Source organism: Spea bombifrons, chromosome 4 (genome assembly GCF_027358695.1).
Source record: "Spea bombifrons isolate aSpeBom1 chromosome 4, aSpeBom1.2.pri, whole genome shotgun sequence".
NCBI classification, from domain to species: Eukaryota; Metazoa; Chordata; class Amphibia; order Anura; family Pelobatidae; genus Spea; species Spea bombifrons.
The window spans coordinates 100,167,202-100,239,290 of record NC_071090.1 but is presented as its reverse complement, the minus strand read 5'-3'; the positions used below and the strand labels follow the sequence as shown (position 1 = coordinate 100,239,290).

The following is a 72,089-nucleotide window of genomic DNA, read 5'->3' as shown; positions in this document are numbered from 1 at the left end:
CAGCACATATATTCAAGGGGTCTGACAAAACTAGAACTAACAGACTAAGACTAGGTAAAAGAGGGGCCTGCTCACAACCTTAAAGCTACAATCATACATGCCCCCCCAGACAGAGGAGCGGACCTCTCCAGTGGGAGCGGCGTTGCGGCCCACTTTCCCTTCAACCACGGCCAGTTTTACTGCGTGTGGGGCTGTATTTGCATGCAATGTCAGCGGGACCACCCAACCGACATTAGTGGGACCCCCCACAAACATCAGCAGGACCACCCAACCGAGATTAGTGGGAACGCCCACCAATATCTATGGGACCGCCCACCAACATCAGCAGCACTGCCCACCGGCATCCCAAAAACTAAAGGCTCAGTGTAACTGGGTGTTCTCGGGTACGCAAAGAAGGCATTATTTGGGAGAAGGTCTAGTAACGGCAAACCTCATATATCCTGGCCATTTCTACGCCTGTACATTTTGGTGTCTTATGTTTCCATTCTCCAAATAGCTAGATGCGCAAGTCTTAACTCCCAGCTCTACTCATTATCGCAATAGTTGGTTTAATGGGCTCTGAAGCCATATGTGACTCTTAATAACCATTAATTAACTCACACCATTGACCATGTAGAGTCCAAAAAAAAACCACATGTAGATGCAAGAGAAAAAAAATGGGACATTATTGCATTCTCATAGGACTCCCAAAATGCAAGGATACCAGATTCAAGATAAATAATAAATAAATCCTGTAATTTAAAATTTTTTTTAAAAAAATTCTAACAACACTGTTAAAGTTCCAATATATGTGTGTATATATATATATATATATATATATGTATATATATATACCGGTGTGTGTGTGTGTATATATATATATATATATATATATCGGTATATATATATATATATTTATATATTCCTGGAATCATACTTGTCTGTCTAATTGTCATAGTCTGCTTAATTTATATCCCAACAATTATGTATTGTTTTGTAAATGCTCACGTTTCAACAGAAATATACTTATCCATCTGGTTATGACACCTGATCCGTGCCTGTAATGTTAGCCTAATTCCCATTACAGAAATAAGATCCAGTTTCCTATATCATATAATTGGTAGGAGAACATCTCCCCAGACCTGGTACCCGCCGTGATGAGCAGCCTTTAAAACGTATAATCACTGATGAGCTAATCCCACAAAATCATTTATACACATTAACGTGAAATCCGCCCGACAAACTCTACATTTAAAAATCAGTCTAAAAGTATGGAAAAATCTCAAAAAAAATAACTAAAAAAAAACTTTTAGAGGAAAAATCTTACATTATAATGGTGATCGGCAATAAGCATGCTGTGCATTTTAATATCACTGATGATTGAACCAATATAAGAACTGATGAGATTTAATTTGGGGCAGAGATACAGAATTTATCACCCACCCCGTTCACAGTCACTTCCACGGGAATAGCTTCGTATTCTATTATACATTTTTTTACCCTCGCTCCAATATTTCACACAAAAATGTACTTATGTTACTTTTTTTAGAACACATAAATCCATTTAACACCAGGGTAAAGAGACATCAAAAGAAGCATCAGAAACCATTAAAATACTCCTAATACCGGCTATACTACATATGCTGTAATGAGCTTCTTTAGTGGCAATGACTTGCCCTAAGTCAAATACAGGTTTTCCTTTGAGCTTATTAGACATGCTGTGGTTTAAGCATCGACTCTGCATACACTTATGAGATACATTTTATTGCATTTTTTATTTGTCTCTTTTCAAAGACAAGATACACTATATTGACAGAAGTATTGGGACAGCTGACCACAGGGACTTTTGTGACATTGCATTCTAAACACATAGAGATTAATATGTAGTCGGTCCCCCCTTTGCAGTTATAACAGCTTCCACTCTTCTGGGAAGTCTTTCCACAAGATGTTGAAGTGTTTCAGTGGGAATTTTTGCCCATTCATCCAGTAGAGCATTTTTGAGGTCAGACACTGATGTTGGAGGAGAAGGCCTGGCTCCAGTTCATCCCAATGGGGTTGAGGTCTCAGGCCTCTGTGCAGCCGGTCAAGTTCTTCCCCACCAAACTCATCCAACCATGTCTTTATGGACCTTTCTTTGTGTACTGGGGCACGGTCATGCTGGAATAGAAAAGTCTTCCCCAAACTGTTCCCACAAAGTTGGAAGTGTAGCATTGTCCAAAATGGTTCATCCCCTTCCACATCCCAAGACATTTTGGGCAACGGGACTCCATGTGGTCCTCTGACATGGACAGCTGGCAGATATAAGTCCGGTTGCCAGCACTGTCCCAGTCGCCTGTGTAAGCCTGTTTCGTGAAAGTACAGAACTTCTGTACTACTTTTTAAAAGTTTACCACTTCTGCAGAAAACTGTCCCACAAACCTGTCATCTTTGAATGCAAGGAGTGCGTCCTTTCAACCACCAACTTTAGAGGAACACATGTTACTTACAAGCCCCTCTCTGTCCTCCCTTTCTGAACTTAATATGTAAGAAATATGCTTGCTTCTGCCTTAAACCGACCATCTCAAGGTAATTTAATCTTAATTTAGAGGCATTCAGTGTTATTATTTGGCTTGATACCTGAGGCACCCCTGTGTGTCCTGCCAACAAGGGATCTCCTTATCTCCTGAGCTCCTTGTTATTCCAGGATACATGGCTGTGTCCTGATATCCACATTCTGAGTCCTCATGTCATCACCAGCGGCCTTCTGTTTTCCTTAACTCTTTCTGATAAGACATTAACCCTTTCTCCACTACACACAGCAGTGACATTTTCCATCGCGATGCCTGACCTCGTTTCGCAACAAGGGTTAAGGGAAAACTGCAGATTAAGCTTCCATCCCAACGGGATTCTGTATACACTTCCAGTGTCTTAAAATCAACACATTTCTGCTTGCTTTCTCTGTAATGATAAGATCACATTTCCCAAGCACCACAGAGATTTCAAAGCAGAGATGCCTCTCTCCTACTGTGGTACCCAGGCTCAAGAAGTCTTGCTTTCAGTGTAAGAAAAAGCTCTTTGCCCAAAAGCCCCAGACACATTTACGAAACTTCTCAACACTTTGAGTGGGGCCGTCAGAATTCTAGGGCATTCCGTAAAACGGAAAAAAAACGGAAGCCCTATAAAATACAGACGAAAATGCAAAATATATCAGTTTTCTGTTAAGACAATACACTTATCTGCCTCGAATTAAATTTAGAATTTGTTTTAATATATTTATTATATATATATATATATATATATATATATGTGAGTATATATATAATATATAAATATATTATATATATATAATATATACAGTATATATATATATAATATATATATATAAATATATTATATATATATATATATAATATATACAGTATATATATAATATATATATATATATATAACATGTGTATCTATAAGTACATATATATATATATATATATCATTTGTAAAAAATATTATTTATATTAAAATATAATAAAAATATATATTTATATTAACATATATATATATATATATATATATATATATATATATATGAACTACCAAATTACAATTATTGATGTAAAATTAATAAAAAATAAGAACGATATCTATCAACGATACTCATCTCTGTTAACTATATTGTTGAACATTAGGTTCATCTGTAAAGAGAACATTTTCAATAGATTATTCAGTTTTATCAGTCCTTCAGGTTGTTGAATCCAGAACCAAAACATGAAGAAACCCAACAAATTATTAAAAATCTAGAACGTTTATCATCAAGCGCTCACCACCAACCACCGCTCGGTCTCCCTCAACGTCTAGTCAAAGTACCCCCCAGCCATTTTTTTTAAATAAAAAAAACAACAGACTTTTTACATGAGTTTTTAGTTTTATTACTTATCAGTAGTGTTCTAGATCTCATTTTTTTTTAATCTTTGATTTTTTTTGGAGTTAATTTGGCATAAATGGCAAGGATGGCATTCCATGTTCTGGAGGAAAAGTACCCTACAATTAGCCACTCTTGTTAGTAGGAAAGAAATATTAACGAACGGCAACTTAATTTTTTAAGCAAACATTCTTCATTGGTGACTATTAACCCCAGATTTGTTTTTATATGTATTTAACTAAATCCCTAATTAAAAACAGTAGATACATAAAAGTGAAACATATGAAGTTAGGATGTTTTACTTTACTGAGAAGGTGGTAGATAAATGGAACTGCCTCCAAACAGAAGTGGTAGAGGCTAATACAGCAAGGGAATTTAAACATGCATGGGACAGGCATAAAGCTATCCTGAATCTAAGACAAGTCCAAGGACTGATTAAGGTCTGAGTTTTTATATCAGGACTAGAGGCAGACCAGACGGGCCGAATGGGTGTCATCTGCTAGTCTTTCTATATGCAGAATGGTTCATGTAATTTGTAAAGTAGATCAAACAAACACTATTACTTAAAATATATCGAATACTAGTTCTCCAACAGAATAAATAAATAAAAAGCAGGGATACATATTATCACAGCTATTAAGATTTCTGGTCCTTAATCTGTGGACATTATTTTGTTTTGTCTTCTTGTTACCGGCACATACATAGAAACATAGAAAGTGACGGGAGCTAAGAACCATCCGACCCATCTAGTCTGCCCAACCTCAGTCCCCGGCCTTATCTTATGTCTAGCTTAGCCTTATACCCATCCCATGCATTATACGTTATATTTCCCATTGCACTGTGCCTCAAACGCGTCCGTGGCATTCATCTGATCTGAACTGAGAAGATCCATTAGAAGGCTTCCAGGACTTCGATATGGAAATACTCATCACTGTATATCCAGAATGTATCTCCAATAGTATACTCCACATATCACAGGCACTCCCCAGTTATTATTGTTAATAATAATGACTGTAGTCTTATTTTCTAACTCCCATAACCAAAGAATGTCCACATTGATTTGCCTGCATTGGAGTCCTTGCTTGGACCCCAAGCAGTCATTTGAGTACTGGAGTGGTCCTTTCATCCATCGAAGAGTAACTCCAAGAGGAGTGTGTTAAAATAACGGGCGAACATCCTAAATCTGTGCCAGATTATGACTCCATGGGGTGTCAATTGCGGGTTCCTTCTTACCCCTGTCCCTTAAGAACCCCTTTCCTACTTGCCTACCTTTCTACCTTCTAACAGGAAGCACCAGACTACAAAGTCATATCCCAGCAATACCAACTACCAGGAGGCACACACCTATCACTCCCTCGTATTATTTAATAAGGTGGGATAACACTTCGGGTCTCACTGGGGAGAGATGCTTAAATAGCCCTGAAGAAGAACCAATCAGCGTAGCTGGATCAGCCATTTCAAATCAGACTTCTAAGAATTCTATACACATGAATCCAGGCAAAATGTGAAATTGATAAACTGACATAATAAAATTTACCATATTTTGCGCTTTTTGGCCCGAGGCATATAGAATTTATAGGAGTCTCGATTTGAATGGCCCATCCAACAACCTTATGTGCAGTACTTAATTGCAAAATCCTTCAGACTGATGTTCTGTGGTGTCTTCAGAGGTCAAGCCACCGTAGGTTCCATAATTTCCATCCTTCCCTTTCTTGTCCTGATGACCCAACACCTTTGCCACAAATCCATTGCCGTGTCTATATAATGTTCAAAGGGGGGGCTTATTCTGAGATATATATATATATATAGGGGAGTTTATAAATAGATGGGACATATTATTAGTTAGCTCCAGTGGCGTCGCTACAGGGGGGCAAGGGGGGGCAATTGCCCCCCCTAGGTTATTCCTTGCCCCCCCTGTTGCCCCCCCGCCGAATTTGGAGCCACCCAGGACAGTCCTTGACTGCTAACGACGGCATGGTGCCGTCGCTAGCAGTCCCAGTCAGGTGCTAACAACGGCACCATGCCGTCACTAGCACTATCTTACCTTGATGGAGGTCTGTGGACCTCCATCACCACCTACCCCAGCGATCTGCCCCTCATACTGAAGGGCATCACCGGGGCCACCCGATCTGCCCGGTGACGTCTCGCGCAATGACGCGATGACGTCACCGCGCAACTTTATTAACAACTGACAATTGTCAGTTAAATAGGTATGGGGGCATGCTGCTTAGATGCCTGTATCTCAGGTATCTAAGCAGCTACATACCCCCAACATATACCGTTGGAAAGGTAATCGCCTCACCTTTCCAACGGTATATAGATTGTAAAAAAAATTAAAAAATATTAAGTTAAAAAAAATAAAAATGTAAAAAGAATGATTTGGGGGTCTCTAAAGGCAAATAAAAAAAGATCAAAATTGCCTAGAGACCCCCAAATTAAATTATTTAAACATGAAGTAGTTTAACTTAAAAAAAAAAAAGTTTAAGTATTCTAGCTAAATGATCACTGTGGTAGCCAATGTTACCACAGCGATCATATAGCTATAAAAAGTCACATTCCCTTTTTAAAAATGGCCGATACTAATTTTTAATCCTATGATCCCTTTGATCATGGGGTTAAATTTAGCCAACGGTAGAGGGAGGCAATTTTTGAAATCATGATGAACTGCAAATATTATTAAAATCAGCCATTTAGCCTGTGCGGTACGTGAGTAACCATCTCATCGCTGGAGCGCCTTGCATTTTTACAGCAAAACTTATTTTTGCTGTAAAAGTGAATTTTTTTTCTCCCTTTACCATCATTTCTTTGGGATTGTAAGGGGAAAGAATGGTGTGTGCTACTGTGAGTAAATGTGTGGAAAGAATGGCGTGTGCTTCTGTGAGTGAATGGAGATATGAAAGGCGTGTGAATGATCAGTAATTAGGGTTGAAGCCTTGACGTGGCATTACTGCTCACGTAGGAAGTTAAATTATGGCACAAAAAGTACACATTTGCAAAAACGACATCCCTTGGCGCATCAAATGAGGGGCTGCATGTGTTTCTAGTACAAACCTGGAGTGCGCAAGACACAAATGAACATGTTATGGTTAGAAAAAACATATTTTCAAGCCAAAGCGACATATTCCATCATTATTTGTGCACTCAACTTTTGTCCTACAAATACATGTAGCTCCTCATTTTTTGCTCCAAGGGGTGTAGTTTCTTAAAATGGATGAATTGTCTGAATGAGGGAGAGCATAAGTTAATGTGTTTGTGTGTATCATAGATGTATAATTGTGGAAGGGCAAAGATGGCACTAGCAGGATGTTTGAGCCTTGGGGAACAAGATGGCACAGGCAGGGTGTATATGGGACAAAGATGGCAAATCGTATGTGTGTTATCTGGGTGCTGGGCAGGTTCTATGTGGGCAGTGTGGTTGGGGTGTGCAACCTGTGATCTATCCCTGTAATTTAGGGGGTTTTAAATATACCTTTAATGCCGTGTTTTTATGTGAATTCCAATTGATCTATACCTGCAAAGCTGGGTTTGTGTGTTTTTCTGTAGATCCATATCTGCTATGCTATGTTTCCATACATTATTTATGTATACCTGCAAATACAGGGTTTGTATGTCTTGTTCAGTTGATTAATACCTGCAATGCTGTTTCCATGTATTGATTTGATCTATACCTGCAATGCTACATTTCATATATTATGATTGTATACCTGCAAATACAGGATTTGTATGTCTGATTCTGTTTATTTGATATATACCTTCAGTGCTGAGATCACAAGTGAATTTCAGTTGATCTATTCATGCAAAGCTGGGTTTGTGTGTTAATGTGTTGATCTATACCTGTTATCGGCAGCAGGGTCTAATATTTATATATATATATTTATATATATATCGGCAGCAGGGACTAATATTAGGCCCTGAAATCATTTAGTGGAAAAGTTAAGGTATTGTGTTGTTTAAAGGATTTCAAGGATTAGTCGTACTAAATTGTGGCTTCAGGCTTCCCATGTTGAATGATCAAGTATTGTATTGTCCAATAACAAAAGTATCATTCCATAGCACATTACTTTTGGCAATATATATATATGTGTGTGTATGTGTGTGTGTGTTTTTCAGTGGTATGATTTAATGGTGGAAATTATTAATGCCCCCCAGTTTGACTGTGGTATCTTGTGTGCCCCCCCTATATATTGTTTCTAGAGTCGCCACTGGTTAGCTCCAATGTCATTTTTGGAGCAAAAATGAGGATCACAGATAGGAACTAAGAATTAAGCAATGCATCAAAGCTATCCATGCTGTCATGTTTGAACCGGTACCCTCTCCCCCCTCTTTAATATAGTGTAGCAGCTGCGAGGGAAGTAGCGGGGAGGAGAATTTGCCCTGATGCATAGGCTATGTCTGTGCCCCCCCTCCCCACCCGCCTGCTTTTCAAATGCCCCTAGGGACCGCGAGCACATGACAATTGTCCAAATAAACTGACAAAGAACGATGGTTTATGTCTGAAGCCGCGCGTTTGATCACGCTGCCAGCTCCCGAGTCATTTGTAGCCCATTAAGGTGAGATGGGCCAGGCACCCTTATGGCTTAAAAAACATACAGGTTATATTCGCTCATTATAAATATCCCAACATGTGCCGTAGGGTCATTCATAATGCAACACTCACACAAAATAAGTGGGTCTTCGGTGGGTTTCAGGCGTCTTGAAGGATCTGGTACGGGAATAGGTGTTGGGATATTTATGTTGCCTGAATGCAAAATAAGAGGGCAAGTTATCAAACACATCGCTAAGAGTTGCCTGTCGGTACTTACTACTTACATGCAATTCCTGATTTACATTTATAAATAAAATTCATCTGATTTTGTCACAATAAGAGCACAAAAAAGAGAAAATTGATTATCCTACTGTTGCTTCACAATCCTCTGCGAAGGGTTAAAGTGTAATTGTATTTAAAAAATGCTGTCATTATATATATATATACACATATACATATACATATATACACCACTGTAATTCCCATGCGAGGAGTTTTCATCACGTAAAATCATCTTCATGACGTAACCAGAAGATTTTCAGAATTTAGGGTCTGGGCCCCCCTCAATCACAGCCCGTCATGTTATTCCCTGCCAGATGACCTCAATTTTGGAAAAAGCCCACCTCACATCCCCAGGGCCCGCCATGTTAAAGAGATCCAGCTCCTCTCTGGCATCAGTGTTTGATATTGAAGGACGGACTATGGGGGCGCCACAACCCCACCATGGACTTGGCTCCATGCAGCTGTGCTGGCTGTACCCCCTCATGGGGATTGGGGGGCTGCGGTGGGTGGCGTGTGGAACAGTAAGCTTTGCTCTTATAATGAGCGGTAGGAAAGCTGCTATGGCAATCGGTACTATGGACACATCTACATCAGGGGTAAGTGGTGCTCCAGCTGTTGGGGGACTACAAATCCTGTGACGCTCCTTCACCTATAGACACACTCCTTATCTTTTAAGATGATAACCGGGTGTCATGGGAGTTGGCGGCTCGACAGGTACCTGTTAGCTACGCCTGCCTTCATTTGCAAACTATCCTGGAAGGCAATTAGCATTATCCCTAGCAAAGTACAAACTGTGGATGATGGCAACTGAGGAAATCCCTAATACCGGTATTACCCCAAATGACCTGTCTAAGCCATCGCCTTTAAAAAAATGGAAAGAATAAATCTATACATTTCTCTATTTTTAATATAGGTTATACAGAGGGCATCGATGTCACAATACGTGAGATAAAACCAAGTGACACAACATAGGAAGTATAAAGCATTCATCGGCATCAATATTAGAGAAATTCCTAGATTTATCCCTAGAAATATCCATTGTACAGCGCTACGGAATTTGATGGCGCTATATACAATAAATAACAATAATTTATGATTCTTTAGCCTCACATAGTCAATTGGCTTTATTCCGTATACTTGGAGACATATATATGAGCTATACTGTGAATGACCAACCACCTTGACGCATGCACTTCCTTAACCCCGTAGCTGCCAGGAGAGAGCCGCAGCGGGTTAAATCTTCCTGTATCTCGTAGCCATCTCTCGTGAGGATGCAGTAAAGCGTGTAGCACAGAACACCTTCCCCAGGGTCTTTCTGCTGCACTCACAAAGTAACCGGCGGATTTATGCCAGTTTCCCAGTGAACAGAAGCACTTTATTCTCATCCTTAACTCTGTGGCTGCCAAATGGTTGGTAACACTTTCCAAGTTAGCAGCAACAACAAAAATGATAGTTTGTAGCTTCTTATCTTTCACCTTTAAAACATCCTCTAGCTATGTCACCCACGGCCTTGATGTCACCAGCTAAACTAAAATGATGCTAAAATGATGACGTAAGCAAATCAAAAATACAATTTGTGTGATGTCACAAGTCGGTGTGGCCCACAAAGTGTTGTCAGAGGTGTGATGCCATGCTGCGCCTATGTTATGCATATAAGCCCCCACTACTGCTTTATTTTATCCTCTGCTGTGCCACATTTTGCCATTGCACATGCGAGGCTGCTGGAAGCCCCTATTCCCGAGAGACCGGATCATCGGGACCCCCTCCAGAAAAATCAGAACTGTATATATTTAGAGCATATTCAGTATTATTGGCCATCTCTCACTCTCACGGTGGTTCACGCAAACACCAGTGGGCCTTGGAGTGGCCGGCCAACACTCCCCTGCGTCTTGAGGAAAAGCCAGTTCTTGTTTTTTGGGTGGTCTTCCATAACGGATCATGACACAAGGCAAAGCTTGCAGTTCTGTTTGGCCAAACTCAATGTCAGTGGAGTTTCTGTTTTCTCTCCAGATAAATTCTCAAGATATCATCTTCCAAAAAAACATGTTTTTAGGTTGATCATGACAACTAAACTCTTACAGTACGAGTTCCAAGCAAGCATGTAACATGTTATTCATGTTTAATGGTGATCAAGGGGGGCTATCTGTCCCATACCTTCCAAGTGTCCCTGTTAAGGAGAAACGGTCCCTTTTTGAGCCCTCTCATTCCTCCCCTTTTCCAGTAGCTCAGAATGTTTGCCCGGTATGAACATATCGCAGTGTTCTACAGCCCTAAAAGTCACAATCATGTGTATATAGCATCAGATTTATTGTATTTATCAACAAAATTCTCTTAAGAAAATATTTATTTCCTATAAATAACATAATTCCACAAAATCACATAAAAAAGTCAAATGAAATCCCTGCCCCCTATCCATTCCTCCGCCTGTACCGCTTAAAAAGACAGCGGCCATTGAAACGCCCGATCTGTTTATCCCGCTACGTATTCTATTGTCCATCTAATACACGTCTCCCGTGATGCATATATAATATGACCTATCGGTAGCTTTTCATCTCCTTCTTACCGAGTCCTCGTTCCTTGATTCTGTTACACAACAATCCCGGCGCTTTGGCTGCCAAAACTTTAAGGAGCAGATTGCAGGACGGTAAACACAGACTCCCATCACCCAGCCGTGTTTGCAAACTCGGATCATTGCATATGTTCAGATGTATAACATGCCGCGTCTTTACATGTCAAAACATATAAATGATTTTAAAAAAATAAAATAATAAAAAAAATCATTAAAATGAAAGACTGCCTTTTAAAGGGAGATTATTTATTCCCCCAAAAAATAATATTGGCTTTATTGCCTTTAAAAGGCACGTTAAAGTATTTTATTTCCACCATGTAAAGTAGAATAGATACATGGAGAATTGGCGGGAAAAAACTGTTTTTCTGAGACTTCATTTTTTTTAAAAAAGCTGAAAGAATATGCCAAAATAGTCTTATTTGTAAAAATGTAGACCGTTTCAAGATCTCATACAAAATATTTAATGTGTGTGCATTAAAAAAAAACTTTACGAACAACTTTAACGACAATTAAAGACATTTTTAAACTATCTTTTATGATGCGTGTCTCTCGGCAGATCTGGATGATTCTAAATTCCGTAAGAACAACACTCATCCAGCGGAGTTTATTGGCGGTTTAGTAATGGAGTTCATTGTTGTCCAACTGGTAGCCCACCAGGCATTTTTAATGGCCCTCAATCTGTCAAAAAAATAAAAACCCTCTACTCCATTATATAATTAACCTAAAGGTTTTATGCCCGCGCTGTCCTAGGCTCCATCCGGCACTCCACATTAAAAGTAAAAAAAAAAAGTCTGCGGGGGCATGAATCCATATTATTTACCCCGCGTGACTACACTGATATCATTATTATTGATTCATTTATTAGATTGTGATTTTCAGCGGCCTGCCCCACTCGCCTTGAAAACCTTAGAAATGGTTAATATTTAATTATGTAGGGGTTTCCTTGTTCTGGCTTTTGACCCCAAGTTGTCCCCGTAAAATAAATGCGGTAATTATATTATCAGAAATATTTAATGCAACAAAAAATATTTATTTTTTCGATAACGGTTACTTTTTTATGAATGCATTGCTTTTTTTAAATTATTATTATTATTATTCCAAAATATGGAGTTTTTGCCCCCTTTCTGTATCTTGTTGGAATCGTATATATATATATATATATATATATATATATTGTTAAAGAATGTCTTTTGATGGAATTTTAAGTTTTTTTGAAAAAAAATAATTCAAGGAAGATTTCTATGAGAAAGACAAGCCGAAGGCGTGGATTTTAACGTGTGTCGCCTTTCACAATACGCCCTTTCATCACGCGTGTTTCTTTAATAAGTGTGACTTATTAAATCAATAACTATTATTGAAAGGTTTTCTTATGAAAACACGTCGCCAGATCTATCACGAAAACGCCGTCCCGTAAAATGAATGAGATTTTCAGGAATTAATAAAGCGAGCGCAATGTTTTTGTCCGGGTCTTGCAGTCAGGTGACCCTTAATAAGCTTTCTATTTGCCCTTTAAATGCCTGTTTTGCCACAAGCCACTTCAGCCCCGGGGCAAGCAAAGTTTAGGTTACTAGCAGCTTAACCCCTTTTCAGGCGAAGGACGTCAGGGGAGACGCCGCTCAGAGGCAAAATCCTAAAGTCACAAAGAGAGGGGATGTCCCGAGCAGGGAAATAGTTAAGGGGCCAGCTGATTCTTCTAATGGCAGATGGTGCTTCAGAAAAAGATTTGCATTCATTGTCTTAAAACCTGCTCTGGAGCTGGGGTTATAGAATCCATACAAAGACCCATTAAATGAAGAAGAGGACACTGGAGATGATAGGCGATGGAATAAATGGGATTAGATAGATGATAGAAAGAAAGATAGAGAGATAGATAGATAGATAGATAGATAGATAGATAGATAGATAGATAGATAGATAGATAGATAGATAGATATATAGATAGATAGATAGAAAGATAGATAGATAGATAGATAGAAATATAGATAGATAGATAGAAAGATAGATAGAAAGATAGATAGAAAGATAGATAGATAATGGATATATGGTATATATATAGAGAGAGGGGGGGAGAAGGAGAGATGTATATATATATATATATATAGAGAGAGAGAGAGATGGATATATATATAGAGAGAGAGAGAATGAGAGGGAGAGATGTATATATATATATATATATATATATAGAGAGAGAGAGAGAGAGAGAGAAAGAGAGATGGGTATATATATATATATATATATAGAGAGAGAGAGAGAGAGAGAGAGAGATGGAGAGGGAGGGAGAGATGGATGGATAGAGAGAGAAAGAGAGAGAGAGAGAAAGAGACAGAGAGAGAGATGGATGGAGAGAGAGAGAGAGAGAGAGAGAGAGAGAGAGAGAAAGAGACAGAGAGAGAGAGGGACAGAGAGAGAGAGAGAGAGAGAGAGATGGATGGAGAGAGAGAGAGAGAGGGACAGACAGAGAGAGAGAGGGAGAGATGGATGGAGACAGAGGTGGAGAGAGAGAGAGAGAGTGAAAGAGAGAGAGAGAGAAAGTTCCATATTACTGGTAAATATATGATATGACAGAAGTGTCACCACCACCGTATGTTTGTAAATATGATCCAAGAAATGGCATGTATGACATCACACGTCATTACTCCATATATCAGCCAAGCAAACAGTGGATTAAACGATGAAAATATGCTTCTTAAGTAAATAAGTGCCACTGAGATGACAACATTTCAAACCGGTAACAGACCCTGCAAAATGTGACACCCGCAGCGATATCCACCCCGTCGCGTATCCTACATACTGTCAGATCTCTGAGCCGCTGCCTTTAGACCGAATGGCACCACAGCCCCAAAAAAAACTCTTGGGCACCCATCCAAATTTTAGCACCGTTCTAGATGGCATGACTCCCTCTTGACCATTGGTGAATAGAGATATCGAGGTGCCTAAAGAGGGGCTGTCTATGTGCCTCAATTTCTCGACTATGATGCATTATAGCATGTTTTAAAAAATATTAGACTTTTTTGTTTGGAAAAGTAGCCGATGGTGGTAGATGAGTGGAACAGCTTCCCAGAAACAGTGGTAGAGGTTTATACACAGAATGAATGTAAGCACGTATGGAATAGGACTGATTAAGGTCTGAGTCAGGAAAAAATGGGCAGACTAGACGGGCCGAATGCTTCTTATCGGCTGTCAGATTCTGTTTCTATGTTTCAGATATAGAGCTGAGTATAACCGGAGGTCACGGCATTTTTCTGTATTATGTATGTTTTTATTGTCTCCTGTTTTAAATATCTGTCACGATTCTATACATAACATCAGTATTGCGTGTGATATATTAATAAACACATTATTCGATCATGTTGTAGTTTTTTTTAGTGGGTTGACAGCGAATCTGTTTTTTAAAAAGGTTGTCAATCAGCCTAGGGCCGGCCTGTCTAAACCTTGACCTTCTCCTAAATTTAAAATAATCCCGGGTCGGCCCCAGGATTTGATAATGAGCCAGCGGGGGCCCTTGGAGACGGAGCTTTTCCCATTATTTCTCGGGACGGAGCATTGGGGGTGTGATAATTCCTGTTTCAGACACTACGGGCCAGCTCCAGACCCTGAAGTATAATCCCTGCATGGCTGAGGTTAAAGTTCAGAATTGACTCTAGGGGTGTCGGGAACCAAAGAGTGAAATGCCCCGGGGATTCTAGAGCCTTTCTTCATTGTCTGCCTCTAGAACGTGCTTCATATGACGCATATACCTCCCAACTTCTACCCCTGCCCAGAACCCTGCCACCACACATGGTCAGTAGGTTAGTCTTCATGCCCCTAGGAGCCAGCTTATTGCATATGTGCCAGTCCCCATCTTCAACATATAACGCACACACATCCTCAGGGTACTGGGGCCCTGGAGCTGTTACAAAGGAGGCCACTCTTGCCACCCCAAGTATCCACCACTTATCGTATCCACCACTTATCGTATCCACCACTTATCGTATCCACCACTTATCGTATCCACCACTTATCGTATCCACCACTTATCGTATACACCACTTATCGTATCCACCACTTACCGTATCCACCACTTATCGTATCCACCACTTGCCATAAACGGCGTTACGTCCAGGGGAGAAAGTGTGAAGGACGATCGCTGCCGGTGCTGCCGTGGACCACTCGCCCTGGAGCAACTCCTGCGTGTGCTCCTCTTATCCGGCCCTGCATCTATGTATGTATATTATTATTTACAGAGCGCTAATGGATTTACTGAGCGCTTTATAGTATAATAAAGGGGACATATATTGCGCTGTCATATAATAAGTTATGTAGACTACAGGCCTTTTGATTGGGGTACAATAGGTATGGATACATTAGGGAAGAAGGTCCCTGCCCTGCGGAGCTTACAGTCTATGTAGTTGTAGGGAGATGGCAAACATACAGTAACGGTCACAGGTAGATGCAAACATTAATTACAGGGGATCTGGTTTACTCCATGAAGGTAGCGCCACCATGTAAGTGGATTTAGAAGCTGCTAGGGGCCCCCACTGATCTTTGGGGCCACAATCAGAGAATGGAGGGGAAACATCTATACAAATGTATGATTAATTCACTTTAAAAAAAACGGACCCCCCAAAAAACAGACCATCCCATCCTGGGCTCCTAAGCCCACGAAGCACAACGAAGGGACAGACGCGTCCAAATCAAACGGTGCCAGGCGGCAGCGCCTCTCCCCGAGTGATTCTGTAACAGTCCTCGCCACCCTCTTCTGATGGCTTTATTCACCGGCGTATAATATTCAGATCGCAACAAATGTCAAACCTGACAATAAGACATCTGGCAAAATGTGAAGGAAGGAGACAAATCCAGATATACAGATGAGTATCGAGTGCAAAGTGTGTGCTTCATAGACAACATCCCGATATTACATGACAGCATGAATTATTACACTATGTAGTATGTTCCAATATAGTATTTCACATAGATAGATTCACATTGATAGATAGATAGATAGATAGATAGATAGATAGATAGATAGATAGATAGATAGATAGATAATGAATAGATAGATAGATAGATAGATAGATAGATAGATAGATAGATAGATAGATAATAGATATGGATGGATAGATAGATAGATAGATAGATAGATAGATAGATAGATAGATAGATAGATAGATAGATAGATAGATAGATAGATAGATAGATAGATAGATAGATAGATGATAGATATGGATAGATGGATAGATAGATAGATAGATAGATAGATAGATAGATAGATAGATAGATAGATAGATAGATAGATAGATAGATAGATAGATAGATAGATAGATAGATAGATAGATATGGATAGATAGATAGATAGATAGATAGATAGATAGATAGATAGATAGATAGATAGATAGATAGATAGATAGATAGATGATAGATATGGATAGATGGATAGATAGATAGATAGATAGATAGATAGATAGATAGATAGATAGATAGATAGATAGATAGATAGATATGGATGGATAGATGATAGATATGGATGGATAGATATGGATAGTCAGGGAAGGCATACACTCCACGATCCCAACTAAACCAAGTACTTTCACTGATGTTGCGCTGGCAAAGAGAGAGTTAAAGGCTCAGCCTGTGGGCAGGGTCCTCTTGAAAGCACCCAACCAATCAGAAGAGAGATACAGAGCAGGCTCCTCCCCTCCGGGGGGCTCATTCATGCTCTGGGCTGATGCTGCCTCAGTGCATCCAGAGGGTTAGATGAACCAGGGTCACCGTATTGCTGGGGAACAGGTGACGGGGGGAGGGCAGGAGGCGCTGGGACCTCCCTGAAACTTCTCTGTCAGCTCTACATGTTTGGGCTCCAGGACACTTTAGGAAGAGGAGGACCTGCCCTGAGAGACAAAGCGCTGGGAGCTGGAATGGATCCAGTCAGGTCCTGGGTGAGGAATGTCGGAGTTTTGGATTCCAAGGTGGCAGCTCAGAGGTAAGAGTCGTTTCCCCCGGGTGTGCGGGCTCTGTGTGTCACCCCTCTTTCCTGGGGCGCTATGTGCCGGGTGCCCCCTCACCATCCGCTGTACCTGAACTTTGAAAGTGGCGCCCATCACTCCTACCACCCAGAGTGCCCAAGCGGCATATCCCTTACCCTGCCCAGAGTGCCCAAGCGGCGTATCCCATACCCTGCCCAGAGTGCCCAAGCGGCGTATCCCATACCCTGCCCAGAGTGCCCAAGCGGCGTATCCCATACCCTGCCCAGAGTGCCCAAGCGGCGTATCCCATACCCTGCCCAGGGTGCCCAAGCGGCGTATCTCATACCCTGCCCAGAGTGCCCAAGCGGCGTATCCCATACCCTGCCCAGGGTGCCCAACCACTGCTACTCCATGGCACAACTCCTAATATGCTCAGCCTCTGCATCACAGCGCATGATGGGACTGGTAGTCCACAGTAACAGGGGGACGTAAGTTGGATTTCTCTTCCCCACAATCTTAGGCAAGTCCACATCATCCGTCCACACGGATAGGAACGGAGTCGTGTATTCACGGTCTGCACGCGTGCTTTTGTGTACAAACATATATGAATGTGCAATAAGTACATAGGGTCAGAACATACGCTTTGGCATGACCCCTGGACGCATGGGCCACATTCATGTTATCGGGGACTATGTTGGGATAGATAAGTGCTTAATAGACATAGAAAAGAGAAAAAAATAATAATCATAATAATAATACTAATAATAATTAGATAGATCGATGTGTGTGACTGAGCTTTACATACATACTGGGATGTATAGGTGTAAGTGTATATGTCCGGTACAGCGCTGAGTTTAGGGTTAGGCATCTTTACATGAGTATATACATCAATATATATATATATATACCCCGCACCCAGCGCTATATACAGTTGGTACAGTATGCAGAATAATCATTCAATCCCGCACCATCCGGTGAATTAGTGAGAACCGGATCCCGGTGTATTACCGGCTGCAAGTGGAAAAAGTTTCATACAAACAACGGATAATAAAGTGAAAAAAGCGGCTTTCCGTGCGGCCGGTCCCTGCCCGGCTCCCCGGCCGCACACCGCACCGCTTACCGGCCGCACACCGGCCGCACACCGGCACTTTCACTTTCATGGGAGCAAATATATTATATACATACATATATCTCTATTTACATACATACATATATATATATATATATATATATATATACAGATATACATCATGTCTCTATTATATCGCTTCCCACTGATAATCGTGAAAAGTTATCACTTTAGATACTCTGTTTGCTGCGACCATTTCTCAGTTTCTCCTTAATAACAATAATATATATATATATACTGTATATTGTGTATTATGTACATTATCGATATATATAAATAAATACATAGTGGACATTGTCCACGTGTATGTATATATTTCAAACTGAAATGTATAAATGTATAGATAAGGCAAGAGTGAGTAAATTGCCCAATTGTAGTATTTATTATAACGCCTTTCTAAGATCAATACTTGAGCTCTATCTATCCATCTGTCTGTCTATCTATCTCTCTATCTATCTATCTATCTATCTATCTATCTATCCACTTATCTATCTATCCCTGTCCATTTATCTCCATTATCACCATCTGCCCCATTACAGTAAAAACAGATTTTGTAATCATATATGTATGTTCATGCTTTAGAAATGTGTAGGTTAAATATGTATGAATTAAGATGAATTTATGTGTGCAGTTTATGTGGCACACATACACGTGCAGTATCTATCTATGTACATATAATATGTATCTATATGTATCTATATATATATATATATATAATATGTTATGGGGTAGATACTTTACATCCTAAGATCTTTACTTTTGTTCTAAAGCCTGAGGGTGATTCCATGTCATGAATTCAAAACATATAAATAAATAAATAAATAAAACATTAAAAAGGCAGATTTTAAAATAAATAACACTTGAAAATACCTTTTTTCTTAAAAAAATAAGTTGCCCGTCTTAACTTTTTTTTAAATAAAGAAATTGCACGTTTAAACTCTTTTCTTAATAAAGAAATTACGTTTTAACTTTTTTGCTAAAAAAGAAAGTGTATGTTTTAACGTTTTTTGCTAAAAAAGGGAAATTGCGTGTTTTAACTTTTTCCTTAAAAAAAGGACGCTTTAACTTTTTTATCTAAAACAAGAAAGAGAAAGGACATGTTTAAACTTAAAAAAGAAAGAAAGAAAGAAAGAAAGAAAAAGAAAAAGAAAGAAAGAAAGAAAAAACTCTTACGTTCTGCAGACCCCAAATAGGTGTTTCCTGACCCCCAAAATGTTCGATAAAACCACCAACTACCTGAAAAGTGTTAACGGGCGCAGCAGCCACCGCGCAGACATCGGGTTTGTGTCCCTAAAACAAGTTCCCGTCGGCGGAACGCGTTCTGTAATGTGATTCAATTAACGGGCAAACTACGGGAACGTATATTTAAATACCGCCAGCGCTAATTATAACGAATATTAATATAATAAGAAAATAGTGAATAAAAGGATGTCAATGCAGAAAAAAAAACATATAGAGAAAAAAAGAGAAAAAAACCAGAAAAAAATAATTTAAATAGTCAAATGTGAGCGTAAAAAACGCATATATATATATATATAAACTAAATATAAATGTGTATCTATAAATACATAGACATGTGAGTTATAAAAGTAGAGATAAACGTATAAACATATATATATATGCGTGTGTTTAAACATATGTATATGAGTTTATATGTATAAGTTTATGTGTGTGTGTATATATATATATATATATATATATACTGTTTCTTGTCGTATAGGGGGCAATCTAATACTCACGGTATGAGGAAAGGACCTGTTGGGCGCGGTAATTGTGTAGCAGGGCTCTTGTAGCGCTTTTAGCAGTAATTTAATATATGTATTCCATACATCGGATCGTTGGTTCCCGTTGTTTGTAAGCAGAAATCGTTTTCAGCAAATCACCGATTGGGGAGAACGGAGCGATGTGAGCGAATGGTAACGGGGAGGTTTAATCAATGAAACCGGGTATAAGGAGCAATCAGCAATCACGGGATGTACGGTGTCTGCCGGCTCCGTTACTGACATGCCAGCGGGAACTTTACATACACCGACCGCACGGTATAGCGCAGGGGCATGTGCTCAGAGAATGTGTACGTGCATATGCCGTTGGTTTTAGAGCTATATATATATAGATATAGATATATATATATAGATGGATAGATAGATATATAGATATGCGCGCGTGTGTATAATTACCTGTTGCATGATGGTGCCTGCTATATTAGTTTATCTATAGAACCTATAGAAATATTTGTTTTTACTGATTTTGCTGTAACTTGCTACTTTATTCCACCCCATGACACTGGATACTGTATCACCATAGGGGCTGCTGAAAGTCTATACTGTAGTATTAGGGAGTGTAATCTGTCTATGGCTATAGGTGACAATGTGCGTATCAATCATAGTGTAATAATATGTGGATATATATATGACTTATATCAGTGCCATGCAGCAGATGTATAACAGAAGATATGTGACAGTGCAGTGTATAGAACAGGATACATCTATATACATTGCAGTGAGGTGCCAGTACAGTATAGATGGCAGTGCACACGTGTACATGTTTTGCAGTGAATGTGGACCATTTACAGTGATGTGCAATAAAAATAGTAAATATATTAGTATATATATATATATATATATATATATATATATATCCATATATCCATGTGCAATTTGTTTGCAATGCAGTCTTAGTGTGGAGAGGGCCCTCTGCACACTGAGTAAAGCGCTGCACTATATGTTGGTGCCATATAACTAAAAATAAGTGTAATAACAAGTAAATATAGCAGAATGCACTGGGGTTGTTGTGCTGTATAAACATGTAGCTGTTTATTGTTTAGAGTGCAATATATATATATATATATATATATATATATATATCTATATATATATATAGATAGATAGATAGATAGATAGATAGATAGATATTTTGCATGCAGTAGGGGTACCAGTAAACATGTGTATATTGATTGCAGTCGGGTAACAGCATTTATGTATATTGATAGAATTGGGGTAACAGTTTATGTCTATGTTTCTTGCAGCAAGGCAACAGAATATAGGTCTGTGTTGTTTGAAGTGGGGTAACAGTATATATACAGTGGGATAATAGTACATATGTGTATATTGCCTGTAGTAGGGTAACAGGATATATACGTATATTTGCTCGGAGTGGGGTAATAGTATACATGTATTTTGCTTGCAGTGGGGTTACAGTATATACAGAGTGTGATAACATTTTATATGTGTGTATTATTGAAGAGGGGTAACAGTATGTGTACAGTGGGTAAACGTATAGGGGTATATTGCTTGCAGTGGGGTAACATTATCTATGTCAATGTTGCTTGCAGTGGGAATAACAGCATGTATGTGTATATTACTTGCAATGTGTAACAGTACACATTCTGTGGGATAATAGTACATACATATGTGTATATTGCTTGCAGTTGTAAACAGGATATATGTAGATAGATACTGCTTGCAATGGGGAAACATATACTGTATGTGTATATTGCTTGCCGTTGCTTGCAGTGGGGTAACAGTATATATGTGTAAATTGCTAGCAGTGGGGTAACAGTATAAATATGTGTGTATATATATATATATATATATATATATATATGTATATTGCTTGCAGTAGGGTAACAGTGTATATGTGTACATTGCTTGCAGTAGGGTAACAGTGTATATATGTATATTGCTTGCAGTTGGGTAACAGTGTATATATGTATATTGCTTGCAGTAGGGTAACAGTGTATATATGTATATTGCTTGCAGTAGGGTAACAGTGTATATATGTATATTGCTTGCAGTAGGGTAACAGTGTATATATGTATATTGCTTGCAGTATGGTAACAGAGTATATATGTATATTGCTTGCAGTAGGGTAACAGTGTATATATGTATATTGCTTGCAGTAGGGTAACAGTGTATATATGTATATTGCTTGCAGTATGGTAACAGAGTATATATGTATATTGCTTGTAGTAGGGTAACAGTGTATATATGTATATTGCTTGCAGTAGGGTAACAGTGTATATATGTATATTGCTTGCAGTAGGGTAACAGTGTATATATGTATATTGCTTGCAGTACGGTAACAGAGTATATATGTATATTGCTTGCAGTAGGGTAACAGTGTATATATGTATATTGCTTGCAGTAGGGTAACAGTGTATATATGTATATTGCTTGCAGTAGGGTAACAGTGTATATATGTATATTGCTTGCAGTAGGGTAACAGTGTATATATGTATATTGCTTGCAGTAGGGTAACAGAGTATATATGTATATTGCTTGCAGTAGGGTAACAGTGTATATATGTATATTGCTTGCAGTGGAGTTGCAGTGTCCCGGGCTCACTTTGAGAAGCAGCCTCCCTCCAACCTGCGCAAATCCAACTTCTTCCACTTCGTGCTGGCTCTGTATGACCGGCAGGGACAGCCCGTGGAGATCGAAAGGACGAGTTTCGTGGACTTTGTGGAGAATGAAAAGGTGAGAACTCTACCAACACGTGTGAGTGACCTCATAGTCAATAAAATACAGTGTATCTTTAGGAATGGTTACAGACATCGTGAGTCTTGTGATAGGGAGAGAGAATCATTGCATTAGACAGCAGAGATGTCACATTCTAGTGATAAAATAATACTAATAAATAAATAATAGTAAAAAAATAAACCGCAGGCATGGAATTAAAAATAAAAATATATTTGCGTAATTTATTGGATATCAGCATTTCCCCAAACGGCAACACAGCAGGGAGGCTCACCCCAAAGATGGGGGGATGGAAATACAGCCCTGTCCTATGATATCAGCTCCTTGTGATACACTGTCTGATGACATCATCTCCAAGTCATACACTGTACCATGACATATAAATCATAAAGCTTGTGTTAAAGCCACCTTCCAATGCAAATCATAGAGGGCCCGCTGATACTGGGTTCATATTTCTAGCACATTAATATTTATTGGTCACCGAGTTCTGTTTGCACATAATATTTTTATGGATATTTTCTATCTGAATACACATCATTCTATGGACTATACCTGCCCTTATGGCTGGCCCTTTGAGTGTCACTTTGCCTCCCTTGTTTCTCAGACTGAACCCCCTTATTCTGTGCCCCCCGTCATCTGCCTGGCTGTACACTTATACAATATTTATAGGCACAAAATGTATTTTGTTCTCTACAGTAACATAATTTAGAGGAATCTGTATTGTGTTATAACACCAGCATGGGTTATATTTGTTGTCACTCTATAAAATCCTCTATAAATTGCCTTTAATAATATAAAGGTATGCATGGCCCCTTAGATTCCTCCAACTCATATGGTTTGCTCTGGTTGCTCTTTTTGGTCCAAAGTTGTTCATTTACCCTACTTGGTCCAGTATGTGCTGTTCCTCAGTGCTGGGCTATCTATCTATCTATCTGTCTATCTATCTATCTATCTATCTATCTATCTATCTATCTATCTATCTATCTATCTATCTATCTATCTATCTATCCATACATCCATACATCTATCTATCAGCCTGTTTATACTATGATGATCTGTGCCCAGGTGGCACAACCTCCATATGACCTTGTACCAGGAGGAAGTCTCTTTCTAAGCCAGAAGGACATAAAATTTCTGAGGACATGGCAGATGATATAAGCCCCCGGGGCGGTACTGCCCTGGGTCAGGCTTAACCTGAATCCACCACTGTATAATAAGCATGTTATAATATAACACCATTCTCCATGCTTACCCCTATAGTATTACAGACGACTTATAAAGGATTTTATAGAGTGTCGACAAAAATAATCCATGCTCACATTCTATTCCAGCAATGGCTATAGCCCATGTATACATCATAGTTTATATTGTTTATAGCTGAAGGCCGTTCCATTGCAGAATACAGGGTAACAGACATTCTCATATAAATGTCATGTTATTTTCACACTCGCCTCTGCGAAGTGGGCTTTCGGTACTTTCGGGACATACCAAAAATGTTATATAATACAAACTTATTTTCTTTTAAGGAACTGGGCAACGAGAAAACCAATAATGGAACTCACTACCGACTCCAGCTGTTATACAGCAACGGTAAGAGGCCATGTGCCTTCGATGTGGACTATATACCCCTGACACCTTAGAAACAGCCATTCTGGGGCAGACATCATGGAGTCCATTGGAGCTCAACACCCAACCCCCAACATCAGGCTATCTCTATATGTATGCGGCCCTCAGTTTACTTGATCAAGTATTCTCTGTGTGGACCTAGAACAGTATAGGTGGTTCTCCTAAGTTATATATTGAATAAGAAATACAGAGGGTTTAACTTTACCTCTGATGGGGAGATGGAGGGAAAGCCAAATAAAGGGGTGCGTTTGTAGATGCAGGGGTAAGAATTATTATTATACCACTTATAGAATGGTATATTAGTGAGGGTATTTTAAGAGTAACACATATGAGGGTATTTGTAAGGGCATTGTTAGGGTTCCCCGTGTAGCCTAAAAGAAAGGATGTGTTAGTTGTACATGTTAGGGTATATTTTGGGAACTCATATGCGGGTATGTAGGGTAACCATATGCAATTATGGAGGTTGCACAAGAGGCAGCTACAGCCGTTCTAGACTTTCCATCACCTGATTTTCCACCTTCTCTCTACAGGTGTCCGCACAGAACAAGATCTGTTTGTGAGACTTATTGATTCAGTTACTAAACAGGTAAGAGCTCATGTGTTCTTATTCCTAACTATATATATATATATATATGGGGTGTGGGCTCTTTATAGGGTTACTTTTGGCTTGGTGAGACCTCTTAAGCAAATGTGTATTTAGAAGAGTTTTTTTGGGGTGGAAGACCTGGTTAGAGGACAGGTGGTAACCTTGTGTTTGATGTCTCCTGCAGCCGATAGCATATGAAGGCCAGAATAAGAACCCAGAGATGTGCAGAGTGTTGCTCACGCATGAAGTCATGTGCAGGTAAGGGGATCGATACATGACCTATATGTCCTACAACGGTACCCTTTGCCACTGAGATTCTATTGTGTTCAGGGGCCAGTATCTGCCTGAGTATAATGGGAGTTATATATTGTGGTAGCTGGAGTTCAAGGGGTTACCAAAATCAAGCTGCTAGCTTGGGGTCTGATCTCACTCACACTGGATGTACTCCCTTCATTGTAAGACGAAGCACCTTCATTTCAAACGTACTGTCAATCCATGCATTTATTACTCTCAGCAGGAGGCTGGCTGAGCGTCATAAGTGTTGTAATGTATTAGTCCATTCTCTTAATGCCTACCTCCTCCTCTTGGAGATCGCTCCCTTTACCCACCTCACTTACAGCAATTTGGCTGCAAAGCCTCCTGCTCCAGACCGTCCCTCCATCCATCTAGACCGACATAAATAAGCCTTGATGAAAGAGTTAATAAAAGTCCCAGTTTTATATTAAACCAGCGTCGTCGTCGTCTTCAGACCTTGATTCAGGACAGGAACAAAAGGCTAATTAGTTAGTGCACCCAATTAGTAACCAACGTCTCATCGCAGATCAGACAATTGTCACCGTTCTCATCAAGAACTCTCCAAAGGTGAGGCTTATCATTAATAATACGTTTAGCCAGAGGCTAGTGCAGCGGAGGTAGAATTAATACGAGCCAAACAGTGCAGGTGGAGGCATTCGCAGAGTAAGAACTTCTTAGTCCTCACACTTACATCACTTTACAGGGGAAAAAAAGCGATGTAAGTCGAGTCTAAATTTCTGAACGTTACCATCCATACAGTGTTTAGTAACAGCGTAAAGGACCAACGAGCAGCGCCGTATTCATTCATTACATGGGAGAGGCCATAGGGAAGCATTGCTTGCGGTGCTCAGAAATCACAGAAGCGAGGATGCTTTATGATGTAACTTGAGATCACGTCTCAAACGGAGGAGTTTTGTAATTCAGAGCCACTGTAAGCTTTGTTGACTGTCAAGGACTGTCTAATAATTGACAGATAAGTCTATAGAGAAGATTCTACTCTCCCTAAGGAACAGCGAACCCCTAGATTTTAATCTCCCATTATCTAATAATTTCACTCCCAGGATCCATATTTCTCCAAAATCATGGCGAATCAAGATTTTTGCTATGGTACCATATTTTAGAAGGCAAATTGTGGAATAAAAGTGCAAGCATCGTATTTAAGCTCTTCCTCCATTTATTATTGTAGTATTATTTTTCTTTTTAATAATTTCTTTGAAATTTCTGTAGACAAATATAAAACCTGCCAATCAGATTTAGTATTGTTGGCGTTATATAAATAAAATATAATATATATATATTTATATCCTGAAAACACTGCTATGTTTTTATCAATAGTGCCTGCTGGGAAATATAACAAATTACTGTGTTACTGAATATGTGGTGGGTTCATGTACCGGTGCTCCAGAGGGGATGGTAAATGCTAATAAATCAATAAAATGTATATAATTTAATATAGCAATGGGGAATAAAATAAGCATCCAGCAAATGTGATTAATGTGGAGGAAATGTCTTTTATCTGCTGGTCACTCTGGACCCCCAATATTCCTGGATGAGGGGAAAGGGCATTCTGAGTGAGGCAGACGGAGAGGGCAGTGCAGACCCTCCAGCTGCTTAATATGACAGAGCCATTGACAGCGCGGAGCGCTCACAGCTGGGACTCTGCACTGGGGGTCCGGTCACCCTGTCCCTGCGCAGACAGATGGTGAGAATTTACACACTTTTGTTATGCAATCAGCAGGAGCAGAATGTAACACAAAGGCTGCCGGCCGGCTAACCTCCGAGCACAACGTCTGTGCGCAGCAATGTGTGCTAAACGCTGCTCGGTGTGTAATACGGATACGCGCTGCTCGGTGTGTAATACAGATACACGCTGCTCGGTGTGTAATACAGATACGCGCTGCTCGGTGTGTAATACAGATACGCGCTGCTCGGTGTGTAATACAGATACGCGCTGCTCGGTGTGTAATACAGATACGCGCTGCTCGGTGTGTAATACGGATACGCGCTGCTCGGTGTGTAATACGGATACCCGCCGCTCGGTGTGTAATACAGATAAACGCTGCTCGGTGTGTAATACGGATACGCGCTGCTCGGTGTGTAATACGGATACGCGCTGCTCGGTGTGTAATACGGATACGCGCTGCTCGGTGTGTAATACGGATACGCGCTGCTCGGTGTGTAATACGGATACACGCCGCTCGGTGTGTAATACGGATACGCGCCGCTCGGTGTGTAATACAGATACGCGCTGCTTGGTGTGTAATACAGATACACGCTGCTCGGTGTGTAATACAGATACACGCTGCTCGGTGTGTAATACAGATACACGCTGCTCGGTGTGTAATACGGATACACGCTGCTCGGTGTGTAATACAGATACACGCTGCTCGGTGTGTAATACGGATACACGCTGCTCCGTGTGTAATACAGATACACGCTGCTCGGTGTGTAATACGGATACACGCCGCTCGGTGTGTAATACGGATACACGCCGCTCGGTGTGTAATACGGATACACGCCGCTCGGTGTGTAATACGGATACACGCCGCTCGGTGTGTAATACAGAGTACACGCTGCTTTGTGTGTAATGCGGATACACGCTGCTCGGTGTGTAATACAGATACACGCTGCTCGGTGTGTAATACAGATACGCGCTGCTCGGTGTGTAATACAGATACACGCTGCCCGGTGTGTAATACAGAGTACACGCTGCTTGGTGTGTAATACAGATACGCGCTGCTCGGTGTGTAATACAGATACGCGCTGCTCGGTGTGTAATACAGATACGCGCTGCTCGGTGTGTAATACAGATACGCGCTGCTCGGTGTGTAAAACAGATACGCGCCGCTCGGTGTGTAAAACGGATACACGCTGCTCGGTGTGTAATACGGATACACGCTGCTCGGTGTGTAATACGGATACACGCCGCTCGGTGTGTAATACAGATACGCGCTGCTCGGTGTGTAATACAGATACACGCTGCTCGGTGTGTAATACAGAGTACACGCTGCTTGGTGTGTAATACAGATACACGCTGCTCGGTGTGTAATACAGATACACGCTGCTCGGTGTGTAATACAGATACGCGCCGCTCGGTGTGTAAAACAGATACACCCTGTTTATTGTACATTCAATGTATGGACTGTAAGTAGTGCTGTGTAAATTCTTGTCGCTATATAAATATTTCACAATTTGTTATGAAGAGCAAACGCTGAAAGACTTCTCCAGCAACGGCTGAGCTGGCCCTGTATAATGCATAGATGATCCGCTGATTTAGCTATACATTATACAGGGCCATACAGGCTCTTCCTGCGGTTGGATAATGTAAAGTGAAGTCAAGGAGTTAAAATCCCAGCTCTCCCACAGCTCTCCCTTTAGTGAATAGAGCCCTCTGTGTTGGGGGGTCTCTGGGGTAAGTGGGGGGGGGGGTGTTAACTCTCTGCAATGTTCACCAGACTCACCGTGACTCTCTCTCTCCATACAGTCGCTGCTGTGAGAAGAAAAGTTGTGGGAATCGGAACGAGACGCCGTCAGACCCCGTCATCATTGACAGGTAGGATTATATACATCGGTCATACGCCCGCGGCCCTGCTCCTCATAGAGAATATCGCTATATTGGTCTGTTAGTGTTGTCATGTGATCGGCGTATCCGTGCGGGGGTTAAATGCCGCGTGTTGTAGGATATGGGGGTCAGAGGATATGGTCCTCTTAGCTGCGGTGTACGGGGGCAGAGCTGTTACCCGGTGATAAATAGTCCTCTCACCCTGTTTGTCTTGTGATAAATATTCTGTTGTATTCTCCTGCGAGACCTTTCCCTGTCCAGCGCTTCCTGCGCATTCCTGGGACCATCTGCTTCTCTCATCTCCACATCCCAGCTCTCCTCCAGACTCACACGCAGCGTATTCACATACCGGCAGCCGTCTGAAACACGTACACGCCTAACACGCCTAACACGCCTAACACGCCTAACACGCCTAACACCAAAGGTGCGCAAACACGCAATAAATGCATGTTTGAATTCTCTCACCATACTAGCCTCTACCACCTCTGCTGGGAGGCTGTTCGACATATCTACCACCCTCTCAGAAAAAAAAAAACTATATCACTAATGCGGCCATACTTATTTTATCACTGGCTGCAGGATATCCCGGTGCTTTTAAAATAATCCGAGGCACGGGGATTTTGAAGAGCAACCACGTGAAGGGTTAATCTCTTTCTTATATCATTACAGCGGGCTTTCCTATCACCGGGTGAGAAACTGCCCCCAGCCAGGCCAGTGCCTGCGGCTTTACGGCATTAACTCTTTCATCCCCCTGTGTAGCAAAGCAAAGTGATGCCATGAATACCCAAAGGGTTAAATTACTATTTTGCAGACAATAATGTTCCGTGTTTTTTTTATGACAATGGTTCTTTTTCCTCCCCACGTGAATGGACTGTGTTGGTCTGTGACGTGGTAGAGCACATTCTGGGTTATTCTTTCCATATGTTCTTATGTCATATTATCCAATACGTTAATGCTACAGTGTGCTGCTCCCTTATACCCTCCCGCTCACATCTGTAATGACTTTCCAAGGTGGAAACTGTCAAATATTTGGACAGGAAGCCGCGTTTATTTTCTTAAAAGAGTCTAATTTATTAACCTGAACTAATGCGCGGCATATGGCGGGTCCGCATCCTACACACACACACTGATGCTGCGGACACCACCAAGTACTCGCTTTACATCAGGTATTTACAGCACATTACGGGACAGGCTCAGACCATACCTCCCAAGTGTCCCTCTGCAGGACCTAATTCCCTCTGCTGGGGAAAAGGGTATTATTAGGCAGCGCTGGGTTTGTATGTAATGTAAGGGGATGTGACTGCAGATTATCAGGACAGGCTCACAGCGCTGGGTTTGTATGTAATGTAAGAGATGTGACTGCAGATTATCAGGACAGGCTCAGACAGCGCTGGGTTTATATGTAATGTAAGGAGATGTGAGTGCAGATTATCAGGACAGGCTCAGACAGTGCTGGGTTTGTATGTAATGTAAGGGGATGTGACTGCAGATTATCAGGACAGGCTCAGACAGTGCTGGGTTTGTATGTAATGTAAGAGATGTGACTGCAGATTATCAGGACAGGCTCAGACAGTGCTGGGTTTGTATGTAATGTAAGGGGATGTGACTGCAGATTATCAGGACAGGCTCAGACAGCGCTGGGTTTGTATGTAATGTAAGGGATGTTACTGCAGATTATCAGGACAGGCTCAGACAGTGCTGGGTTTGTATGTAATGTAAGGGGATGTGACTGCAGATTATCAGGACAGGCTCAGACAGCGCTGGATTTGTATGTAATGTAAGGGGATGTGACTGCAGATTATCAGGACAGGCTCAGACAGCGCTGGGTTTGTATGTAATGTAAGGGGATGTGACTGCAGATTATCAGGACAGGCTCAGACAGCGCCGGATTGATCTAGCTATGGATGCTTCTATGATATAACATATGTTTTTGTATTTTCATTCTTCCATAATGACTGAGCAGCAATAACCAGCAAATATGAATCACTGGTGCAGCGCAGGTACAGCTGTTAATTACCCACTTGAGATGTTTTGTGGAGCATTAGCTTGGTGAATTATTTCTCTGTTAACCTTTACATGGCCAATAACAAATTAAATGGCATTAACAGTTTTTAGGATAAGCTGTGACTCCGCATATCATTCCTAGTTAACTCCGTAATGCGAGAGGGGCAGAGGAGGAGATCGGGAAGATCAGTATCATGGCTTAAATTCTAGTCTCCTGTCCAAAGGCTTCATAACTGGTTTAATCTGACGGCAGATAAGACCCCCTTGGCCTACCCATCAGTCCTTGGGCTCGTCTTATATTCAGGGTCACTTTATGCCTATCCCACAGACATTAAAGTTCCTTATGTTTCAGCATCTACCTCTTCTGCTGGCAGGCTGTTCCAAAGTATCATCCAGCAACGTGTCCTGGAAAACAGGGCTGAAAGCTGGGAAATTACATGCAAATAATAACATATTTGTCCACCTCCCCGTTTGCTGATAATTCAGTTAATCGTTTTCTTTTTAATGAGCCACAGATGAACACCGTATTATGCTTTCCTAATTACAGTCAGTGGATAAAGCCCAGCAGTCGCTGTAATAAAGTAATATTACATGAAATCTGCAGAGAGCGTGGAGAAAGCGCTCTGATCGCTAGGCCCGGAAAGCCCGTTTTATGGCGTAATCGGCGCTCGATACCCGATCAGCACATGGCTAGGGAGCGATAACGTTAGACGCTAATCCATCGAGGACTTCATTGTACAGCGCTACGGAATATGATGGTGCGATATAAAACAACAGATAATAATAATAGCATCCATTTCCAAAATTTTTTTTATTACCTATAACATTTCCATCATCATTTTTTTTTTCAAAATAAAAGACTAAATGTCACGTTTAGCCGGAGTATTATATTTAGGATAAAAGAAAGTGAGTAGGTTTTATATTGCGTGTTGTACGGTTTACGCAGCACGGCTTTTGTCACTTTTTTGCTCACCGTAAGCCCAACGAATTCATGGCGTTCATGTGTCCGAAAAGGTCGTGGGTCATCGAAATCAAACCAGCTGCGGGTATGTGGAGCTTTGTTATTCTCAAAGCCATGTATCAAGAAACATGGGAGTCCGTGGAACACTAGGTAAGGAATCCCAAAGTGACATAGGCAGCCTGTATTAGCATGACCATAGCATGACCATTTCCAGGGTAGGCCCATAGTGCTCCCTTTTTTGGTGGAGGGGCTGGGGGGTTCCTAGGTATGAGCATGTCTCTGTCTCCCAGTCCAGAACTTCTTAAGACAGGACCGGTCCGATTTGGACCAGCCCACTCACCAGTGGTAGTAGTGCAGTAGAATCATGTAATGCAATGTAACATGGCCCCCATGGTTATTTTGGGGCCAGTCACACAGTGTGTGAGCAGCTCTAAGGAACAGCTACAAGCAAGGTTAGGGTGTAGGGTAAGAGGTGTGATGAGAGGGAGAAGGTATGATGAGAGGTGTCTTGTGTGAGGTGTGCTGATGTGTGAAATGTCATGGAGTATGTTTTAGGGTGTGTTTTAGAGGGAGTGTGCATGTGTGTTAGTGTGTAAGTGTGTTTGTTAGTGAGACAATAGCTGGCTTGTATGGTAGTCTGTATCTTACTGTGGTACGGGCGAGGGGTCCCCTACTTCAAATATTCCTCCGTTTTGAGATCCCCAGGGTGTGCCTGACCCATGGGCCAGAAAGTGTCAGCCATCCCCTACAAGACTCCTTACAGCAGAATGTCCCTAGTTTCCAGGGGACGTGGATTATTTGTCTCTGGAAAGATAACCATTGCAGTGGCGTACAAGGAGATCTCAAAACTGAGGAATATTGGAAGTTTTTATAAAGTATATTCCACATTTGGGGAGCTCTGTAGGAGAAGGAGGCTCGACTAACATCCTTGTTCCAAAACACATTTTAGGAATAGGGCAAAATTTATGATTCCAATTAATGTCATCATTAAAAAAAATCATAATATATTATCATAAATAATATGGAATTTGGAGTAGGATTGTCCACTGTTCTGAAAGTTATGTGATGAGTGGAGCGTGACGCAAAACTATACTATATCCACATTCTGCCCTCATTACTTTCCATAAAACTATCTCCGTAATTTTATACAATATTTCGCCACTTGACATTAAAGTACATTAAAAAAGTTGCACAAACTGGAAAATGCAACTTATGTTACTTAAAATCTTATATATAAATATATATATATATATATATATATATATTATATTATCTTATATTACTTAAAAAACATATATGCATAATAGTTACAAATTTACATCCGCTGCTAATTGAAAGATAATGTTTCTACTAATTGAAGAGTTATGTAGTGCCTTGGGCTGGCTACGTCGTCTCCATTCTGCCGTCGAATGCTGTGCCCTATGCTTTGGACTTTTCCTGAGCTGTCATTAGGAAAATCTGACACTTGTCCCAAGAGAGGGACCTCTATGGCCTTTGTATATTTCAGTCTGTGGGGGTAGGAATGGAGGTGTCACCTAGCTATTAAGAAAGTGTCGGAGGTCGATTGAGGGGAGTGGAGGTATGAAGGTATCAGAGTGTGGTGGTCTTGAAGCTGACCTTGGTGGCCTTTTTCTTTGTTGGTTATTCCCCGGGGCCTTCAGAGTGGAGGAGCTGAAGAGGTGTTTAACTTGATGTTTATGGTCTGTGTCTTCAAGGCCATGGAAATCTCTGTGAACTCTCCGCTACATGTAAATTTGTATAAAGCAGGGCATACATGTGGAGCCAAAGTTTATTCGGGACTTTTTGGAGACTCATGAAGTTGAGTGTCCAAGAAGACAAAGTAACACTTTAACATAGAGCTTCCCAAGCTTGTGGACCATTACTGTCCAACGGCTATTACCATCCCTTGTTCGACAAATATGTCTAAAAAAAAGTGTATAATGGAAATTAGAAGACTGAAATCATCGGGAGAGGAGAGGTTCTACCCTTTATCTCACAACGTACAGGGTGGTAGGACATGGGAAACACAGAACAAACAAAGTCCTACAGATGAAGATGTAGGGGGTACGTTGTGAAGGATTAGGCTTAGGGCTGTGAATGAAGTGTAAGCTTCTTTGAGTAGCTGAGTTTTGGGAGCCTTTTCTGTATTATTATTATTACTGAATTAATAAGAATAATAAGTGAATATATATATCATTATAAAGCCCACGACCACTATGGATATGTAATACAGTTCTGTTCGTGTAGATGGGGGGTTTGAAGATATATCACACAGCTTGTTTCTACAGAAGTCTACTAGAAGTGTACTAGGATTGTTTGCAGTGCAGAAAGTATAAGGAGGTTGAGTTGTTAGCTGTGGAAAGTAGTCTCTGAGCGTCCTGGGGGGATCTCTCCGCTGTGACCCGCTGACCTCAGCTCTGCTGAGTGTGGTAAATGGGCAATCCCTGTGGACCTCAAAATGAGCAGGGAACTTCCCAGAATGCTCCGCAATAACCCCTTCGCTTCTAGTGTGGAGCATAAGTAATCACGTCGGGGTCTCTAGATGGAATCATACAGTTATAATGAGGGTCCGTTCGTTGACTAGAGGATCGTATTCGTAGATTGTAGGCTGTGATTTGTGGGGAAATCTTCGGGATTATGCCACATCTAGAAACAACTGCAGATCACATTCCTCTTGGGAAAAGCAGGTTTATCATCACTAATTATACTTTAATGCAAAACACTTCTGTATATCAAAGCATTATTAATAATTAATCTGTTTTACAGATATAATTCCATATGAAAGCCCTATATAGTTACATTCTGTATATGCAGTTTGAATGCTCATACACATTTAGAATACATTTTACATATAAGATGCAAATGTGCGTTGAGAATGTTATATTGGTGCTGTTCATCCATCAAATTTGATGACAAATATAGGAACTGTATATCGTACATTTGTATATTGGTACTCCAAATATAACAAAGTCTGGATGTAGGTTGTGTTTATATGACAAGCTTACTGTACATGAACTCTGATCAGGAACGAATTCTATAGAAACTATATTAGCATAAAACATTCAGTATTAAGATTTGTATAAATGCCAAGCTCCCCATTTAAGAGCTACAAGTGTATAAAACCTATATGTATAAGCTGTGTGTGCTCAGAGCTGGATTATATATATATATATATATATACACTGGCATATATACATATATATATTTATGTACATATATATCTATATAAATGTAAAATAAGACAGACTTGGGTAACTAGGTGCACAACACAGTATGTCATCACATTGTTTTCAAAGGGAAGAGCTCAGTAAGGGCTTTAACTGCTCTTTAAAGCTAAATTAAGATGCCCACTTACTGTTGAAGTCAAATACACTGTTAAATATAATTAGGTAATGTAAATGATACAGAACCTGTGGTCGGTAAAACTGTTGTTTATAGTAGCATGGATTCCGTGTCAATTTGGCCCCTCAGATGATTATCCTTTAATTTTGAAACAATGTTGATTTCCAGTATGTTTTAAGTTTTGCAACTAGCAGGGTCAGGCTTTAAGTAAGGTTGAATCCAGGAGAATTGGATGTCAGTTTTTATAGAGCTAAAGATCAAAAGGCAGTCACGGTGAAAATTCTTCATACTCTCACTCAGGTCTGCGGGACCGATGGCTTTATTATCTAGTATCTATATATATAATGGCAATAATGGGCCCACCAGCCCAAGCGGATCACTTAAGCGGGTTCTGTGTATGAGTGATCCATTGGGCCCCATATATACAAGTGTTGGCCACAGACTCCAGCCCAGTAGGTAAAGCCATTGGAAGAGAGACCCCAAATTGCTTCCTTGTCCCGGGGCCCATGGAGCGTCTCTTTGGCTCTGTATGTATATAGAATTCCTCATATGTTTGTATTTTTTTCTTGTATATTAGAACATATAATATATTAAAATGCTGACGCAGACAGGAGGATTAGAACGACAATACATTTCCCTGTTCTTGTGTTTCATTGGCAGTATTCCTTGGTCACTCTTTGCATTCCTCCAGATCTCTTTAATATTTACTCTCAATTTCCTTTTCTTTGTGGATCTCCTATGACTTCCATCTTAATCCTTGACATTCTCTCACCCCCCCCAGCCCCCACCTCCCCTACGATGCTCCCCACTAATTATTACAGTGGGAGCCGTGGTTAATGGCTGCTAACACTCCAGAGGTTTGGCCAACAGCGTCAAATAGGACACCAGAAGTAAACATTATTAATTACAAACAATTGCCTAAATTAGATTTTTTTGTGCACCTGCTTCTTTCTTAATTAGGCGAGGGCGCAACGAGTCTTACGAAGGCTTCCTTAAACACACGCAGCGCTGAGCTTTACAATGAAAATAAAAACATAGGGCTTCATGTTGGTAGAGCTCCTTGACCTACGTCCACACGTTCTTCAGTCGATATGTACACAAGTTTGTTTGGCTGTCCTTCTATCGCGCCCGTTGCTTTCTGTTTTGCGACAGACCACACTATCACATCAGAATCATTTAGCACTTTGCTACTCAGATGAAATGTGTGATGTACTTTCACGACTAATTAATATAATTAAATAATTAAGCAGTAACGACACTTTGTTCTCTGAAGCTCTCAAAGACCTCATTCCAGCTCTACTTCCAACGAAGCGACCTGCCTTTTTTGACAAATTTTCTTACTCTTGCACGCCAAATTCTCCAGTATTTCTGTGTATCTTTTTTTTTTCATTGGAAAACCATTTTTTTTTTTCGCTTTCTTTCTACATTGGGAGAACATCTGTTTTGTGACACACTGCCTGTGACATTCGGATGTAAGATCATCGGTTTGCGAGGGCTTGAGAACAGCTTGGAAAAACTTTACTTTCCAAATCCTTCACCTCTCATCTGCCGGGTTCGGGAGAACAGTTATGACCTTCCGCTTCTCCTTACTGGTTTCATTTCATTTCACTTTTACTGCCAAATTTTTAGACGAGGAAAAAAAAAAAAAAAAAGCATTTTATGGCAAAAGAGCTGTAGAGTAACTTTCCCATGAAACAAGAAATACCACACATTGAGCACAAGACACGTATTGCCCAAACATACGTAGACACCTATTATTTATACACACCGTGGCTTCTGGGGAACTCATTGGGGTTTTAATGCCTTTTTTTTTTTTTTGGAATAATTCCATCTCCATTGTGACAACAATAAGTCTGTAGAACACTACTACAAATATGTGCACACTGTGTGCATTAAACACATTTTTCTCTACACCTATATTTTATTACACAGTTAAAGGTTGAGAAGAACACCTTATTGATTGACCGGAATTTGGGGAGGGAAGCCTTCTGAAGGGACAATGAAGGCTCATAAGTGATGTTAAGAAAGGAGGCTCATCTAGAATCTGCGTTTATTGAAGAAATGGGCCACATGATAGGGGAATGTTTAGTAACGAGGTTCAGTCCTCAAGGAAAATAAAAGGAATCTGGTTCAAGCCTAAGTATCAGTGATAAGAATGGCTCGGGTTACTGACCAGGAGAATGCAGGAATGCAGATGTGTTGACCACAGAAATAGCAAAAAGGGTAAAATACATGACAGGAAAGATTACGATCAAAGAGACTTTTAATGCTACCTAGATAGGAAGACGTGAAAAAAAAAAAAAACCTCTAGTTCCTTAATTGTTTTATGGAGCTTAGAACTACTGAGACTATACAAAAACATCTGGAGAGCTTAGGACCAATCTCATCTTAATACATTCGAGGCTTCCGGTGACTCTAGAGTAGTCCAGTAAAAATATACGTTTCTTCGGATTAATAACACTTCTCCCTAAATATATTGCCTGCTGAGGCCAATAATGACGCTTTTTCATTTTTTTTTTGCACTTTTGTGCTGTCCACATAAGACAACTTGGCCGCCACCAAGAAAGGGTGTGGGGACCAAGAAGATCCATCTCTGCAGCTGATGTTTTAGCTGGAAAGGGAAAGTCCCCCAAAGACCCCAAAAGAAGAGGACTGGGCATGCGGTGGTCTACTGCAGCCCTACAATGACACACACATGACCACCCTTATGTTCTCCACATGACCACCCTTATGTTCTCCACATGACCACCCTTATGTTCTCATCAAGTAACAGTAAAGCATTGCAGCTCGCCTTTGAAAAAGAACAGTGAGTAATAATATCTAGTGATGATGGCTTCTCTGCTTTACAAGTAGAGCTGTCTTTCAAAGGCTGACACTCAATTAGTATGTTTGCCTCATAAAATCCCAGATTACTAAATTACGTAAACAGCTGTCAGAAGGTCCCAGTCACATAATGCCTTTGTAAAGCTCCATCTCCTAGCCGTCCCTCAGAACCACAACCTTTCCAACAAAAGCGCCCCCTTTTGGACATATGATATGGCGGGGACGGAGGGGGCATATGGTAATACATCCTCTCCAAAAAAAAATAAAAATGTTTCCCATAAAAACCCTGATTTAGAAACCTGGCTTTCTAGTAGAGGAACCGCAATCATGCTACCCCATTCTGGGACTGGTTGGGTTAAAGAGAAAGCAACAATACAAAGCGTGTCAGAAAACACACGATTTTCTACATCTCGCATTTTATCCTCGCCAAAGGAAAAGAAAAATCCACAGGAAAAAAAAAAATGCATTTTGTTTTAATGATTCCTGTTGCAATCCATTATTTAAAACCCCCCTGTGCATTCTGGTATCAGAAACACACTTTGGTGAGGCATTGTGGGTAATTTCTAAACGAGTCTCTGCTGGATTGGTCTGTTGCTGGCTGCGTCTCACATGGGATTTTTGGGGGGGCTCGCTCCCCCTCCCCTCCAGCCTGCGCATTAATATATTAATTGGCATGTTTTACACTAGTTTATTTAATGAGGTGCGCTAGTGTGTTGGAAAGCTCTCTGCCGATGATTGTATATAAATGAAACAAAATATCGCCCTGCAGAGGGGAAGCGCAGGAGAGACACGTATATGGGGTTGTGTGTGGGTTTCTCTGTAAAGTACTGATCCGTTTACATATCTGTCGGCCGCCAGCTCTTATGTGGGATACTCACGCGTATAACGTGATGGCACTTTATATATATAAGAAAGTCAATCATATTAATGCTGCTCTCTGTGGGTCATGTCGGGGAGAATAAGGCATGCATGGGATAGGCATAAGGCTCTCCTAAATCCAAGACGAGACCAAAGACCACATTGGGTTTGAGGGTTTTGATAGCAAAAAAAAAAAATGGCGGAATACAATACAAAGACACCACTCATACATTGAGCTCTTCTATGAAGTGGAAGAGGATGGAACACAGAGCCCAGCTCCTTCGTATAGAATGTATAAGGTTAGAAGCTAGGAGCTAATTAGTACATAGGCAAGTCTATAGAACAATAGTAATGATGTTTACCAGCCGGAAGAAAAAAGGTAAATAAGAGGGGAAGTTTACTAGCCCACCATATTACATGGAAAAGCAGAATTTTCTATATGTATATGGTTTGTTATGGAATAGAGGAAAGTTGGAACTCTGTACATAGATTACATAATGTGTTATTATCACACCAGTGATGGAGGTGGTTTACCTTAGGGTAGGGGCACAACATAGGCCACGGTGGTTTTGGTAGTCTCGTTGGAGCACAAGTGAGCCCGTTGAAGTTGGCACCATTGGCATCTTCTGTAACCACCGGATATGTGTGCGCTGTTTGGTGTTACAGCGCTGGCTTGTCTTTGTGAAAAACTGGTAACATTTCATTCATTTCATATAATCACAGCAAACGCCGTACAGATTACACACACGCTCAATTATTCAGAAACACAACCGTTTAGATCCAAATCAGAAAAAAACCCTAAAAAAAGAGGGAACCGTCATTGAACGGCAGATGACATCACATGCCCATACACGACATCACAGGAGTAGTATATGCTGGGTGATGCATGGTCTGTTTTGGGCAACTATGTTACTGGGTCAATTGGTCTGGGGTCGCCCCCTTAGCTGAAAGTTATCAGCCCTCCCCTATTAAAATGGTGAATGCTCCTAAAGCATTTTTTTCCTAAAAAGAAAAAAATATATATATTTGAATCAAGTTTTTTGCCCTCATATGTAGATCTTTTTCTCTAAGGATATAAAGTTAATAAAAATATCAGAGTGTAACGTGCTATTTCCATTATTTTACCTCTGCGTATCCTGTCCCATATCACTCTGATTTTAATTTAGGCTTTTGTTTGCATCGAATATCCCTTGCAGTGTTGGGAATGCTTTGAGGAACTGGGGATACTGCACACAAAAAAATGAATATTTAAGACAAGCTGTGAGTTTCCATCTGCCTGAGCCCATCCAGAGAAAAGCTTTATCTGTCCATCACCTGTCAGATATCCGCTTGCCATGTCCCAAGTGACGATGAGAGACCCATACTCAGGAGATGGACTGTGGGTCCTAGCATGCAGCTCCCTGCTTCTGTAATGCAGAAATAATAATACACGTCTCAGGCAGCAACACAGATCCTGGCAGTTCAATATTTTAGTAGATACATAGAATGGACTCCCAGCAAAGACTGATCCAACAATAAAGAGATAATGCACACGTATTCTTTAGATATTGAACAGTATGCATGAGAAAAGATGCTCTACACAATGAGCCAAAACTCAAATTTCACAGATCATATTCTCCAGCTATTGTTTTATTACTAACGTTCTTAGCACATTATTTTTCCTCCGTTAAAAAAATTAAAATAATCCCATCCGTCCAGTCTTCAGATGCGGGTAACAATGGCTGCTAGATTTATCGTAAGACTCCTTAAGGCTTATTTTATAAATTTGATATACTTAAATATATTATGTTCTTTGACGGGTTCTCTAGCTGAGGATGTCCCCAATGCCCATCAGCTTCTTCAATCTCCAGGCATTTGGCCATGTCCACTCCCTACCCCATTCCACCCACTTCTCGTCCACTCCCAGCCCACTAAAGTCTAATGGGGGCTAGCCCTGTCCTCTGAATATCGTTACATCCCTAGAAGTGGAGGAGCTCCAGGTAGAGGTTCCTCATAAGGACAGCCCTGAGATCATACAGTTATCATAACCAAGGCTGACAATTCGTACTAAGCCTCTTCACCTAAAAACCAGCACCATCAAAAATATTTATTAAAACTAAATCTATCTCAGGGGCATATGGGGCAAAATCTATCCAGCTTCCCACTTCCCCCGTTGCAAACTTTCTTTCCTTCTCGTTCTGCCTTGGTTTAAACAGCCAATCAAATTTCACCAAAGTAATATGGAAGATTCCGTGAAAAGCATCTCAAATCGCTGCTTCTATGAGAAATGAAAAAAAGACTAGTAATTAATTTTTTTATAGTATTTTAATTTGTAAATCCAACTAACGAATGTAGGATTTGGGAAAATGAAAGATCCACTTCAGAAAAATAAGAAGATAATTAAAAATTAAAAAATAAATAAATCTGCTTGCCTGGATGATAATACTTAGTGATATTTTTCCACTACTGATCATAACTATTTCCAGTTATATAAACACACATTAAAACTTCTAATAGTATAATTCCATTTAAAGAGCTCATGTAACCAGAGTGATTCACAACATTAGGGCATGGTGAAAAATCACAAACCGATAACTGCTTCATAAAAGAACCAAAAAGCACAATAAACTGACGGGAGATTTGGCTGAAACATGACACAGAGTGTAATAATCATCAGATCACAGCGGCTGCATCCCCATTGATGCTTCAAATGATCCCATCTGACATCAAGATGCAAAATGTCATCATCCTAATCACCTTTTATTTCCGCAAGTCCAAATTGTGATACGCTACTTGTTATGTCTCATTGTACAGCGCTGTAGAACATGATGGCGCTATATAAAAAATAATAATATATTTTAAGAGTTTTTGGATTTTTTTTTTTTCTGATGCATTAAGCATTTCAGCTGCAGGGAATTAAACAACTCACTGATGACATAAGTTAAAGCGGCCTAGTTGAAGCTCCTAAAACAACTTGCGCCGTTCTTTCCCAATGGGCAGAAACCCCCCCCAGCCAAAAAAATAAGAAAAACTGCTGACACCCATCCCCACGCCCTATGACGGGGAGACAATGAACAGGACAAAGGGTGTGACAACCCCACGCGCAGATCTGTGGGCATCCTTATTGTTCCAGATCCCTGAGCTTTGAGCTCCTCTCCCTCCCCCAACAACAGTGAGCGGCGTCTCCCTCCTCCCCAGACATCTGCTCAGCTTGTCCTTCCAGCTCCTCGGGGATTCCTATGTAAACAGGGGGTCTCCCTGGAGGTTCAGGGGGAGGTGGGAGTGACCTCCCCTCCAAAAGATGTTTACATTAAGCCACTTCAGAAAGCATCTCATCTTATGATCACTCAAGGTGGAAGTGGGCTTTCATATCACTTCTAAGAGGGAGCCACTTCTCCTTAAACACCGTGTTCTCTTATGAATGGAGCTGTTTTAGTCGCCGACTAAAAAGGCACAAAAGTTTCACGGACAGACCAATAAATCGTAGGTGTCACAATGATATTTAGATATCAAGTATAGCCTTCTAGCAGAAATTGTTACAACGTTTGGATGTTCGAAAAAGTGTCACCGTCTATATCATCAACGATCTCATTTCATCTACATTCATGTATGGCTTCATTTTTTTAAAGCTATTTTTATATCAATTTTCTTTTGTTATACTAAATTGCGGTCTCGCTCTGGATAATTTTTTTATTATGGAAAAATGTACAGTTTTATGAACAATCTGTAGAGCTACTATGGGCCGACCATAGGCTTTGTTGTAGGCAGTGACGTCAATACTGGAAAGGAATATAGAACTTGAATGAATTCTGGCTTATTGGTCATTATTATTCTAGCAGCAACCCGGGAATCTGGATGTGTATGCCTTTTATGCTTTTTAGGCTGTGCGCCCCACTAGTTTGTATATATTTTTCCCATTACCTTGTTTTTTGGGGGGCTATATGAGACCGGGAATCATATAAAACAATAATCCCCCCCAAAATTCCCTTTATCACCCGCTCTGTTCATTATAAAGTAATCGGATCTTGGCTTTCTTTCACATTCCGCATAACATTGAATCTTCATATCTAAGTATTGGAGGTCTAACTCCAGTATGACCCATTCGCCCCCCAAATGTTTAATGGGGCACGTTGTGTTACCTTTTAGCCTCACAAATTCCACGGCAAGAAGGAGAAAAAACAAAACAGAATTAAAAACCAGTTCATTGATTTTTTGGGAACTGCAAATCTGTGCTGTAAATTGATGGGAAGTTGTATGTTTGTGTTGCCCGGAGGAGGGGGGGGGTGCTATGAATTAAAGATGGCAGCCGCCTCATGAGACACGGATGTCAGTTAGGGAGGCATAAAGTGAGATTCCCTCTGGCTGCTCAGCGTGGCTGGTAACACGAGCGAGGAGAACACATCTCGCTTCACCATCCATCACAGCTTATTAAGTGCTGCTTGCTGGCGTCAGACTCTATTGAGTTCCTTTAAATTGGAAGCAACGACTCTGCGCAGTTAGGCCGCAGACAAATTTGATTCGTTTTTTTTCTTCTCCCCTTCTTGTTCGCAAAGCGACGAGTTAGTGATTTATGCCCCGCAATTTTCAGTATTTTGACTTTCGCGAGCAAGGCTGTTGAGTCAATATTTCATGAAGATAAGAGCTAAATATTACCAATTAGAGCTCCAGCGCCATACATTTGTAATGGAAATGTAATGATAGATTAGTTTCACTATACAGTTTTTTTTTGTACGGTATATTTCAGGCCATTTAAGAGTTGATAATAATACGTATCGGCCAAATATCAGTTAATTATTACTTTTTACTTCTAGGAAAATGTCAACACGTGATTTTGTAAGGGAGCTGAGCTATTGCACATAAGTTATCACATCCCAAAAAAACCTATAGTAGGGAGTCTACATTCAGCTATCATATAGCGCAGGGCAATCGGCGTACGGCCATATTTACGCTAGGGTCAGGATTACAGAAGTAGCAGAGTAGAATTATATTTCTGGGGGATATGCGGTGGTGTTGTGACTTGGGTAGGTCTAGGTGAGGTGGGGCAAATGAGGGGCTTGAAGAATAGTCCTCCTCATCTAGACCAGGGGTAGGCAATCTTCGGCTCTCCAGATGTTGTGAACTACATTTCCCTTGATACTTTGCCAGCATTATGACTGTAAAAGCATTATGGGAGATGTAGTCCACAACATCAGGAGAGCCGAAGATAGCCTACCCCTAGTCTAGACTGTCCATAAGAGAGTAGACCCTCGGCAAACTGTGGATGAGCCTGTGGCAGTCTTGGACATTCTCTCTCCCCAACACAAACCATTGGTTATGGCAAACCATATATATATATCTATAATATGGCATCTAATGTACAACAACTCCTAAGGCCGCATACATAATGTACACAACACTCTTTTTGTCTAGTGTTTGTAATTGTTGAGATGTGTTTCTTAGTGTTTCTTAGGGAGATCAAGGTATTAGAGGGTACTCGTGCCTTTAAAAAAGAGCTTGGGGCAAATACGAATGGGGGGCCGACGATGTAAGTGATTGTGATGTCAGACGTCTCCACGTTACTTGGTACACCATCCAAATAACATCAGGCAAAAAATCTATAGTGTCAATATTATATACCTAGAATAGAAGTAGGCCAGAGGATGTGTAATTACACGATAAACATAAGCCAATCTTCTCTTTACACCACAAGGTCCCATTGGGTAGGTTAGGGTTTGGAGTGATTCAAGGATGTAAAGGGATCTAAGAACTAATCCATATAAACCGACGGTTTCAATACAATCATTTATCATACCATCAATTGCATGACACGCACAATATTAATAATAATATTAATGGAAATCTACACCCCGTAACAGATTTCAAATACAATATATGAAATATCTATGATGCAACTGGACGTGATGTCATAATGCAGTTATACGCGGCTAAGTACAGTAAATACTAGTAGTCCAGCTGGCCTTCTACATTTTGTGAGGTCATAATAAAGGCATGGCATGGAAGAAAACAAGCACAATTTTAGGGTTTGGGGTTATCTTGTGCTTGCAGAAACTACATAGTCCTATGTATAGAGTCTTGTAAATGCACATATGATACACGCATGCATAACTCACTAGGCTTACTATGTAATAGATTCTGATGCAGCTGTGCACACACACACACGGCTAGTTTAATTAAAGAGCTATATGATACAGGGCGATACAGAACAGCTGTATGGGATGATATCATTCTTAAAAATATGTCTTGGCCTTCGGACCCCTCACTCACAGGGTCGGTTTCGCTGTGACATCATCCAGCGGCGTGCGAAGCTGCCACGACACGCGGTGTATCCCAGGCTGGCAGGAAGGTGGTTTTCGGGCACATCTTCTATTAAATAACAATAATGTTTGAGCTGCAGTGATTCTCATGCCCCAGGAGGGGTGAAAATCATGGCAAGGCTAGGATTTTTAGGTCAGAAATTAAAATCTGATGTCGATACATACGCCTGTTAACCCATGACATTCCTGCTCCCTTATTTTCCACGCAGAAGCCAGAGAACCGTGGCAAGTTCAATAGTACGTTTACTAACATATAGTTAATGCCATAACCATATATATAGGTCTATAAATTTACCCACATACAGTCAGCTTGGGGTATATATATATATATATGATTGTATGTAGGTCTATTTTGCATGTGTGGCAGTCTGGCAAAGCCAAGCTATCACTACAGAGCCATCCTGTATATCCTGATGGTGCCCAATCCCTTGACCGTCTCTTAATGGTAAGCATAGGCATTTACTCTCCATGCATAGGCAGCATTTCCTTCGGTGGGGCATTCGCCGTGCCTACATCCCCTCCTGAACACATCCCCACAGTGGGTTTTTTTTTTTGGCTGTAAACGCTAAGTACTTGGAACCCCCCCTTCTCCATCATGGAGCGGATTCAGCACTAATGGAGCTTAATCGTTTCTCACTGGCTCTCTCAGCTGCTCCTGGCACCTGGGACGAAATTGACTCTAGTCGGCATCAAACGGAGCCTGCGAGCTCCTGGCTTTCACCGGAGGCTTTGATATACCCTCCGACTTTAATAGAATTACACGTACTAATGTAACATACGGCTCGCTAATCCCTTACACCCACTGCCTACAAACCCTGTACTACATGCCGCATTATAACCTTCTGCGGTCTTCTGTAAATCCACACCCTGATGCACCTACGAGGCGCGCATGAAGAGCGCTCATCGCCAAGGACCCCCCCCATTACTCCGGTGCCAGCCTTTTTTTTTTCCCGACAACTCCCCCCCCCACTCCTCATCGTGTTTATTTACTGCGTTTTCCAACACTTATTTAGCAGTTTATAGAAAGCCGCACGGAGTCTTACTGAGCCTCCAACACATTAAAAAAAGAAGTCTGCTCTTATTAATTATGCAGGATTAGTCTAATTATAATTCAGCAAATTAATTAGCGACAGAAGGTGTTCTGAAACATTGGAGTACATTTGCATGTTAAATGGAGAGGCTATGCTGTAATATATGTAAATATATGCATGGTTTCATAGTTTAATTTAAAAATTTGCAGCTGCATATGGTATGGGAGCAGGTGAAAAGTCAGTTTTAGTTTAATGATCCGAACAAACATTGGATGGTTATGAAAAAATAAAAAAAAAAAAGGTTTTGGATCCGTGAGTCTGATTCGCAGAAACATAGAATCAGACGGCGGATAACATCTTGGCCCGTACTGTCTGCCCTTTTACCTGCTATTAAAGCCTAGACCCTCTTTGATCTCCGAACGGGCTGTGGGTTTGCATTCCCATAGTTGAACTCCTCTGCCTGGAGGCAGACCATAAATCCACTACTTGTTTGGGTTTTTTTTGTAAATGTTGATTTACTAGGAAAATTGTGCATCATGTCTTCTAGAAAAGATATAAGGGCCAATGGGGCAGAAAATGTCAATTTGCTCGATATTCAAAGGAGTAGAGTAAGTGGTAAGGAGTAAGAGTAGTAAGTGAGGGGATGTGTGTGGGGTGGATTCACCAGGACCATGCAGTGCAACATGGGGCGGTTCAAAATTAGAAATGGAAGAAGGAGGAATCCTTACATCACCATTTTATTCGAGATGTTAAAAAAAACACACATCCCAACCTTTTATGCTGATATTCACCGGTCTGGCACTGAAATGTTATATACAAAAATATCCATTCTAGCTCCAAGATTCCATATGTAGAACTCTCCAGTATCTGTAGTTGATCTATAAGGTTGATATCTAGAGAAGGGTTTGTCATATTGGACATGTTTTCCTGGATACATGTAATACCCCTATAAAGCGCTCTCCCGCGTTATGGGGATCAGTAATTTGGTCCCATTGTACAGCACTTTGGATTATGATGGCGCTATAAAAAAAATAAAAAAAATAGTAGTTTGTACATGTGCATGAAGAGGCATTAACTTTTCACTACCTATTCCTCGGAGGAGGGGTCTGGTAAAATAATTACATCGGCCCTGTCTCCCAAGACACATTTAATTTTGACATATTGCTGACCTGCGCAGGTAAAGTGCTGCCCCCTGCAGCGTGCCGGATGCATGACCTGATGTGAGGGAATGATACATAACACACACCGCACCGGTCGGCAATACGTGAAGATGATACGTGTCCCGGAAAACATGGCGGACGTGGTCACCCTAGGTTGAGGTTGGCAGAGCCTTGCGCGTCACATAGGAACGCTCTACAAAGCCTGATGAGATTGGAAAGAAGTCAAAGGAACAACTAAGTAAATCCATGACTATTCCTTTAAGGAATCTGTAACATTAGAACAAAAAAGACCTCCAGGGTATTCTTTTTTATCCCAGTGTGACTGCGGGCGTATTGACTGGTATCAAACAAAAGTGACTCCCAAGGGGCAGATTACAGAGATTTCTGCAAAATAAGAATCTGATCTAATGTAATGAACCTCTAACTTGGTAGCTAAAACTCAAGCGGTTGCCAATAAACCCCAGTGATGGAGGTAATTGGTATGACTTGTCTGTGTGACAAAATCCCAGTAACAAAGTCTCCTCTGCAATTAAGCTGATTTGTTGCTGTTGTAAAGTTGCAGAACTGTTACAGTTTGAGGATAATCCTCGTGGGTATTCCCTATATAAGAGGACTGGAGTGAAAATGTACTATACATTTACTGGGGAAAAAAAGGATTTTCATCCACTTGTAGATTGTAAGCTCTTTTGGGCAGAACTACCCTTATCATTTGTCCTGTTAGTCCATTGTACAGCACTACGGAATATGAAACCACCGGATAAATCAATACATAAAATTTTTACTTAGAATTTTGAGTTCCGATCTAATTTTTATTCTGTAACATTCCATGTGACGCGATTCTCTGTCCCCATCGTGAACAAACAGCAATTATATTACATTCAATTTATTTATATGGCGCCAGCAGATTCCGTAGCGCTGTTGCAAGAGTGGACAGGGAAAATATTTAACAAACACAGTTTAAAATGACAATAACCTTAACGCACGTTAAAACACACTGGGACAGAAGGAGAAGAGGGCCCTGACCTTGCGCACTTACAATTATTATGCAGTCTCATAAAAAAAAAATAATAATAATAAAGTTTTAGAAAAAAATTGATTTTATTTTACAAAAAAATCTGCTGTATGACTTGCAGACAGCGGTTTGAAATGTTACAAACTGACGCAATACACGGGAGAGTATGCAAGAAATAAAAAAACATGATTACGATAAAAAAATTCCATTTCGTGTAGCAAAGTCCATGCCTGTGTACTGATTCTTAAGTGTGGATTGTGCATGCTTGGGCGGATTGTGTGTAACGGTGTTGTATTCTGCAGTTGGTGTAGTTTTGTGTATCATTGCATGCTTTGTGAAGCTTTTTGTCAGCTATCTTGCAATAGCGAAGTAATCTGCGTCATCTGTGTGAGTTGTGTTGTAGCAGTTCCTCCAAGGACTTGTGGATCTGTTGTGTGTCGCCGCATCTGTATAACAGTGTGTAGTGTAGTGCAGTAGGGGCTGTGGATTATGGAATGTGTGTGTGCGTGTTCTGATGCAGTGTGCGGTCTTGTGATGCCAGCGAGGTGTGTATCTCGTTTAGTAGTGTGTTTCTGTTGCGTGTTGGTGACGTGCTGTGTGTAGCAGTGTGTTAAGTTGTGTTAGACGCTGTGTGTCGCATAAGGTGCTCACGTATTGTGTGGAGGTGTGCGTTGTGCAGCAGCCCGCGTTTCGCCGTGTTCGTTTCCAGTGTGTGTTCATGCTACGTAGCAGAGTGTGTCTTTGCCTTTAATTCCGGGCCTGTACGTGTGAGCTGCGCTGGGATTTTGGGACTGCAGTAAATGTGGTTGTCATAGTAACAAGAGGAACCGACCGACTCACCTGGGACCCAAACTTACTGCAGGAACACAAAGCTCTGACCCACACATCCTCTCTTCAAGCTCCTGCCTCCCCCTGTTCCCCCCAAATTCCCCCATCTCCCCCTACACAGCGACTGAGTAGAATAAACAGCATATACATATACCCTGACGTACACCGGATACGGTCTGCGCTCTTACAGAGGAATTAGCATAAATACACGCAGAAAGTACACGCGACATACATATATATATGTACTGTATATATACATACATACAAACACACATACATACACACACATACACATACACACACCGGGGAAATGGTGAGTAAAGGCAGGCAGATGTTTACAGAAAGCCTCTGTTATTTAAAAGCAAAGTGAAACCTGAATTAGCCCTAAATCACAGCCAGCCTGGTACGTATAGCGTATAGGTTGTGGACCAATGATGTGCCGTTTAATTAACGGGTGAAAAGCTGATGCCTTTCACATAAATACCTTTATTGCCTACGCTGTATAAATCAGGTTTCGGCAGTCCCCGGCAGTCTTTTTTAAATGTACAATGAAACGTATCTCACATAACAGCCGGATGAGTGCTGGGAGTTGGAATCCAGCAATGTAAAGGCTCGCATTCAGCAGCCGGAGCCTCGCGGTCCATTGGGGTAGTTGCGAAATTTTAAAGAGATTGAGTGCAAGCCCCAGAGAAATAAACTGATCGACAGAATCGTCTGTGAAAAGGAAAAGGGCAAAAGTCTACCTTAACAGCATCCATTGCCTTTAGCTTTAGAAGCAAACATCTACATGTACCCCTGCACAATTGTGAGAGGATATATAGTTCCAAAATAGTGATTTTTTTTTACGATTTTTAATTTTTTTTAAAAATCAATATTTTTTAACAATTCTAGTGGAAGTATGAGAGGACGTATAGTTAAAAAAAATAGTATTTTTTTTATAGTTTGTTTGATTAACTGTAAAATCACAATTTAACCCCATAATGTATTTATCCCTATGCCTTGAGGTCCATGGAGGAGATGGAGAACCTCAGATTTTCACTTAATCTATATTTTCTTTGCAGTTATAGCACAATCTATCAATGGGTATATTTTTTAACCCCCCGGCTTTCATGCTGTTAAATTGGGGAAGCCTTTAATGTACCAAGGATTGATTATTATTCTATCATTAATGTCGCCAGCGGAGATAAGATTGACCCAATAAATTCCCCTGCCGTCTGCTCGTAGGTGAGCGGCGCTTGCCTTCCTACGGAGGGGCTGGCGTAATGATAGGATTATCTAGATTAGTGGCGGGATTAGTGATAAGGGAGTCTTGAAGTTAATATAACCATCCTGTCTCATGCGGTTTACTAATAGGCTCCTGAGTGGTTAATAGAATGTAACTTAGTCCAGGATTAGTAATAGAGCCAGTAGTTAATTAGCTGAAGCCGCTCCGCTTCTAGAACTGGTGATAGGTTTCCAGTCGTAACACCATTTGGTTCTAGAGTAAGAACTATTTCATGGGTCGTTTTGTTGAAAAAGCACGGAAAGAATGAAAATTCACGCCAAGCCTTCCAAAACTCTCTAAAATGATGCTTTGTTATAGTTGTATTTTTTAACTTATCGCCATTAACACTCTGATAGGGCGTAATAAAAAAAATCGGAGAACAAATGGTGATGGGGGAATGTGGCCCGTGAATGCTTACATTCTATTACATTCTGTCTGTACCGTTATGTGGCTTATTAGTAGAATATAAATTTCCCGTAATGTACCTGCCTTTGGGCCAAGTCATAATATTTCTTAATTAGTTTCAACAGTCAGTCCAGTGACCCCGTTCCTCCTGCAAAACTGACTGTAATCATACCAGATTATAATTAAATAGAAAATTACCCCTTGAACCGATCAATAAATATATTAACACAGGACAGACTGGCCTTTGACCTGCACTCCTTTACAACCGGATTGGTATAATGACGGGTCGTTATATGCAGAAGGTGTATATGTTTTCCTTTATCAATGGATTCTTTTGGTGTGATATGTTTGTGACTGAGGCATATGTTTACTCGCATGACATATTCAATAGTTACTGGTAATCATGACGTGTTCATGATATATAAATGATATAATAATGATAACATAATGACCTAGAACCCGTGTTATCGTTGCCTTGCCATTAGGCTGAAGATGATTGTGATGCCGCATTCCAAACATGATCTTTTTTTTCTTCAGGTTTTTCTTGAAGTTCTTTCTGAAATGTAATCAGAATTGTCTGAAGACGGCAGGAAACCCCCGAGATATGAGGCGGTTCCAGGTATATATTCCATATCCTTAATTTACCTGTAGATACTAAATACTGTCTGTTCAGGTAGTATTTTAACAAAAACATATTTATGATGGAAAGTAGTAAAATTCATTGTATTTGAATAAATATAAATAATATACATTGCCTTTTCCTTTTCATTGATTCTTAAAATCTCTCTATAACTCATCATATTACTTCATTTATACCCTCCCCATGATTCCTCCTATTACTCAATATAACCCCTTCCTATAACCCCTCTGGTTACTTCTCCCTATAACTCATTTAATTATTCATGATACCCCCTTCCTATAACTCATCTTATTACTCCATTTTACTCTCCTCTATAATTCCTCGTACTACCCCATAAAACCCTTCCTATAACCCCTCATATTACTTCATATAACTAATTTAATTATTCTATATACCCCCTTCCTGTTACTCATCTTATTACTCCATTTTGCTCTCCTCTATAATTTCTGTTATTACTCCATATATAGATCTAACACCCTTCCTATAACCCCTCATATTACTTCATATAACCACTCCCTATAACTAATTTAATCATAATTTAATTATTCTGTATACCCCTTCCTATACTTCCTCTTATTACTCCATATAACCTCTATAAGTCCTCTTCTCATACAACGCCTTCTATTAATTCATATTACTTCATATAACGCTACCTATAACTCCTCCTATTACTCTATATAACGCTTCCTATAACTCCTCCTATTACTCCAAACAGCGCCTCCTATAACTCCTCCTGTTACTCACACAACTCCCCTCTATAAGTCCTCTCCTCATATAACTCCTCCTATTACTTTATATAACGCTTCCTATAACTCCTCCTGTTACTCATATAACTCCCCTCTATATGTCCTCCTATTACCCCATAACTACTTCTATTACTACATATAACCGCTCCGTATAACTCGTCCTATTGACCTATATGACCCCTTCCTATAAGTCCTTACAATTGTTTGATTAGAGCCTGTATTCCATGCTCCTGGGGTCCCGCCGTGTTTCCAGCCTGGGGTCCTGACACATTTCATGGCGCATTGACACCTCAGCCACGCTGAAACATGGAAACAGTTAGGGTGGCAGAAAGACCCCTGACCTTGATCTGTTTAGATAAGATATAAAGATTTCCCAAGGTCAGTAGGTCCCTTGTGTCGTATTTCTCAGTCTGGCTCAATTTGACCTCAAGCCCCAAAGGTTGGGTACCAAATACTAAAGCATCTAGAATGAGAGAAATCAGAGAGAAGAGAGAGCGCAAACAAGATAAAGAAAGATTAAAAAGGGGTATTCACTGTTTGTTCACTATTTATACATTAGCAGCGCATTCAAAGTCCAAAAAGTTAAGCCTTACAGAAATAAAATGAATAAATAAATAAAAAACAATGAAATGTTAATTATGTATATTAATAATTTTAAATAAATCATTTTTGAGGGCAGTTGGGAGCAGATCAAACCCGTCACTTATTTCCTGATTCATGTTCAATTTTCCAGGGAATGCATAATTGTCATGCGGCACAAACACAGACACTGATTGGTCGTTGCCATAAAAGCTGACAATACTTAAATGCTTATTGTGTTACTTTTATGTGATTAAACATCCAGAGGAAAGAACAGAATGACAGATCTACTATGGTTTATTTAACATTATAGAGAGTGCATATAGGGGTGTAGGAGCAGTGACCCCAAACTTGGCAAACCCCAAACTTTCTAATAAACGACTATAGGGTCTTCTTTGCTCACCCTTTCTGAGAGGGAGTAATGAACTAGACACTGAAAGGTCCATGATCAGACATTACTGACACTGTGCCGTGTCCTCATGCTGCCGATGATACAATGAGGCTTCCAGACTCAAGGCGTCCACATACCCCATCTCATCTGACACGTCTTTCCTTTCCCAGGTTGTCCTGTCCACCACAGTAAACGTAGACGGGCATGTCCTGGCTGTTTCCGATAACATGTTTGTACACAACAATTCGAAGCATGGCAGACGGGCACGACGGATGGACCCTACGGAAGGTACGGACGCATGCATGGAGTACGGTACGCAGCTTTCCTTCTCTATCTGCTTCCAGCATCAGCAGTCAGGTGCCATGCAAACACGGGTACACCGCCTATACTGAGCTTAGGCAATCTTCAGCAGGTGCTGCACTAATGTGCCCATCAGCCGCTGGCTGACTGGATTTGTAGTCTGATCACACTACGTAGGGCATCCTATAAGTTAGATGCACTCAAGTACATCTCATTTACTACATGGAAATGGAACGCACACGTCACGGAACATCTTATTTGACCAATAGGCATATTCATGCAAATTACATATTTTTGCAGCAGTGCATATCTTATATTTCAGATACATACCATGATTTCTACGCAATCGCGCATGTCCATCGCCATACACGGAAGTAGTATAAAATTAGAACCTGATGAATACAAAATTACAAAGCTGCCTCAAACAGGTACCATTGACAAAAAGCTGTCAATGACTCCACTGCAGAGAGTTTCCCAGCAGAGAGTGTAAGGATTACAGCAATAAAGCCATGGGCTTTAGCAAGTAATATAGATAGACCATGCATAGACTGAGTAGTAAGCGTAAGAATGCAAGCAGATTTGGTAAATATGATTAAGTCTTATTTTTCCTGTGCACCTGGACCTGTAGCTAAGGTTTGGTGACATAGGCTTTGGGAGCAAGGGAACACGCGCACATCAGCTCCTGTCACTTACACATAATGACCATGCAGTTTCAGTATAGGGTACGGGTATTCCTCAACCATATCGTATACATACAGTATACAAAAAAGAATAAGTTAGAAGAAATGCTTGTGAGCTAGTGGTGGACGTTCTAGAACCCCTTCCTCAAGCTCCCTATCTGCAGCTGTGTGACCTCACCTTCCTGCGGGAAGACGCCTTATCGGGAAGGTGTTTGGATATTATTTCATTACCGTTGGGCTGGTCGCCCTTTTCAACATGTCCTGTATTAACCATACGAGGAATTAATGAACTGGAAGGGAATGATTGAACCAGTAAGGAATTTTGTGTGGTGTTAATTTCCCTCTCCTGACGGGCGGTCAAATGGTGGATTTAAATCCCCGGGTGCTAGGTTAGGATGGAGTCCAGCTTTGGTTGAGTTGATTGGAAGTGATTGACTGGCTGCTAGTTTCTGGAAACTTGCCCGAGATCTCAGGGACCTCTGACCCTGTCAGTGCTGGAAACAGAGTGATAGATTGAGCATGGTTATGCCTCCTTTGAGAACTTGATGTTCTGAGGCCTTCCAAGGGATAGACCTCTTACAGCTCTCCAGCTGTAGAAAACTACAGATCCCATCATACTCAACCAGTCACTCATTTCCACCGGAGACAACCATTACCATCATGTTCCAAGTTCCTTTGAACTGATGCTACGTGGAGTTCTGGTCCAGCACAGGAGACTTGTTGTCAATGCCGCCATTAATGCCTGGATGCAGTTCTCACTATGTTTTTAGCTCCTTATAGAGAATCTTTCATTAACATTTGTTAGTATAATGGCAGTGCTTGTTTTTCTTTAGGTGTCTGAGGCAGCTTGTGTAAAAGCCAACCCATTTATTCTAAATTGAAAGAAATCAGTAAAATTTGAAATACTCTTCTTGCCTTCACCTGGTGCACTTTCTTGTATATTGCACACATAAGGACTCTTACATACTTCATATACCTTAAGAAAACACGCTTATATATACGTGCAATCAGGCATACGGGAAGCTGCCTCATTTAACCTTTTTCCCTGGGCAGTGTAAAGTTTGGTGTGCGTAGCTTATGCCGCTGGTACACCACATATATACACACAAACAATTAGCTAGCTGGGGTATATGGGATCCACGTGTGACAGAAGAAGGGAATGAGGAATACAGCACTACACAGGGAAACGGTACAATTGTGGGATGACTAAGCCATGTTCTTAAATAACTCAGTGAATGTGTTATCTCCACAGCCACCCCATGCATCAAAGCCATCAGCCCCAGCGAGGGATGGACTACTGGCGGTGCCATGGTCATCATCATTGGAGACAATTTCTTTGATGGCCTTCAGGTGGTGTTTGGAACTATGTTAGTGTGGAGTGAGGTAGGTTAAAACGGATCTCTTTCTCAATATATATGGGTTTAAGTGTTTTATAAAAATAAAGAAATGCATATTATTAACAGGTACACTGGTGAAAATGGTGAAAAACCCTTTTTGTGCTAATGTGCTTTGAACAGCCACTGGTGTTTTAGGCAGTTGTAACCCAAATACAAATTGATTCTGTGCAAATAGCCAAGTATGTCATTTATTACCCAAATGTTTAAAATAATTTAGCAGTTTGTCATTAGTTTTGGGGGAAGCCATTACGCATTGCATTATTTACTTCCTGTTTTCTCTAGTGCTCAGAAGGTGATCAGGAAGTGCTCTTAGAAGCAAATGCAACATAAAACTATTTCCCCCATTCTTTTGTAAAACATCTATATCACTTCCCATGATGGAAGCATGACGATATTTTATTTAAGTACCACTGAACTACAAAATATATGGCAGATCATCCAGGTCTCAAGGTCTGAAGGTTACACAAATTGTGGTCTTCTAGCTAAGCGAGAGATAAATGGCCTTGGCAATCCATATGGTAAAAGCTGGGCTTAGGCAACAAATGGCAACCCAGCTATTAGCCTAATGGTAATCTTGACCATTTGTCCTATTCTCTAACTTTGTTATTTTAATAATTTTTGTTGTTTCTATGTTTTTGCCCCTCAGCTCATCACCCCCCATGCAATCCGTGTACAGACACCTCCACGGCACATTCCAGGTGTGGTGGAAGTAACTCTGTCCTACAAATCCAAACAGTTCTGCAAAGGAGCCCCCGGGAGGTTTATTTATACAGGTAAAAAGAACTAATGGGCTAGGTGGAGTTATAAATACGTATGGAGGATAGATAGTAAAACATACAGCGTGGCCAGGAGGGGTAAACATTTGCATTAAACAGTGACGCACAAGGGCGTCCTGCCCTTGGGATTATAATGATACATAACAGGGAACTATAATGACTGGTCTTTGGGGGTGGGTTTTAAGAATGCACAGAGAATAACTCATAATGGTTAGCCCTTGAGGGTGGGACATAAAGGTGCACAAAGAGGAAATGATAATGACTGGTCCTTGAGGGAGGGCCATTATAATGCAGAAGGAGGAAATGATAATGAGTGGTCCTCGGGGGAGGGTCATTATGATGCACAAGGAGGAAATGATAATGAGTGATCCTTGGGGGAGGGCCATAATAATACACAAGGGATATAATACCCAGGAGGGAGTCAACATATGTCAAAAACACATCCATTGGGACATCTAGCAATATTCATATTTCTTAAGAAGAAAGTGAATAAGTGATTGGTGTGTTGTATAGATTTAAAATGACAAAGTTCTGTACAATTTAAGTACATTTATTACAAATATAAAATAGCCCATAGAATTGTAACAGGGTATTCTCACTTCGTGTTGCACTGTAATTTAGTTATTTTGTACGGCCCTGGGGTCTATCCCTGTACCGTTCTCTATAAGCCATTTCCCACCTCTCTATAATTCTGGGCCCTCAAAGGACCTCAGTTATTATTTTTTTGAAAAACACCTATTTTTCATCAATTTACAAGGTGTAATAGGTGTTGCCTAAATAACGAGTCCCAGACTTTTGTATAATGGGACTTTGTGTCCTCATTCCTGGATCCTCTAGCTAATTCCCTGTATGTATACAGAACCTTTTCAATCTTAATTCAATTGGGGTTTGAGACACAGTGACAGCTGAAATACATAATATTAAACTGCTTAAACATACCCACTGGGATGGAAGGAAAATCTAAGTTTAGCCAACGTTACCTTTTTTTTCAAGTCTTAGCTTTTCTATTGAATTCCCCTTTGTCTGGCTCCTGTTATATTAAAATCCATGTTCCCCGTAATTACTTAATAAAGAGTAAATAGAAATGGTGTTTCGCTGGGGATGTGACCTTCTCTGTTCATTTGATTTTGCTTTTTTTTTTCTTAGATAAATAAGAAATGAAGATTACAATATGTCCTGAAAACACTTTAGTTAAACCTCTGTGTTTGTTATGTATATCTTATACCCAGAGATACTAATTATAAATCTGATCATAAAAAATGGACATATATACTGTGCCTGTTCTATAGGGCTTGCAATCTATATGTCCCAGACCATATGATTTAAACGGTCAGAGTGCATATAATCCCTGATTCTTGATCAGTGCCACATGTCACTTATGTTACCTATTTTCTTTTTTGTCAGCTTTAAATGAGCCAACCATTGATTATGGATTCCAGAGATTACAGAAAGTTGTCCCAAGGCATCCAGGGGATCCAGAAAGGCTGGCAAAGGTAAAACTAACCACAGATTTTGTGGCCACCTGTGACCCGCAGGTATCTGTAAAATTGCTTAAACGTAAAAGATATGTTGATGGATACATAGGCGAGCGGTAGTAAAAGTCAAAATGTATCCCATTATAATCTGGATAGGTTTGGATAAACTGGGTTTTCCTGTTTTTGATAGGCATAACAGGCTTTATAAACAGGTATTTAAACGGTGCCGGGGTGTATTGCTCAGCACCAGGGACAGCTCCAAGCGTGTGTTCTAACCCTGCTTCTTGTATATTTAATAAACTTCTGCGGTAGATTATTTGCCCGTGTTTAGGTAACAGCAGCAGGGGTGAACAAAATAATCCTTATAGTCTTGTCCGGATTAAGATTTGACTATTTTCTTTTCATTCTTCAAGGAAATGTTGCTGAAAAGAGCAGCGGACCTGGTAGAAGCATTGTATGGAACGCCTCATAATAACCAGGTAAGTAACACAATGATGATGAATATTATGATGAGTATTACATGTTTGTTACATTTTATTTAAAGACTAGCAGATATTGTAGCAATCTAAGCTTGGTGTTCCAGGGATAACACAGGAGCAGGAGAGCCTGCCGATGCCCTTCCGCTACCTTCCTTAATTCAATGTTTGTTGCTCTCTCAAACAGGACATCATTCTGAAACGGGCAGCAGATATTGCTGAAGCTCTGTACAGTGTCCCGCGGAACCACAATCAGATCCCTACCCTCTCCAGCTCCCCGGCACACGGCGGCATGATGGGTATTAACTCATATGGAGGGCAGCTGGGGGTGACCATCTCTGAGTCGCAGGCCAATAACCAGGGTAAGACGTGCTGCGCGATGTGACTGTTCACATTTACTCTGTCTCTGCCTTCTCCTGTCATTTTGCCTTCATGATATTGCCTGTGTCACACTCCGAAAATACCTTTTTTTTGCTACTGTCTTGCATTTTCCTTCGTGTCAGCCGCTATGACCATCTCTGTCAGCTTCACAGTTGAACTTAATATACATCTCTGTCATCTCACCCTGGTCCCCTTTTTCTTTGCCCTTGACTCTCCTTGTGTCATTGTCTTCTTCATTCCAAACTTCAATCAGCTGGGATATGCTGAGGTCCGATATGGATGAACAGAATGGAGATATCACCATGTAACCTAAGGGTGATCGGCCCTGAAGTCCCATCAGAGAAGACCTACCCTCTATTACTGCAGCTCATTGCAAACAATAGAATGAAGCACAAAGCGAATAAACCCCACCTTCATACTGCTCTCCCTTGCTATTATTAATAGTGTAACAAGAACATTGCCTTACCCGTTGGAGTGTATTGATTCAAGTAAGACTTTGCAGATGGGTTGAGCATCTCAATTCTCTAACTTCACTGGGGTCAACCCAAGAAGGGCTCCAGGGATGGTTCTTCATAATATGTAGTGCAGTCCAGGAACTGAAATGTTCATCTCTACAAACATATAATTTAGTTAAAAGTTATCACCACCCAGACCTCCTCTTTGTTTCTTCCCATCTCTGTCCTGCTGTCAGTGCCTCTCCCTGCTTTTAATATTTCCTCTTATTTTATTATATGTCTTATGGCCTATGAAAACAGTCAACATTGTCCTCTCGCTACCTTCCTTCAGGTTACATCCGTAACACAAGCAGTATCTCTCCACGAGGCTACTCCACCAGCTCCACGCCACAGCAGTCTAATTACAGCACCCCTAGTAACAGCATGAATGGTTACAGCAATGTCCCTATGTCCAACCTTGGTGTCCCTGGGTCTCCTGGATTCATCAATGGATCTCCTACCACCTCCCCCTATGGCAGTGAGTACTTTCCAGTTATTCCTATTCATTGTTGTGTTATGATGAAGTTATTTCCCTGTGCATTTGGCTTGAACTGATAAGTATTTGAACCAATTTGAAGCCTATAAAAATGTATACGCTAAACAGTTTGTGAGCTCATCGTGCCCTTATGGTATTTTTGTGCTGCACGTAAAGACTCTTCCCGATCTTGTTAACACTGTCCACTGTTCCATTTCAGTTATGCCCTCGAGCCCACCAATAGGATCTTCCGGGAGTTCGTCCATACTACCTTTCTCATCATCCGTCTTTCCTTCCATCAAACAGAAGAGTGCCTTTGCCCCCGTCATCCGACCGCAGGGATCCCCGTCTCCAGCCTGTTCTAGTGGGAATGGTAACGGGTTCAGAGGTGAGCATTCCAGACATGATTTGACACCTTCTACCAAAATGTATTTTTTAAAAGGACTTTAAAGGCCTGATACAACATTTATTATATATTATATGATTTTTACCCCTACATCTAAACCGCACTGCACACCTCGTGCCATTTATAACGATTTGGGGTTGTGGTATAAGGCAATGTGGTTATAAGAGATGTGACTATAAGACTCGTATACTCTATAGTCAACACATTTCAACAGGTTCTAAACACTATTAGTGAAAAAGGTCCTTTTTTGTTGATGAGTCCGGTTTAAATGGCCCCTTTGGGAACACAATACTATACCCTCTAGGTTAACCCTTTGAGAGCCAACACCAAGCACCGCATACCATTCACACCGCTATTACTGTTACACTTCCATAAAAGAAAACATCCACACGCAGAGGTTGATCTGCTACAGTTTCCATAATGTGGTCTTTTTGGCTGGACCCACATCCACCCACATATGACCTTCTGTCTCCTGTAATGGGAAATAGCTGTGTAAAAAAATTCACGTAGGAAATGTGTCTGTGCTCATGTTGCCGAGAAGGTGGTTAACAAAGACTGATGTTATGACTAGGCTCCTCTACACCTTGTAATATTAGCGCGATATATATGTACATTCTCCGGCCCTAGGGAACGCAGCAATGCGGAAACTCCGGAATCTCTACTGCCTTAATGTTACTTAGCACTATGGTTCTATTGTTACATGCTGGACTTTTTTTTTTTTAATTCATCTTTGTCCACTTTGAGATAATACTTGGGATTTATAATTCAGTATTCATCACGAAGCTGTAACATGCTCTTGTGTGTGTGATTTTTATAAAGACAACATGCAGAAGATTTTATGTTCACGTCACTAAGTGTTGTCTGTGTATAATTAAGACTTTCCCAAGCCAGGCCACTAAAACGTCCGTTCTCGGTCCAGCTAGTCTCGCCCTTGTGATTCCATTAATGAGAGATGATTTCCCAATACCACCTGTATAGTAGCGTCTCTCCACTAACTGATGGGAAGCCCTTCTTTATTCAGCGTGATTCTTCACAAGTTCCGTAGGGACACCGAGACGTGACAGATCCGAGAGCAAGGGCTTCTGGGAAAATCTCTCTAGGACACCCAGCATGGAAGTGCCACGTTCTGCATGACTAGATTCAGCAGAAAGACATGCTTCAATGTGTATATTAATACAGAGGGACCCCCTTATAACACTGCTTCAATGTGTATATTAAGACAGAGGGACCCCCTTATAACACTGCTTCAATGTGTATATTAATACAGAGGGACCCCCTTATAACACTGCTTCAATGTGTATATTAATACAGAGGGACCCCCTTATAACACTGCTTCAATGTGTATATTAATACAGAGGGACCCCCTTATAACACTGCTTCAATGTGTATATTAATACAGAGGAACCCCCTTATAACACTGCTTCAATGTGTATATTAATACAGAGGGACCCCCTTATAACACTGCTTCAATGTGTATATTAATACAGAGGGACCCCCTTATAACACTGCTTCACTGTGCATATTAATACAGAGGGACCCCCTTATAACACCGCATCAGTGTATATATTAATACAGAGGGACCCCCTTATAACACTGCTTCAGTATGTGCTTTATTACAGAACAGAATGCATAATTACAGGAAGACCCCTGGTAACAATTCACAAAATTATACAATACAATTACACTAAAGCATCCCTCATAAAATATTCTGTCTATAGGTACATATCTTATACACAGGATACCCTTCATAACTGTTCAGTGCTATATAGATGCACTTATGTATAGGGAAGTAGAAATATAAGTACATGGTTACATATATATTATTAATAATATTGCCCATCTATATATAGTATAGGGCATAGTAAAACTTTTGCACGTCAGTAGCTGTTTCTTCGCATTGATGCATACACCACATACATAGAGTTTGATGGCAGATAAGAACCATTCCACCCATCTAGTCCGCCCCATTTTTCATACTAAAATATAAAAAAAATTAAATCAAACCATAGTCTGTCCTTTATGATAATTTAATGTATGTTCCCTGACTGTATTAGCCTCTGCCGCTTCTGCTGGGAGGCTGTTCCACTTATCTACTAGTAGTAGAAGAGTAGTAAAATTCCTTACATTACATCTAAGCATCTAAGACTATGACAAATTGTTCTAAGAGCAAAAATAAACAGTTTGAGTAACCCAAATACGTACAATATAACTTATATAAAAAGACCGCATTAGATTGCTTTTACAAACAAACTGATATCATAATAAGGTAATAACTGTATTAAAGTAAATACATGTACAAGCGTTATCGTCAGCACCACCATTACCCCAACCCCCCCGGCAGCAGAGAAGTTACAGTTCTGTGCCGGTAACCTGATCAGTGGTGGGGTTGGGGAATATTCCCGGATCTAGTTTCAGTCTCAGGCACAGTCTTTCAGCACCGGGCTCTGCGAGGTCTCCTCTCACCCCAGGGAGCTCCCCTCATCCCCTTACTGCCAGCAAAACTCTGCAGGGCACAGGAGAGACCTGGAGCCGGTCCGGAAACCATCCCGCGCTGCACGGCTAGCACAGAGCAAGCAGTATGCAGATCCGGAGCTCACATACACAGCGGCACACGCTGTGCTCACACACACACACTGTGCACACGCACACACACTGCTGCACACGCAGCACACACTGTGCACACGCACACACGCTGCTGCACACGCACACACGCTGCTGCACACCCACACACACACTGTGCACACACACACACACACTGTACTCACACACACACTGTGCACACGCACACACACTGTGCACACGCACACACACTGTGCACATACACACGCTGCTGCACACGCACACACACTGTGCACACGCACACACACTGTGCACACACACGCTGCTGCACACGCAGCACACACTGTGCTCACACACACAATGTGCACACACACACACGCTGCTGCACACGCAGCACACACTGTGCACACACACACACGCTGCTGCACACGCAGCACACACTGTGCACACACACACGCGCTGCTGCACACGCAGCACACACTGTGCTCACACACACACGCTACTGCACACGCAGCACACACTGTGCTCACGCACACAATGTGCACACACACACACGCTGCTGCACACGCAGCACACACTGTGCACACACACACACGCTGCTGCACACACAGCACACACTGTGCTCACACACACCCTGCTGCACACGCAGCACACACTGTGCACACACACACACGCTGCTGCACACGCAGCACACACTGTGCACACACACACACGCTGCTGCACACACAGCACACACTGTGCTCACACACACCCTGCTGCACACACTGTGCTCACACACATGCTGCTGCACAGTGCACTACATAACGTATATGTTGTAAAGTATGGAACTACGCAACATGCAATGATCACAATCAATAATTGCCCCCGCTATATGTGCCTCATTACTTTATACACAGAAACAAAACCTAGGCATTTCTTGCAGGTCACATTGCCAACCCCGAGGACCTTCTCCCACATGAAGATCTTGGCCGGCCTTTTATAATGCATAGTCAAAACAGTGAGAGTTATTTAAAATCAGGGCTAGCTAAGGGGTTTTGCAGGAGAGACTTGCCAGACTTGGCCCTTTACAAAATTCCCAATTCCCAGAGAATAAACCCCAATGGGCTATTTATGAAAAGACATTTGTTGGGTAGGTGTTCCTCTACCTATAGGCTATGCTCACTGTGTTATACGAACGAGAAGCTTAGAATTAATTAAAAAAACAAGCTGGCTTTATATGTTATGATCCACGTTAACTGATTTATAACACATTTTAGAGGCACTAGTGTTCCATGGTTGTAAATAACAGAAGATAATATTGTTGGTTCCTTCACCAATAACACCCTATCTTTCTTCCTTCTTTTGTCCAGCAATGACCGGGCTGGTGGTTCCTCCCATGTGAGGACACATTGGACTACCTACATATTAAAACTGAGGCGGAAGGGAAGCATCAAGACTTTGTGTGTTGTCGTGAGGCCTCAGTTTGGATCTACAACCAGAGAAACCAATTGCCCTTCATTTTGGAAAAGTCACCGTGGTCCTCGACAAAAAGGGGCCCAACCTATCAGGCAGCCGTGACAAGTCTTACTACAAATTCTTGGCCGGAATTGAACTAAAAAAGGAATTCATGTACAGCGCTGAGAATTCAGCAGACAATGACGTTGAATATTTTGGATACTTTTTTTTCTTCTTTGTAGGAAAAAAAAAAAAAAACCTTTCTATTTTCAGCTTTTTTCTGATACCGATTTTTCGTTCACCGAGAAGAACACATTTTACAAAGGAACTGAACAGGGTATCGGCAAGGAAGATTCTACGGTCTTTATGGATAATCTGCTTCCTTTGCTGTTTGTGTCTGCTTTAACACTTACATTTTTTTTTTTTTTAATTTTGAATATGTTTTACATAATTTAATTGAATAAACTTGTAACTTATTGTATTTAGAGGTAGGAAGAAATCTAAATAAAGACAAGAGGTGAGAGACACACGGTCTCACACATAATACACAGGTAAAGCACAAATTAACCATTTATTGGAGGGGGCTAGTAGGATTGCATGCACTTAAAACGGAGCTTGGTTTGCATACGAGATCTCTAATGGTAAATACAGATGATGAGACTCAGCATTCTATTTGCGGACAGCTGGTCACATGGTGCCGTAAAGCAAAGCCTGCAGTGCTTGAGCCAATATCACAGCCATGTAACTTTTCCATTGTAATCTCTTGTGCGAAGTCTCTTCTGGGCTCGGTTAAGCGCTCAGTCCGCAACGCCCCTTAGAGCAAATTAGAATGTGCACTAATAAATGACTTGATTTAGATTATAGTCAAGATGCACCACTGTGATGCTTAGGTTAAAGGAGGTCCAACCTTAGGACCTCCTCTGCAAACTCCCTCGACTTTCTACCTTTCTTTTCTCCCAGTCATGATCCATATCATATATTTCATATCTTCAGGTTTTTTTGCAGAAAACACAATTCCGTCTTAATTATTCCAACAATATAAGCCAGTACCAGGGCAGGGTTTTCTGTAGAGCACTCTAAATGTTCTCACCCTCCATCCATCACATGGTTGAAAGACACCAATAATATCATTGTATAGGGGGACCTATAGATCCCAAAACCAGCCCTTATAAGAACAGTACATGTGACACCAAAACAAGAGCTTAGGATGTTTATAGAATCTTGTCTTAGGCTTGAAGTATAAGTAATGTAACATGTGCATTTCTTCAGATATAACATGGAGGACTGGTCCCCGTCCCACGCGCTCATTTTTTTTATAATAGACCTGTTTTTAATGGTTATGTACAATGCTGTTTTGTGCCTCACTAGATGCTGAAAAAAAAAGAGGCTGATCTAGTTATTTATCTTAATATGTAGATAAGTGGAGAATGTTGGTGTTAAGAGGTAAATGAATGCCTAAGGAGGGAGTCTACTTCCTATACACAAGGAATCTCTATCTACCTGATATGTAATGTTTTGAAGAATTAAATGCCAATATTTCCTTTAATGTGTGATGAATAGCCAAATCCATTTTTTTTTAAGAATGATTTGCTTTTGATAACTTGATAAACATACGGCGTATTCTTATTCCTAATACACATTCTCTATCGAGAGAAGATTACCTGCAGTCACGCTACTTTAGATACAAACTCAGGGCTGTCTGAGCCTGTCCTGAAACCAGATCATCTTACATTACATACAAATCAAGCACTGCCTGGGCCATGATGTCATAAATCAAGTTAATACAGCAGACTACAGCTGTATGAGGCCATGTCACAAACCTAACGCTTGGCAGGTACATTGCCACGTGGAAGTCAATGACCCAACAGCCGGAAGCATACTGTAGCTTTGATGTATACATTGATGCTACAACAGGAGCTCACATTAAATTTATATTATGGTCGGGCTGGGTGAGTTGGACCAAAATCCTAATCGAGAAGAGGAGTTTGAGCCGACTCCTGCTCACCCTCCTGCACTCCTGATGAGCTTGGTCGAGGCAACTCAAACGTCTTCATTTGTTTATGATTGTGGCCCTTAAAAACCAAAGCTAATGTACCCAGCTATACAGCTGTGCTCCGGTCTCCAACATTTCATTTGGTCAGTTAGGAACACTAGGGGACACTGAAAAGAACGTGAGTGAAATAGAAGAAAATGGCCTTGGGGAGAAACAAGGGGCAGGGAGGTCTTGAAAAGTTAACATTTCCTGGGAAATGATAAAAAAATGATAAAAAAATGTTACATTTGACAGAAAGAAGCCTTACAAGTTTTTGATAACCTGGCAGCTTTATCGTCCATTATGAAGGAACATCAATTGGGTTAAAGATGGACAGATCCACATCGCTACGACTTCATAAAACATACATTTGGGAGGCCCCAGTTCTCTGATTTTGATGTAGATAACAGGACCATTTTGGAACTGCATTTAATGTATGTTATCAACCATTTCTCTTTAACAAGAAAACTGTTTTTCTTTTTAAAAAACTACTCGATGGGAACTCAAAATGCACAAAAAATCCAACAAAATCCTTTGTCACCTTGCACCCTACTTCAAAATATAAAGGGATGAAGAATAGTTTGACATAGAACCTTTTCTGCCAGTATCTTCAACTAATCTCAAATCCTTAGTAGTAAACCTACAATGACGTGTATGACGTAAAGAGAAAACAAATACCCCATAATTAGTAAGTAATAAGTAGTGATCATGTTGTGGAACATTTGATTAAATTCATGTTCCTTACCCTACAATCACATTACATCATACTTTTGTTATGTGTAATATACATCATTTTTGGTTATATGAGTTTTCATATAACTAACTCCACTTCTGATTGGATTATTAAAGATTCCAAAAGAAAATCCTATCATGAGTCCATCTGTTTCTTCTTATACCGAATCAGTGTAAGGCTACATACAATACTATGTATTTGTGGTTTTTTTGCTCTTTTTTTTAATGATCTAGCAAATTTGACAAGTCATAGGAATATTTCTGGGTTGGTTTTTAATTATCCATAGAACAATAAACTCTTTAGCGTCTCGTTTGTCTGGGGGTCTGCTAATGACATAAGCAGAACTTTTTGGGAAAATACATAATAATGTTATCAAGATTTGGTATACAAAAAAAATATATCAGAAACAACTGGTAACCAATTAAGAGTAAGAGATGGACCAACCAGTGAAGACTAGGATGGAGATTTCAGGAGACTTAAAACAACCACCCAGGATGGCAGAATTTGAATGTGTGGATCCAGAAGAGATAGAAGGGATTAAAACAACCAATCAGGATGGCAGAAATTGATGGAGGGGATCCTGCCTAGATACCGGGGATTAAACCTCTATTACATATCGACCACCATTTAAAACAACCAATCAAGATGGCGGAAATTGATGGTGGGGCTCCAGCAAAGATAGGGATTAAAACAACCAATCAGGATGGCGGAAATTGATGGTGAGGCTCCGGCAGAGAGATAGCAGGGATTAAACCTCTATTACATATCGACCACCATTTCCAAAAATTAGCTCTGTTACCAAAGCTTCTTTCAACAATTAACAACTGAAGAGACTCTTGGTTTAGATAATTAAAAAGGGGGTGCAACATAGTTTTTAGGGGCAGGGGGGACCCTATATTTTAGGCTATTACCAAGGCTTCCAGGTACTCAAGTGAGCCCTTTAAAGTTAGCTATAATGACATCTGCATCTAGTGTTTTATGATGTCATTATTATTTATTAACAGATATTAAAAAAGAGGAGAGCTGCCTTATAATAAGTCACTCTACCCTTTTTTGATATGACTCTAGATTTTTCTGCATATATGTATTGGATGCCATGGTTTCCATATATATTTCAATTATTAATTTATATAGCACCATCATACGAACAATTTCACTGCTGATTTTGAGACGGCGTTTCTAAAACGTTACGATTACGATCCCCATAATCTTGAAGCCTCATGGTGGTGGAATATATAATAATGGCATTAAACACGCCTGGGATGTGAGTTACCCGTTCCACGCCGTATATCTGCCTCTTGTTCCAACTTCACTCTTGTTCTTTGTTAAATCCCTTTAATTATTTAAACGTTTCTAGCACATTCCCTCTTTCTTCTCTCCTCCAAGCTATATATACATTGAGAACCTTAAGTCTTTCCTGATAATATTTATCCGGCAAAGACAGAACACAACCGGCACTTCGGTTAGACAGAGAAGGTAAGAGAAGACATGTATCTCAGAAAATTCCAACTGCTTGCAATAAGAAGCAAAGGCTATTTATTTTGCAAATACATTTTTACCGAATTTCTCTGAAAAAAACCCAATTTTCCCACTACTGACTTTCCCAATTTTTTTTTTATACTGTAGGTGTATTAGATTTTCCCAAACATCCTCATCTTGGGGATTAACCGTCCGACCACCGGAGGAGCCGAGAAGTTCATTTGCATATATATGCACAGTAGAGAATATTAATATGCGAGAAATGCAAATCTGTGTGCGGAGAGAGAGCTAAATAAGCCTGGCGATATGTATCCATATGCATATATCTGCATTAGATCTAATACTTTTATTTATAGACATGGGTGCGCTGTGTAATTATATATGTACAGATTTATATGTCTAGCTTTTTTGGGGGGGGCTTTATGTGGGTGAAGGTCAATTTCTCTTTTGGCCATCACATAGACAGACAAACAGACCCACAGTGTAGACGCACCTTCAGTATGTAGACATATCTCATTACAGAGCCCAGAACATCCATCAACATGCAGGCTGACACAGCTGGGGGAGAGTTGCCCCTTCCCAGATTAAATAAATAATCCCCAAGACACACACGGCAAAATTTTCCACATATCCAGTGTCTCCTGGAAAGACTCACACGTACCTGGGAACTGGCAGGGTTTAGTGTTGAGTCTCGTTGTTCGTACACCAGTCTCGGGGTGAATGAGTAGATTATTGGAAAAGTTATGAGAATGATTGGGTTGCCAGCTTTAAGGAGTCACTCCAGTAGAAGGTCTGCGATTTAACATTAAGGGGTTAATATTTGAAATAGATTGTAAGTTCATTTAAACAGGGCCTTCCATGCCTCTAGGAGTCCAAAACGCTACGTGGTGCACTGCTTGTTATGTCCTGTCTACCCATTGTACAACACTGCAGAATATGACGGCGCTATATAAAACAATAAATAATCATAAACAACGCAGCAACACCAAAGGCACGGCTGATATGAAATACTGACACCACTCAAGCCCACGCCTGATGCGTTTCGCACTCATGTACTTATTCAAAAGTCACGATCATGTGAATAAACTTTATTTGTCCTGACAGTGTTCTTGCGCGGTTTGTTATCTTTTATGCGAGTCTGCATACGCTGGTGTTCGGCTTTTTATTTTATTGGGACCTTAATATATGAAGGGCTTCTATATAAAGTTCTCACGTGTGCTCATACACACTCACACATTCACCTGGACACTGCTATACACCCAAAGATAGATATCTGTCTTGTGAAGGCAAGATCTAGCAGTTGCTCAGAATCCACAGACATCTTTTAGGACCTTCAACCATCCAGGATTCTGTAGAAAGAGCCGTGCAGGTGTGACACATATTTCTCATATTTATCATATTTATCATATTTATCATATTTATCAGTCATGTAATATTTTCAGTGACTTTCCTTTCACAGACAATACACCGAGCTAAATCTTTTTGGCTATGATCATGAAGTCCATTCCTCCATAGACTTCCATTACTCAGAGTGTCCGACTGTGTGATTTAGACCGAGCCATTCTTTTGTTTACCACAAGGCAGTATGCTAAGGAATCAGGGTGTTGGTCTAGTATGTCATCTAAGATAACAGAGCCAGAAGGTATTCAAATTACTAACATGAAGCTCTCTAAAATCATTACATAATGGTAAAACAAAAACTGTTTAAAAAGTATAATATTTTTAAATATGTATTTTTAATCTGATACACGTATAAAAAATTTTTTTTATAAATAAAATATAATAATAGGATAATAATCCACAATGTTTTGCTATATTCCTCATTTTATAAAAGAGTCACCTCTCATGTATGCGGTGGCACATTTACACACACCTTGAATCATGTGACATTGTTAAGCGAGATTAAAGACGAGGAGACAGATGTTTTTATTACCCCCCCAAAAAAAGGAACATATTTATAATTTACGCTGTAAACCTCGTCGCGTGCAGGCTCTTACCACACGCTGCCTCCTGGGAAAAAGAAAAGAGATGGGGCTATAATGGGAATTCTCAAAAACATCCTGGCGCTTATTAATGTAACGGAGAGAAACACAACGAGAATTAATAGATCAGGAGTTAGCTTCTGGTGCCAGAGGAAGAACAAATGGAGACGATGGCTCCGGCAGACAAACCAGCAGATAAGTTAAAAACTTTAATTTTTGATTTTAGAAATGTTCCACAAGGACAAGGAAGGTAGAATAAATTCTGTCCGAGGCATTTGTTGCATGCATGCCTTGTAACTCTTTAGGTTTCCCCTGGAGATGTTGGAAGAAGTGGTCCTTCTCTGGGTCAACCACCGGAAAACGCTGGGTCGCCGGAGTTCTGGCAGGTCCTACTCCATTTCCCCGGGTGGAGTGATCTGGGCCTCAGGTGAGCCACCGCTCAATAGGCCAGTTGTGGAGTTTACAGATCTCTCTTGTATGCTGCCGAGTTACACTATGGAGGCCCACCACTAGCCTGCATAACCTCTATTGTACCCTTACCTGGCACCACGTGATTTTATTAGGTGGCGTGCTGGAATATGACATCATATCCTGAACCCACAGTGAAGAATGACATCGGCTGCAGAGCTGTCTAAACTACTAGGTGGCAGCTGTAGTTTACGGGAGTATACAAATCCCCGGAGTAGCAAGGTTTTAGCTCAAATATTTGGGTGTAGCTGTCATGCCTCTTAATAATCTTGTGATTAAAGTTATGTTTTAATATAACCTTTCTGGTATCTATTAGTAAATAGCTGCACATTTCCTATTCCCTCCAGAGTCTCATCAAGACCGCCTTTCTTCTGAGTGCCGTCGAAGAAAACATGGGAAATACTTTTATTATTCAACTATAATAAATAATAATAAGAAGGGATTGAAGCAAACGGTCCCTGAACTACAGATGCATATTTGTCTGGCCCTGGCTTTCATCTGGATATTTTGGGGAATAAAATAAGAAAAATGAAATAAATTCCGACTATCGGCGTTACTGACAGCCATAGAAGAGCATTGTATTTCTAAATGCACAATACAATGTTCTGTTTGGATCATACCTGCAAGGAATTAATCATATGCTCCACATTTTTATATCGCTACACTCAAGAGATTTTGGAAATGTCCCTGGCGCATATATTAGCAGGTCAGATAGAGGCAACGTTTCAGAGCTGATGTAGAAGAATCTGGCTCCCGAGAGGAAGCATTAGCGCGGCGCTCTGCCTCTCCCCCACTATTCAGTGATATATCCACCATCACAAACCAACTCTCATCCAAAGCGGATCTCATATATAAAGCTGTGAGACAGAAGCCTTACGTGATACTAAAGTCTGGTGAGAATCTAATTGGCCTTATTGACTAGGCGATCAAGCCCCCCCCGGTGTCCCAATGCAGAACGGGACGGTTACGAGGGAGATCTTTGACCTCCCCAACCAACCTGTTTATGCTATGGAGGCTGTGCCGGCTCAGCACAGCGTCCGTAGATTTCATTAAAAGGCGCTGTGATTCTTTTAATACATGGTGCGCTGAAATATGAGGTCATAATCTGGTGCTCCATTTCTTAAAGGAGCACAGTACTATTTTTTTTACCTGGACCCGGAGGGGGACGCGACTGGGGGGTCCTTCCCTAGGTCGGTCCTAGAGCGGCCCCAACGGAAAATACATCGTTGTTCAAGAACCTCACTAAAATTTTTGTGTTCCTTCGCATTCACCCTCTTTGTTGATTATGGAATATCAGTAATGAAGTGGAAAACCCAACCCGATGGACCTTTCATTGGCCAA

At 40.7% G+C, this 72,089-nt stretch overlaps 1 protein-coding gene across 2 annotated transcripts; it reads left to right on the top strand.

Moving 5' to 3' along the window:
• Positions 1-16,989: 16,989 nt before the first annotated feature.
• EBF2 (EBF transcription factor 2) lies at positions 16,990-65,600 on the top strand. 2 transcript variants are annotated; one of them, XM_053462489.1, is made up of 16 exons: positions 16,990-17,209; positions 22,640-22,796; positions 24,323-24,386; positions 24,953-25,008; positions 25,193-25,266; positions 28,787-28,855; positions 51,383-51,464; positions 53,372-53,489; positions 55,434-55,564; positions 56,225-56,351; positions 57,759-57,847; positions 58,243-58,308; positions 58,493-58,667; positions 59,473-59,658; positions 59,876-60,043; positions 63,970-65,600. In XM_053462489.1, exons 1-16 carry the CDS (start codon positions 17,076-17,078, stop codon positions 63,999-64,001), a joined length of 1,728 nt encoding a protein of 575 aa, XP_053318464.1. In that variant the 5' UTR covers positions 16,990-17,075; the 3' UTR covers positions 64,002-65,600. The 2 variants fall into 2 exon arrangements, with proteins under 2 accessions (XP_053318464.1, XP_053318463.1); XM_053462488.1 differs by having other exon boundaries at positions 53,372-53,513.
• The last annotated feature ends 6,489 nt before the right edge of the window (positions 65,601-72,089 follow it).

Excerpts from the sequence above, each read along its gene's own strand:
- EBF2 (XM_053462488.1), top strand. The coding sequence starts at position 17,076 with ATGTTTGGGCTCCAGGACACTTTAGGAAGAGGAGGACCTGCCCTGAGA. Across the intron at positions 53,514-55,433 it reads GGACGCATGCATGGAGTACG|CCACCCCATGCATCAAAGCC; the intron begins GTACGCAGCTTT and ends TTATCTCCACAG. Across the intron at positions 55,565-56,224 it reads CTATGTTAGTGTGGAGTGAG|CTCATCACCCCCCATGCAAT; the intron begins GTAGGTTAAAAC and ends TTTGCCCCTCAG.